A 72,089-nucleotide genomic window follows, 5' to 3' on the forward strand; every position below is an offset into this window, starting at 1 on the left:
ATTGATTTTCTGCATCTCTTTTATTTATTAGAAGTAGAGCTGACCTGCTGTCGGAAAAAATAACAAAACGTCTGATATCATCGGAAATAGCAACCATGATAGCATGTCGAATGGCGAGCAACTCAATAAAAGTAGAGGAAAGTTCCTCTTCCACTTTGACTCGAAGTATTGTTTCAGATAGATGTTTCACGACCGCGAAGCCAGATACATTATGTCCGACGGAACCGTCAGTGGCATATATACCATATCCGTTGTTGTAATAAAAAAGGAGCTTTTCTTAGCATAACAACCTTATACAAGAGAAGTTGACATTTTGTTTTGAGGTAGAGATCGGTTCGAGAATGTTCATGAAGACTTTGCATTTGCTGGTAATGAAATTCAAGGGCCTAATTGAATCTAACTTATCAAAAATATGACGAAGTTTTTGATAGCAAAAAGTATAGCTGCAAGTGACAGTGTCACTGAGAGATATAATTTCCTGAAAAAAGGAAGGATTTATCATCTTGACTTTAATTAACTCCTTGGCAGTGCAAAAAAGGCCTCTTTCGGAAACTGGCCATTCACCAGATATAACATTGAGAATATGTTGAGGAGTTGTGGGGATCAGTCCAGTACAACGCTTTAACATTCGGTTTTCAAATCCTTGTATACGTTTTTCAATATATTTTGGGAAATTGCAACATATGGAATGTCCAAATTCAATTTTGGATCGGACTAGAGATTTGTAAACGGTCAAAGCATTTTTGGGAGGCAAGCCTGCCTGATTGTTTGTCATGAGTTTGATGATGTTGCATCCAGACTGACAATCTTTGAACGCCTTTTCATAATGCCCACGAAGGGTTAAGGTCATTTAAAATTTTCCCAAGAAATCGAAGAGATTTTACCTGATTAACTTGGGTACCTTTGATAAGAAGTCTGATTTCACGTATAGAGCCTTTGGCAAAATAAATAGTGTTTGTCTTGCTGGGGTTAAAATATAAATTAAGATCAGCGCATGCATCGAAAAACAAGTTCGCTTTCATCGAGAGGTTATTGACAGCTGCTGGAAAAGATGAGTCCGCAGATACGATTAGAAAATCGTCTGCATATTGAAAAATGTGAGTTTTGTCATCTTGAAGATCATGCAAAGAAGCTGCGTATAAATTGAAGAGTATGGGGCTTAAACAACTGCCTTGTGGGATACCGCCGCATATTTCAACTTTTTCAGTACCCATCCCCAACACACGTTTGGATAAAAAATTAAGTATCCACAGCCGCATTTGAAGAGTAATCGAAAAGTTTAGGAGAATTCTACTGAGCTTAATCAAGTTGACACTGTCATAGGCTTTGCTGATGTCCAGGGAGAGCATGACAACCCTTTTCCCTGCTTTTGTTAAGCTGGTTATGAGAAAACATAGTTCATTAACGCACATATTCGTAGATTTGCGTTTTTGATAGGCGTAAGACCGAGCTGGAATAATGTTCTTAGTTTTCAGGAAAGCAGTTAGTCTCTCCTTAACCATGAGGTTGATGGCCTTTATGAATACAGATATTAGTGAAATTGGTCTGAAGCTACTTAAATCATTTAAGTCTTTACCTGGCTTGGGAATGGGAACTATTTTGATGCAACGCAAATCAGAGAGTATAAAGTTGGTGGACCAACAGTTGTTAATTGCATGCAAAAGCATGCTAAAGCTTCCTCCAGACAGTGCTGTGAGCATGTCATACTTGACTCCATCACAACCTGCAGCAGTAGCTCTCTTTCTGGAATGTAAAACATACATTACCTCATGCAATGAAAAGGGTGTGTTACTGATACTACTAAAAGGAATTGAAGGCATTGTAACAGGATTAACAATTGGAATGTAGCTCTTGAGCATATCTAAGTATTTTTTATTATCACGGTCATTCCATACAGCACAACCGCTTAATTTTCGACTAGAATGCCGATGACCATTGATGTAATTACAGAAGGAACGTGGGTTGCCGTTACCACATAACTCTTTAATGGAGGCTCTATGTGCCCTTTTCGCCTTTCTAACTGCAGACCTCCATTCTTTCAGTATTTTCATATATTCAATGTAGTTGGCTGGATTGGCAATATTTACTCATTTTTTTTTCTTGCAGCTTGGTATTTGCGGAAAAGTGTTGACAGGGAAGGATTCCACCAAGGTTTAGGTGAGAAGGACTCAATGTCAGGGACGTTGGTTCTAGCAGACATGATCACAGACTGAAAGGCACTTTGAATTGATGATAAATCAGAAGGAAGCTCAACTTTAGACAGACGGTCCATAAGGAAGTTGCGTGAAATGAAATTTTCTATTTTCTTGACGGAATTGTTACAACTATGGAATATAATGGGGGAGTGCTGACTTTTGCCAATGGAAACATTGGACGTGTTCCAGTTGAAAGATAAAATAGTTGAGTTCGAGAAAGTTAGATCCAAGACACTGCTCACCGTGCGACCGCTCCGGTTACAGTGAAAGGTAGTATTGCCGTTATTTAAGACCCTGAAACTGCTGCAGTAAAAAGTAGCATTAGGCTATGAAAAGATTCGGTTTCAGGTTGATGGTTTTGATGATGACAATGTCAACGGCAGAGTTATAGGGAATACGTCTGAAATCGATACCTTTCTTAACTAATACACCACCATAGCCATCATTTCGGCATTTGGTGGCTGAGGCATAACTCGAAACTTTAACTTCGAAACAATTTTCATCTTTCAGAAAAACTTCACTTAAGATACAAAAATGAATCTTGTTTGAGTTTAAGTAAAAATCTAGAAAAGATAGGTTACGTTGGATACTTTGAATATTATATTGTAAAAAGGATATCATGTTGAAACTTGAGAAAGAAGCGGATTTTCTCGCAGTACTGGATGCTCGAACGGGGCAAGAAATAGCACAGACAGACATTTTTTCTTCAAATTCTTTAATAAGATTGTGAGGGATCATCGGACGGATACTTTCTTGAATCGCGAGAATCAATCAATCTTTCAAGTTCTGAAAACCGCAAATAGTTGTTTGAAATTTTCGGTCCAAGAAGACTTGTTCCAGACGACTTGGGGGGTGTATTGGGAGAAAGCTTGGTGGGTGAATTGATAAGAGATTTGGAGGGAACCAATTTCCTTTTGACGACAGCATTGTATTTATTTTTGGTTAAGATTTTGTTGGCATTTTGATTATCATCCTTGGTCGAAATTGCAGACGTGTTCCCCAGTGGAGGGAAATTGCCGTCATCAGTGTTGTCATCGAGACATTCGAAATAATTTTCGGGAAAATTCTTTTTGACCTCTTTATACGAAAGATTTTTAATCGCCATTATCCTGTTGATGTTTAATTCAACTTCCCTATTAGGGCAACACTTATTGAGAGCGTTGTGCTCACCTAAGCCACAGGACAAGCACTTCATCGCCTCACAATTTACACACTTCAGAGACTTTCCACAGTTAAGGCACCTGCTCTCTTTGGCTTTGCAGAATTTAGATACGTGACCGTATCTGCCAGACTTAAAGCACTTCTTTAAAGTAGGTAGGTAAAGTACTCAACCGGCAGATTACAATAGTTAAATTTTATTGTCTTAGGGAAGGCGCTCCCTTTGAAGCCAACTTTGATGCTGGTTGTGGGAATCCACTCGTCTTTGTTGTTGGGATTTCTTCTTTGGAAACGGACAGCGGACTTAATCGGAATATCGGATACGGCGTTTTTACTTATATCATCGACACTATATGTGCATGGGACGTTTCGAACAACCACAAATCTCTCAGTGAACGACCTCGGTATGTACGCTTTTAAATTCTTTTTATTAAATTCATTATTCATAACAAAATTGTTGGCATTGGCAGCGGAGCTGAAAAGCAGTTTGGCTCTACCCATGCTGACAACTTTTAATTCTTTTAAGCCGTACGTACCGAAATCCTTCAAGTAATCATAGAAATAGAGATTGGAGTTAATATTGATGCGATTTCCTTCTGCGTCCGCGCACGTTTCAACAAAAACGACAAAATTGCAGTTGGAAAGGCAATCGTACAAATTAATCTCGAGATTTGGGGTGGCTGTGGCAGAGGGCTTGTCGGTAGCCTGTTCACTAGGCGGAATTAAAACGTTTGCGTTAGCCTCTCCGTTATCAGATAAAAGAATATTATTCTCACCCATTTTCGATCTCTTGGTGTGCCCAGTGGCGTTCATGTAAAAATTTTCAAAACAGTCTCTATTTGTAGTTATAAGATCAGACCCAGTCTCAATAGGGAGACGGGCTGATGTTGTTTTGGTTGTTATCACAGGGAACACAAAACGAAAAAATCACAAAGAAAAAAAAATAGAATAATAATTGAATATATGTATTGCTTCTTAATTTTTTTGTCACGAGAGATTCCTCCTCCTTCCCTCCTTTTCCTTCTTTAAAATTGTTTTCTTTGGTTATTTTATTACTTTATTAAACCTCTTTTCCTTTTTTCAAATATTTAAAATCTCTTTCTTTTTTTTTTTTTTTTTTTCACTAACACCGGTAAACACAAAAATTATCCAGCTGCCGTTTGCGGAGATGACGTGTTGTGTCAAGTGTGAATGAAATGCGAATGTTTCTAAAATTTTAAATCTTGATCAGGAGAAAGCGTCTGAGATTTTCGGACTGGATTCTGTTCTCATTCATCTATTTTTATAGTTTTAACGACTTTAGACGCAAATGGTGTGAAAGGGTTTTTGACGGAATTTCGCTTTAAAAAGTTATAAATACCTCCATATACATATAGAACATTATCATCAGGACGCTTACTTGTTTTTCATTTTCATTATTTCATATCTTATTATAAAAGAGAGAATGTGAAACGTCTACAAATTAATTGGAGCCTTTGATCAAGTACTTCGTACTTCCGCATAGAATCGGAAACGTCTTTGGCTAAAGGGCAGACGGGAGAGAGTTTTTGTAAAGATTTAAATTAACGGAAGCTGTTTTCTGATATTAGGAAAACCTCTGCGTTGTTCTTCGAGCATCTTTGGAATAATTGAAAATTGAAAGCGATTGCTAATTATTTAAACATATTAAGCAAATATCTCATACCGTCAAAGAAGAATTATTGTCGATCTTATATGCCAAAGTAGTTTCTTTTTTTCTTACGCCTTCTGAAATATGTCTGAAATTCTCTTTCTTGCTTCTCATGTCGATCGATGATAATCAAATTTTTAACTTAAAAGAAACCTTTTTAAATAAAAGTTTACTTCCAACACTTACTTGCTTATGAAAAACGAAGTTAGGGGGAGAAACTGTTTTAAGAAAAAGGGGACTCCACGTACTTTCCTATCCGGAGAGCATTACTGTTCAACAACTGAGTCGTGATTACAAAGAAACAGAAGGAGAAAACATACCATTTCATCGTGTGGGCTTTGACACGTTTGAAGATTTTTCCCATTCTTTACCGGATACTATAAAGGTAGAAAGGCTTGGTTTATGGACGCTATTGGGTGAAAACTTATTGAACTTAAACATGCATTTCAAAGTTTCATATCCTTTTCAGATCACTGGTAAAGGTTCTCAAGCGGTGGTTAATGCTGTTAGGAGTGAGAATACAAAACACCTAGAGAAGATGATTCGGGAACAAAAGAGACCACGGAAACGTGGTAGAAGGTCGGGTCGTGTGCCAGTGCGTTCTCACTCAAGGTCAATCAATTGGCGTAATGAGCGATCATTTCGCATACCCACTGACAGAAGGAATCAAAGTTCCTACTTTAGTAATAAAAATAGATTGAATGAACCAGAACTGGCGCCGCTTCAAATACTTTCTAGAAATTTTCAAATGAATCGTCAAAGCCGCATTGTCTTTTTGCAACGCCCACCCAAGTTAGGAAGCAAGAAAATAAAGATTCTAGCGTAAATTACGCAAGTACTAACGGGAAAAATAAATTCCCAAGACCAGCTTTTGTTTTGCCAACGCCTACGTCAAAGTGAAGAAATTCAAGTAAGCGCGTGTGAACGGCGGGAGTAACTATGACTAGAACGCGAGAAGACGGCGAAAGAATGGTTGAAGCAGTGCGACAATTTCTATGCAGCCGCGGAATGAAACTAAATGCTGCAAAAAGTGCAATGCTATGCTTCCGCACGTTGCCCAGCAAAAAAATGTTGCTGTAGACGAAACACCCCTCAAGTGCGGCGCAGACTACATTCGGGCAGCGAGTGTTTGGAGCCACATTAAATACCTGGGATGCGATTTCTCACTCCTTGGAGAAGTTCCGTCCACCTGTGAAGCTCTATTCATCCAGCTAAAACGGTTGAAGCGCGCCCCACTGAAACCGCATCAAAAAATGCGTATTTTGAAGGACTTTTTAATACCGCGCCTCATCGCATGCATGCAGCAGCCAAGTATTACGAGGAAGATGCTGAAAGAAGCTGACTGTAAAATACGGGTGTTCATCAGGAATACTCTCCACTTGAATGTTCACTGCCATAACTCAGTGGTCTACGCCGCTGTCAGAGATGGGGGATTGGGTATCTTCTGCTTACACGAACGAATTCCTGGCATAATATTTCAACGCATAAACAAACTGCGAGAGCGCGACGAGTTATTCGCTGCAATATTGCAAGCCGATAACAAATTGTTGATGCGTATCGAAAATTTAACGTCACCAATAAGTGGTAATGCCGCAAACCGAGAACACCATGCGGCTGCACTGAATGCATCTTTCTCCGGATGCAACGGCTTGAGACAAATGGCGAATAATAAATGCAGCAGCCAATGGCTCTACGATCCGCCACAATTCTGGTCCGGTGAGGATTATATTAAAGCAGTTCAACTCCGCTTCAACCTTCTCCCATGCAAGGGAATCCCATCAAATCCGGCTACAGAACGCCGCTGCCGAGGTGAACACTGCAGGCGTCAAGAAACAGCGTGCCATATATTGCAGGCATGCAGCACAACACATATTGATAGAATTAAACGCCACAACACTGTTCAAGACATCGTAGCTGCACGCAGCAGAAAGCAAGGCTGGGCAGTTGACGTAGAAAAACATGTCTACGGTCGGGACGGCATTATGAGAAAGCCTGATCTCATACTTCGCAAAAACGAACAAATAATAATATGCGACATAGGTGTCCACTGGGAAGGCGAAGAAACTCTGCAACATTTCTATAACGCGAAAATCAACCACTACAGCTCTGAAGCGTTTATAGGAAAGTTGAGAGACCTTTACCCAGGAAAAGCGATAAATGTACTGCCATTCATAATGGGAGCAAGAGGAGCATGGTGCCGAAACAACAGCAAACTGGCCAGCCTCCTTAACTTCACACAGACGGAGATCAGAACAATTGTTGCTTGTGTACTAAAAGGTGGAATAATCGCGCACTCACGCTTCATGAAGCACGTGTGGGAGCGACAGAATTATTACGATTGTTAATAATTCCAAAGGCAACGGCGGCCAAACATTTCGCCGAAATTGGGTCAGCAACACCCCGTTTTATTGTTTAACTATTTAGCTAAACACTCATTGTATTATATTATCTTACTACTTTATGTGTTGTTAAATAGAATAGAGTGGTAAATGCATTATGCTATAATTTTTGTAAACTTAAATAATTGAACAATAAAAATGATTTTAATAGCCAAATGCCTCGTCATCTAATTAGTGACGCGCATGAATGGATTAACGAGATTCTTTCTGTCCCTATCTACTCAGTTGTGTTTTGATGTTTACGTTGAATACATGTGCGCAAATAAGTGTGTAATAAAAAGTATAAAAAAATCGTTAAAAACAAACAGAAAAATTGTCAAAAAATAGTGTTTGTGAAATAAACATTTTGTGTGTAAGGGGCATATATTCATATTGCCAAAAACTGAAATAAATCTCTATAAAACTGAAAAAAGGTAAAATTTTTTTTTTCCTTTATAAAAATAATTTGCAAAAATTGCTACATATGTTTTTGGATGCGCATGCGCACTAAAAGTAAACAACACATTATAAGACAAGACAGATTGTTTCAATTCCAATCTGTTTCTTCTAAAGTAAACTACACAAGACAAGACAGTGTTTCATTTCCATTGTGTTCTTGCCATATACATTATAAGTCGGGACGAATAGTTTCGTTTCCGCATCGTTCCTTTCATAAAAATAAAAATAAACAAAAATCAGAGTGTTTTACTGCCATTGATGATTTTGCCTCTACAAGTCGAATCAGATTGCATCGATTTCGCATTGTTCCAGCTGTAATTTTGAACTTTCACTATTTGCGGTTTTACTGGGCCGATTTTTGGCCCAGTGCTGTTTTGGTGCTGTTGTAATTGCTGAACTGATATTGGTGCTGTTTTTGCTGCATATCCTCATTGGAGTGCTGCTCTTCTACATCTGTGCTGCCAAATTACGTTTACTGTTTTTGCTGAGGTGCAGTTAAACTTATTGAGGACTGCTGCTGGGCGTTTGCTGCAACTATGGGCAGGGGCCTTAAGAGGGAGAAAGGGGGGTCTCTTGCAGGAGTGTCTGCGGGGTCCGGCCGAGGTCAGGATACTTCTTCTGACGCGGACATGTCGTCCGACTCCGAGGTGGTTGTGTTGGGAGAGTTGGCGCAGAACTCCAAAAAGCGCGGGGCAAGTCGTGTCTCCGAGTCCGGTGATGAGGCTAAGAAGGCCAGGGGTGAAGGAAATAAAAAAAAAAGAGAGAGAAAAAAAAGAAAAACAATGAAAGCAAGATGTCCGTCGATGCCTACAAATGCTAGAAAACAAGAACGAGTGAATATTCCCGTAACTTTTGGAGGGATTAACTGATCAAATCAAATCTCCTATTATTCGTGGCAGGTCAGAATGGCTAAGGGCACATATGCCCACAAGCATTCCAATAAATGGCATACAAGTATTACATTTGTATCTGGATAACTCAAAGGGATCAATTTTTTGCGCCTTATCCCAGGGATTGATATAGCATAACATAAAAGTAATAGATGAAAATGAAAAAGATCTTTTTTAAAATAAAAAGAAGTGTTTCAGCACGTGCCAAACTTCAAATCATCCAGGAAATTTTCGTTTTGCAGTTGAAGAGGTTTAGAATCGTAAAACAACTGCTGCTGCTAGTACAACATGGTTCAATGGAAACCGAGTATACGCCTCCGTACGTCCAATACTCCGCGCCTCCTCACAATGAATGAATATTCGCTATACTCCAAAGGTAAGTTTGCATTTATCTTTACTCATTGTTATTTATAACTTATTTACTAATTTCTATTTAATTTTAGATTGACAAACATGATATGCCGCCGCTCACTGCCAGCCCATAAAAACGAATATGCGCCTCCGCGTGTTCACTTCTGCGCGCCTCCTCACAATGAATGAATATTCTCCTATATGCTGTACCATTTTATATCTGGTTCTGATGATGGTCTGGCTATATTTTGAGATATTAAGTTGTTAACCGAGCCTCTGGCATTTGAACTTGAAGGTCATGAAAGCGGCGTTAATGCTGTAACTGGTCTACAATACTACAAGTGGTGAATGGCTTTTGACTACTGCAGCGGCGGATTCAACCATCAAATTATGGTCTTGTAGACATAAGGAAAATGTTTTGCAGTGTATTCAAACTATTCCGTGCACTTTAATATATGCTACAAATTACATTACAACCTATACTAAGGTATAAGCTATGAGTTGATTAATTCGTGTCTTTTCGCCATATATCTTTATTTTTGAAACGGAGTCTATTAAGTCAAAAAGCTAAAAATATTAAATTACTACACATCACTTTTGACTTTTATAACTTTCGGACATTTTTCTGATTTGGAGGTTTAAGTGGACGTTACTCGGATAGGGTACGATCGAGGGTGTAGGATGGTTGCCACATAGGGTAGTTTGTTCGCTTCCAGCATGCGCTTATGCTAGAAGACTTAAAAATCAGTTCCAATATGGTGGATGTGGAAGGCGTATGGAGTAACATCATAAGTCCATTGTAAGGACATACGGTGGATCGTTTTTACAGATGTCAAATGGAAATGATGAAATAATCAGCGGTGACATTCTTCTTCCTGTTATAGATGTCGTTTATGCCGTTGTTGAAGCTAAACTGCAACCGCAAAAAGCAAAAAAAAAAAAAAATTGAAAATAAATAGTAAGCCTTAACTTGTTATCATAATATATTTGGATTTTTGGAGTTGAAATTAAGATGTATTATTAAATTAAATTTATTTAGGTATGATTCCTATTACCATAATCCAAATAATCAAATATTTTTTACAAATTTTTTCATATAAAGCCAGAAGTGAACTGGTATTAAAGATGGCAAATCAATTGCATATGTTATGTGAACTTACTAACAGTAACTAAAATTGGCTTGTGCATCCCAAAAATTCCTTTTTTGCTTTAAAAAACACTTTTCAAAGAAATTTTTCACCAATCACTTCTTCTAATTGCACCCTATTGGACGCCTCATCGCGTAGAAAATGCCAATTATTTCATATTGGAATCCGCGGATAGTGTAAGTCAATTCACGGATCGTATTCATTTGAAAGGTTCTCAGATACAGGAGAAATTTTTCGATTTGTTGGAATATATTGGTTTCCAGCTGAATTTTGTACATTACAAAAAATTGGTATCGTTATCACTTCTGCTTATAAATAATCACTCTCCGTCTGGGACACCAAAGTATGCTTTTAATATCTGCGAAAAGACATTGACAGAAACCAAGCAACCGAGGTATTGTAATGATAAGAAAAATATGTTTTTAATCCTTTACTTCATTAACCCAAACTCCGTGGAGTGAAATACGGCGCTGGGAGATTTTAAGTTATCGCACGTCACTTGGCGTATCAGTGGTAGCTCCGAATATGTAGTATTATCGCGACATCTGGTGGAGCTAACGTTGTCATGAAAATACTTTCAACGTCATATCTGTAATGCTTGAACGTCTTTTGGAATGGTATTAAAATGGTATTCTTAAATGTTCTCAATATTCTCTTTATTTATTAAATTGAACCCAATTTAGTAACAATATGACATTTTTCAGAGCGCATCTGTATTTACAACAACGATAATTAGTTGGATTTTGCGTGTTTTTGATAGACATCTTTAGATATTCTTCAACATCTGTTAACGTTGAACTGCCATCATTCCATCGTAACCCATGAAAATGATTATACAACCAGTTGTTTGTAGTTCTATCCTTCCCCCCTAAAACTTTGAATATTTGAATGGAGGTCTCATTAAACAGTCTTAAACAGTCTTAAACAGTTGTTAACAGTTCAAAACACTTTGTTAAAACAGCGAAATTCCGGATCGAAACTATATAAAAAGTCATTAAACAGTTTTAAACAGTTGTTAACACTTGTAAACACTTTGTTAAAATAGCGAAATTCCGGTTCGAAACTATATAAAATGTCATTAAACAGTCTTAAACAGTCTTTTTATCTTTCTCCGCCAGCGGATCTTTGGCGGTTTGGCGGTTTTGTTTGTTATCTTCCATCTCTTTGAATTTTCCACGCATTGGACTTAGTTTATTTTGTAAACCCGGAGTACATAACTCAAATGCATCGAAATCGATTAGAAATTTAATATCCTTCAAAACTTTCGCATTAATGCCTTCCTTTCCTTTGTATTGGAAACGAACGAATTGAACAGTCAAATAAGCTAGTAGGCGACTTATCAAATACTACAGGAAATATATTTAAAATGAGAATATTTCCACAGATTTCATATAACGGAACTTACTGATCTGCTGTAATTGGCATCACGACCTAAGGATTCTGAAAATTTCACTGAAGTCTCGTTCATCTTGGATTTTAAGCCGCTAAGCATATACTTAACTTCGGGGGAAATGAAACAGCTTAATTGTAAAAAGTTCTCTTTGCCGACTGTGGGTTCCTCTTCCGGACTCTCGCTACAACTCATTTTTACTTCAAAAGCGCCCCTGAAATATTGTTCAATAAAAGAACTAAAGGCGATTTAATTAAAGTATTAAGAATTTTGTTATTTAGGTAGCAAACATACCTGTATTTCTTAATTTGTTCCTTCGCGTCAGCAGACTCAGTATTGTCTATAGCTGGCAGTTTTCGTTGTAACATTTTCAACAGTTCCGACCAACACTCATTGGCATCCTGTTGCCGGTATGTGCCGTTTTCACCTGTTTGCGAGAACTGTAGAAAGGCACTGTAAAATGTTTGAAATAAAATTATAGGAGTAATAGTGCTCCCCCGTTCCATTTGTGTAAATAAAAATTTTAAACCCCATGTAATAGCCAGCGAATTATCATCAGCATTGTCTACACGGAAACTGTCCAATGCGCTGCGCAATTCGGGCACAGCATGTAGGCATTGTAAAGTAGCACTAAGATAAGAAGTATTTCCCAAATTGGTGAGACCTGCTGGTAACTCCAACTATGACGACGAAATAAATAAATTTTTGCAATCTTTACACAATGATTTAATTTTTTTTAATTTTAATTTACACACCGCTGTAGCCATTTCTATTTCGTTCATGTCTTCAATAAACTTGACCGGCTCTGATGGTTGTTGTGGTACTTCTTTCTTAGTGCCCAAAAGAAGAATAGTCGCCCTCTTAAAAAGAGATGCTTGCATTGCCAATGTATTTAAAAATTTCGCACATAAACTTACCTCGTTTGTTTGCAAATTCCACTCCTCATCTTTAAGTATTCCGCCTTTGCACATCATCTTTTAGCGTGCTGCGCAGTATTCCCCTGTTGACATTGCCAAAATTAGAATTAAAGGAAAAAATCTGACAGTTGCGAAACAAATAAAACCAAATCAATAATATAAACAAACGATGTTAATAATTTATTAATTTTTATTATTTGAAATTTCTTTTACAGCATTGTTACAAAACACATTCTATTCACTTTAATAAATAAAATTTAATCAATTTATATTGATTTGCACAAAAATCTTTTGTATATGTAAATGACATCTTTCACTATATAATGACCAGTTGTAAATAGGAAAACACGGTATGTGCAAAAAAAAAACTTTTCTAGAAACACTGTAATAGGCTTGGCCTCGTTTCATTGTAGTAATAGTAGGTAAAATTTTTGCAAATCCATGCAACAGCCAAAAGGTCTTAAAACGTGTTAAGCTAGTCGATGCAGAATTCCCCTCCTAACCGACTTCATCATGTCTGTCCGTATATTTTTACGTGCACTCTATATATTGTAATTTTCAATATATTCTAGAATTTGATTAGATCAGATCACTTTGGAGACCAGTTTTGAAAACATCGGCGTAAAGTAAACAGGCGTAGAATATTTATTTGATGTTTTTATCTGTTTTCACAGAAACTTCTTATTTAATACAGCAATTGTATGTCTAATGAAAGAACGAATGAAAAAAAGTTAACTTATTTAATCTGTTTTGAGTGATACTAGAACCAACTTGTCTACCATGTGAATTCAAAAATAAATACTATTTTTATTTTGAAAGAGAAGTTTGTTTTCGGATTTCGAGACAACTATAAATAACGAAAATTGTGTGTCCTGTAGAAAAATATTAAATTTAAAAGTATACGAAGAAACAATAAGAAAAACTATGTATTAAAAACGAACATTAATATTTGTGATTTATTTACGTCGTTAAAGATATTTTATGCGGATGCGTGCAGTCTAACTTTCGTTATTCATACGTTGTTTAGGAGAAGACATAACTTCCACGAAAACAAAAAGTAAGGTATGTTTTATATTCTCTTTCCGAAAATTGCATCTGTCAAGAAAAAAAGAAAAAACCTCTAAGTTTGACGAGAACGAGAAAAGGAAGAAAAATAATTCGTGAACTTCAATATGTTTGTACCATCAAACAAAAATCAAACAAAAAACTAATATGAAAAAAAATAAAATAGTCTACTCAATTGTATTATATTATTTTCATTTCATTTTCATATTTACAATGTCGCTAAGACGTCTGTTTTACACATGAATAAAATGTACTTGCTGTTACACAGGTTCTTACACTGCTTAAAAAGTACAATTTTCTTTTAATTTATATTATTTTACTTTTTTTTATAACTATTTGAATAAAAAATACAATTTTCTTTCAATTTATGGTAATTTACTTTTTTTTATAACTATTTCTTTTTTTGGGAAATTTTTAAATTTGCACACAAAAAACACTTGTAAGAAGCTTTATGCTTTGCTTTCTGCTAACTTTTGACTTGTCAAAACACTTCCTTTGATTTCTCTCTGAAATCCGTTAACGGTTTTTTTCTTTTACATTGTTTACAATAATACTCAATAAAATGCCATCCACAATACTTGTTATATCCACAAATGCCATCCACAGTACTTGTTATATCCACGAATGTCACAATAGCTACGGAATTTGCGATACTTTTTAGATTTTGCAAATCGCTCAGTCCTAAGCTTTTTTTCTGCTCAATCGACGCTTTATCTTGCAAAATGCTGGTGGAACATTTGAATTTTTTTTTTCTGATCTTTTCTTACATATAGAACAGAGGCAAAACTTTCATACAAAACTTTTGAGAACAAACACCAACACAATCAGAATCAGAAAGTTTCTGGTGTTCTTCCTTCTTGATTTTTTCTTTACATATTTACGAAATGTATGAAATAGTTTGCCCTTCGGGGATATTTATGGTCTGCGATATTTACGAAGTATGAAATAGCCTACATGTTGGGGATATTTTTCATGGTAGAGGTTATTTATGAATTTAGTTATAAATATAAACATGTATGAAATAGTTCACATATCGGGATTTTCTTTGGATCCTCAATTAGATAAAATGTTAATAGTTAGTTGCCAGCATAATTGTTCAAACGAAATTTTATCTATCACCGTAAGCTGTCGGTGAGAGCGTCTTTTTAAATTATTATTATTATTATTACGTTTTCAATGAAATATTTTAAGAACTTTAGTCAAATTAGTCAACTGCAACTACATGTCATTTAACTGTTTATTTTTTGTTAAAGAATTTAGGGAATTATATATTCGCACGACATGAAACGATTTTTAAAATCTACTTTTATCAAATATATTTATGCAAAGGAACTATTTATCAAAGTTCGGTGAACATGCAGGGGACAAAAGGTTATGTTCTAACGACTACAACCTCCTTAACAAAGGAATGTAATAATTGTAAGAACTTATTAGACAAGTTAAAAGAATTTATAATTTGTGGGGACAATAATCATATGCAAGGTGTTAACCAAACCATTCAATATTTTAATTTAATGGAGATCCCATAAGAATTCTTAGTGGACGCCCAGTTTTTAAACAAACGCTTTCGCCAAATACCATCATTAGTACATCCGGATAAGTTCGGTACTAAATTTTTACGTGAACAAAATAGTTCTGCAGGTTGAAGATCTTTAATCAATAAGACTTATACAACCCTTTCAAACGCATATATGTTAAAACCAATAGGTTTTCAGTTACCGGGACATAATGACGCATTGAATAAGGAATCCCATATGGAAATAGTGGAATGTACTAAACAAATTGAAGAAGCCACTAATATCAAAGTACTTGCAAAGTTACTTTTAAAGCACAACTTGCAAAAGAGACTGTAGAGATTCGAGGGCAACGATTTTGAGACTGCGCAATTGCTGTTCATAGAAATGAAGTACTTAAGTAATATATAAAATAGTGTCAAAAATAAATCAGAAGCCACAGCTTAAACATAACCGTGGAAAAAGTAGAGGAAGCGCATGTTGTTTATAACTAATGGCTATAAGCTATAGAGGTTTATTTTATTTCCATAAATTAAATACTAACGTGTGGAAAATCCAAGAGTATACAAACGAAATAAAAGATGAATGGAGTTCATATAAAAGAAGAGATAAAGTGAAATTAGGCCTTTTACAGTCATTTTCGAAAATAGGAGCCATTTTTATTGTAGATATTTTTCATTAAACAGATTATATATAATTTGCTTTAGTCGGGAGTATCTTCCTAATAATTAGCGCAATTTTGCACATTTTCTGTGATTTTGCCCTTACTATTTAGTAAGTTTTAGGCCAAGAATGAATGCTACGCTGTGTTTGATTGAACCGTAGCATTTTTAAGATCAATCTCTATGCAAACAACTATTTTAAAGATGCCGAAGTTTATAAATTTGACTAAGAATCGGCAAAAAATTATGCATTATGAAAGGGAAGGGTCACATATGTTCTTACAAATTATAGGCCTTCTGACGGCGACAAAGCCTCATTTTTGGTATTTTATAATAAAATTTGTCTCAAAATAGCAGCATGACTTGCAAATTTATTGTACAAAGTTTGAAACGTATAAATCTATTTTTCGTATCCTTTGCTCTCTAAGGAATTGTGCGGAAACAAAAGTTTTGTATGGCAATAGTGTGTAATTAAGAGAATAAGAATAAAGAATAATATGTTCTTCGGCAAAAACAAATTAATTTCACTTGATTTTGATCATGTCGCATCACGTTTTTGATTATAAGAGTTCTTCGAAAAAAAACAATTTTGATTTTTTATGTGCATATTCGTAGTTAATTCGAATTAATCAGTTGACTATGTGTGACGAATGTATCAAAACGTTAATACACAAAATTTTGTGTTGCGACGAATGCGTACGTCGCGATCCTTGTCGGATTTTCTCATAAAATTTCGTGTGTATGTTATTTTCTCAAGTTATTTCGTTATAGCCCAATTTATTATTATGTAGGACGAGTATACTCGTTATTGCTAAGTTCTTGTGAAGCAGTTTAAATGCACATTTCCGAAAGAGGTCAACATAAGTAACTGATTAATTCGTTATTTTCGTAGCATTAATTTCCAAAAAAAAAGGTTCATTTTTTCACGTTTTTTTTTATCGTCTTATAACTTTTAAAATTGAATTATATCTTTGGTAAGAAACAGAGAGAGCAGAGGTGCAAAGGGAAAAGTTTAAATAGTTAAATATAAAAACATCGATCGAATTTCTATAAATTCGTTACATATAGAGCAGTGGCCGTTACCAAGGCGCCAGATAAGATTGTGTAGAATATGTTGCGTAAAATCTAAAAGAAAATCATTGTAAAATTATATGTTATATGTGAAAGGTCAATCGAACCTTATCTTGCCATTTACGATTAGCAATACATTTGTTGTAAGGCATACTAGTAAACGATACACTATTGTAAAGCGGGACCCAAATCGTGGGAAAGAATCGGAAAAGTGTGGTATCCAAAAATTTCCGACATTTAAAAGTGACACGTTTAGTTAAATCGCGCATCTGGTAATAAAAGATTACAACACGTCTCATTAAATGTTTTCAGTACTAAGCTATATTTAACTTACTTCGACGTAATTGTACATGGCCAAATCACAAATCGCATGAGCATCTCGCCAACGGGATTCAGTGAATTGCAATAAAGCTTTATCCAGAGTGATTTCCGTTTGACTGATTATTGAGAATAATAAACTGCAATCTTCCATGCCGGCATTCATACCTTGACCATAATACGGTACCATAGCGTGAGCTGCGTCACCCAGTAATACAGCTTTCGATTCAAAATGATAAGGATTGCACTGAAATAAGCCCATTACCAACTCATCTATTAAATTTCTTTTAAGAAAATCTCTCTCACCTTTATCGATAGTAAATACTGCGGTTTAGATTTGAAAAAGTCTTTTATTAATTTTTCCTCGCCTAAAAGCGGTAAGGCGTCTATGTAATACTTGATGAAGAATTCTAAAAGATCTTTGGGTGTTTTAATGTCAGCGAATACTTTGAATGGCATCGATAAAGTTACGGTGAAAGATTTATCCTGATTGGGTAAAGCGATCATCATGAAAGTGTCACGCGGCCATATATGTAAATAATTGGCAGGCATTTGAAATTCATTGTTCTTAGCAGGTATACATAGCTCCAAGTAGCCGTGCTCGATGTATTCTTGGGAGAAATTGAAACCGTATTTTTTAATCATTTGTTGACGCACTGCACTAAAGGCACCATCGCAACCAACTATCAAATCAGCTTTGGCTTCCGCGTCCTCTTGGAAGGGTCTGCATAAGATATGAAAAGTATATAAAAGAATAATTTCTATCTAAAATGGTTGCTCCAACGTAATACTTATTTTACCGTTAACCAGTTAACTCTATATGATGGATATATACGCCATTATTTATCCACCCGACCTTGTCGGATTTCCTCATAAAATCTTATCATTATGAACATGCATTTGCCAAAATAATTTATTTTAAAAAATATTTTTATTATTCTGTCAAATTGTTTCATTATAACGTGATTTCATGTTACACAGGCTCTGGTTTGACCACTATACGCATATATCTCGAGTCGAGATAAAAAAGTTGACACAAAGAGGTTGAGTCAACTGGTTAAAGACATCATAACGTATGTGTACTTTTGGAAGAAAGAGCATTGATCAGCCCGAAAAAAACAGCGGAAAAAACAGAAAACTAACTTTAAAGATTTTGATCTATAGTCTGCTTAAATAAATCTCGTTAACTTTAAAAGTTTAATATAATACAGGATGGCCTTGATTGGCTAACAATAATTTTTGAACTGCAATATGGAGAATCTATTACGTATCGAGTCAACTAAAAAAAGGTTGCGGCGTTTCCCTAGTAGATGGTTTAAAATTCGTATAGCTGTGGTAACATTAGCCCTGTCAAGCCTGTTTTTGATACATTTGATATTGCGACATTTGTGAATTCAGTCAAAGGTGCCTACGTTTTGAAAATGAGCCTAAATTGTGAAAAATACGGTAAATATTCACTTCGCAGGCTGATAAAAAGAAGCTTTTGGGAAAGATGTTTTATTAAAATTACCAGCACGCAAATGGTTTGATCATAACTGTGGGAATTTTAATAAACATTTTTGTATTCCTATCTATTGATTCAATGAAATCGTTTATTTCCTTTTCCTTTCAATGTGCTCTTGTTCACCTGAACTGATGATGATGACGTCAGGTTCAAAAAATTATTATTCTATGTCTTATATGAACATTCGTTTTTAGTGGAATCTTTTGTAAGAATGTGGCTGAGTTTACTTAAAAAAATTGTAGAATTAAAACCCACCACATGTTTCTGATATCTGTTAAAGCAAAGAAACTTTGAGAAGCAGCTTAGCAAGATCGCTTCTGTCAAATTACTGTTACATACATACATATGAAAAGATAGCGTTTTTCACTATCTAAAGGCCTACTTTTTGTAGGAACTCTCACATGGGAAATCCAATGCAAATTTTTTATCTCAATCTAGCGACGTCGAATAACTACTTAACAGAGAGTTTTCTTAACAAATTTGTTAAAGATAAGGCGCTATATGAAGGACCAAAACATCCAATTGTATCAAAAACCACACGAATATAACGGTGAACACAAAAATAAAAGGTCATTATTAATTAAATTTGGGAATCAGTAGAAAACCGTAACGATATTCACAACGTTTGTGCTTCATTGAGAAGAAGCGTATAAAAATATGGCCACATACGAGAATAAGCGAAAAATGTGAGAATAAACGTATAAAAATTTGGCCACATAGAAACCAATACCACTGAGCAGAAATTACGTTATGAAAATGATCTGAGATTTCCATTTAATATACGAAAATCGTCATTAGATAAAAACATATTAGACTTATTAAGCACAGTGCAGTACTCCATTCGACTAATTGTTGACAAAGTCCTTGACATTCTCCAAAAATTTTAAGAAAATCGGCCTATTCATCTTATCTTATGACATTTCTCTGCGGAACTAAATATTGGCCATAAAACCATTTGAGTCATTTTCATAAGGCAGTATATAAAAAGAGATTGTCGTTATTTGGAAGCCGTCGAATTTCCAGCTCCAACCATTAGTAATCCCTACTGAAGATGGATGGAATCGAGCCATTTTTGAAATTTTTTATAATGTACAATACATATGGCAATAATGTGCAGAAAAAATTCGTTATCCGAAGTGGACGAAGCTGTGGAAACGCTGAAAAGCTCAGAAGATAATTTTTGATGTTTGATTTGGTGCGATTTAAAGGGAATTGTAGACCATGGGTTATACCAACCTGGCTGTATTATTGATTTCACTGTTCATTCTTAACCACCAGCGCGATTAAAGCGTGTAATTAAGCTAAAGAGTTCAGAATTGATCAATAAAAGAAGCATTTTCTAACATGGCAATGCGGCACACGCTGCAGCACAAGCTTGACCTACCTTGGACTGCTATTCGTTTCGGGCTATGCAGAACTCTCTTAACGGAGTAAAGTTGACATTAAAACAAGTCTGTGAAAATGTGAAATGTGACGATATTAGAGGCAAGGTCACAAAAGGTTAATAAAGCCTATTATCAACATAAAAAAATGGTTTGAATTCTGGTAAGAATTGCCACGATCTTTTTCCATGGATCCTTGATAGCGAAAGATTTTTAGTTATCTTGTGGGCATTTCTAATTTTATAGTCGCCATGCAGAGGAACTTAAAGAAAGATTGGATTCTATTGATAATCACTGTGAATATAACCGCTGCGAAATTAATACAATACCGGAAAATTCGTTTTTGAGATATCGGTCATGAGTGGGCCGGTCGATCAGCTACGAATATGATATGAAAACCACTAAGAATTCAAGCAAAAGTTATTACAGTAGACAGTACGCGCGCACTTAGTTCGGTTAACAAAATTTCTTTACGACTTTCATATCTATAAATATTTAAAGTTTGATGATGTCAAAGTCCAACTATTCGTGGTCCTGATATTGACGTTTGAATTATATCGACGTTGATTGATGTTAATTAACCCTGCCTCAAGTATTAGGGTGGATTCTGTCTAGATCACCCCAAATTTCCTTGAGACTACAAGGCCGGCTTGTAGCTGTCGATACCGAGCAAAGTCGCTTGAGTAAACTTCGAAGCTCTCGAAAACTGACTCGCTGTAATGGGTAATGAGTTTACAACTGTCAAAAAGTATGCATTTTTGTAATTATCGAATGAAAAATCATTCGAGCGTAAAAGTGCTATTGGGTAAAGTGATGGAGTAATGTATTCAAATTATGACCCAGTTTACTCTCTATCAACAACTATAAGCTGGGCTTAAATTTCTTTGCTATTTGCATGCGTTACCTTTTAAAACGCATGCTTCCTTCATTGAAATTTACGGACGATAGCTTGTGTTCAAAATGGTGATGAATGTTAGGAAATTTTTCTCCAGCTATAATTAATTAAAGAAATTAAAAATCTTAATTTTTATATGCATTATTTTATATAATTTATTTACCATTTAGAAGAACTTCATTTAAATGTTTTCGTCCCACTGAATATAAGCACTGTTTAGTGCATGGATCATATAACACAATCGAGGTATTGCCTTTAACATCATGCAACATCCGTCCCCTCATTGGTATGGCTGTTGAAAGTACCTCGTCTTCGAGACCAACTTCAGCTAAAGCTTTGCGTCCACGTTGCGATAACGCTAAATTAATACTACGTCCCTGCACAAGTTCTGCTGTACGTATATCTTGACGATATTCGTAAAGATCAACTTCGTAACCTTTGCGAGCGAAATTTAGGGCAGCCAGTGAACCCACCTTGTTGTTTAAAAAAGGAGTACATAAAAAAATAATATACCATAAATAAATTGTTTGTATATTTATATAAAATATATCTATAAATAGAATGCTTATTAGATCTCCTTACAGATAAGAATGTATGCGAATTTTGCCTCTTCTTTATATGAGATATTTGCCTAATTTCATGTTAAAAAATTGGGAGCGGTTTGTCGATATTGAGTAAATTCGGTAGCTATCGCTTATGGACTCGCTGTAGCAGGTCGAGTGTTTGCGGACGTCAATAAAGTATGCGTTATGCTTATTATACTAACCTATTCTTGTGGAATTTTCCTTCTGTCCGTAGTACAAAATCCAAATTATATTTAAATATTCTCATCAGCATAAGTTCACAAGGGACATTATTTAGATTATAACAAAAAAAATCAAATTTTGCAATTGGAATATGTATGTCGCTAATTTTGCTGATTAACTCTTTTCTTTCCGCGTTTTAATATCCTGATACGGGATACGTTAAGTTTGTGCGCACATATCTGCTATAATGAGTGACCAGTCAGTAAATGCATAACACTGTAGTCTTGTCTATAGTCACTTCGCAATTCTTTTGCAAGTTTGTAGGTCTTCACTTTCGCCAGCGGGCTAATGTTTACCACAGATAGTACAAACTTCGGCAGACGGATAGGTGGTTAAACGGGCATGTTTATATTTATTCAAAATTTGAATCTGGCCAAGAATTTATATAATTTTTGTGGTCTTTGAATCTTCCTTCTGGTCTTTGCTAAATTGCGGTGCTCTATTGCTAACAGCAGCATAATAGCTTTAATATTTAATAATTTATAATTTAAGCCAATAATTTAGTATATAAGTTGCAGAAAAATCATAAATTATTATTCAAAGACACAAATAGTCTTGGCGAGAACAGCGGAGCAGTTTATGAATACATTAAGAATACACGTTCAATCACTCAACAACAGTGGATTTTTAGCGAATGCTTTTGTCTTGAATTATTAAATCAAATACTGTTATATAGGAACCTCATACGATCACGTATATGTCTCTTCGCATCCACATAATATCATTACATAGCAATCTTAAAAAATATTGTAAGTAGCGTCCTTGCCACTTCAAACATAATAGCAGTACGTAGCAATCCCGCATAATATTATTACAGTATTGTTACGAAAATTCCAAATCCAGTTAATGTCAGCTAAGTAATTTTCGTAATAATAAATTTCCTAAAAAAGGAAAAACCAAATGAGCATTCGCAGGCGCCTCATACAGCTGCAGGCCGATGAAAACGATTAGCGGAAAAACAGACAGGTAAAAGCTAAGTTGGTATTCGCAAAGGCTTAACCCCACGGTTGCCCAAGCCACTTTTAAGCGTACTACGCCCCCTGGCGAGTTAGACAATCCCCACAGAGTAGGGGCCTAAACAGCACCAGAGTCCAGAACAGTTTATTGTGTATGGAACAATAAACTCCACTCTGGTGAATGGCGAGGCCTAGCTGCACTCAATTGTTCCATTTTAGCTAGGAACTCGCCAACTACAACCACCACGAGTACTCCCCGAAGGGCCGCACCCAAGCAGTCAGGACACACAAATTAATCAACTGACTGCTTCCGCCATAAGGCTTCCACTGTGCTGTTGATCAATTACCACCATTACCCGCAGGCATCCGTGACATGTGTTCAAAAGTAAAAATAGGTAAAAGGGGAAAACTTATTCGTCATATCCCTTTTCCATTTTTGCATGTATCAATTAATTTACCAGACATTTTCTATCAATCGGCCAAAGGGAAGCCCGTCCGTCAATTCCTTTTTGCATTAATAGTATAATTAATTTATTTATTACGACTTAAGGACAAAGTCCATCATATACCCGCAGGCATACGTGGCTTTGTGAGGCGAGCTTCCTGACCCCCGTGGCTCCCAGTTTGTTTTGCAAAGCCTTATGGCATACTTTGGGCGGTTGTTAAAAACAACCGTACTTGCTTCGGATTCTCCATACTTTCCTGGTTGCCAGCACCAGTGAACTACTTTTCTTCAAGATATATAGGTCTCGGGTATTGCACTGAACATGGTAGACTAATCTAACGCACTCTACCATGCACTCGCTAGATTACTACCTTCATTGTACTTAAATACCATTCAATATATTTCCTCGGTAGTAACTAGCTATTGAGTAAGAGCTCTTCTTCCAGCCAACCCCTCCACCATCTCTCAGAAACTCGTCGCCGAGTTAGCAGCCCAAAACCTTAAACTCTTCTTAGCCGGCCGAAGCCGTTGTCCGGGGATCACCGCTGGGAGGTGAGAGTTTCGGCACATCTATGCTTCCCATCAAAGCATAGTTCATCTCCCCAAATAGGTATAGTAACGTGCTTGTAAAAATGTACATAAATAGAATATTTGTGGAAGGGAGAGTTTGTCGGGCAAGAACATTTGAGCTGAGAGTACGGCCAAAATTAATTGTGAATAATCCTACATGTAAGAAATATAATTGTAAATAAATACTCCTACTGTTGTGAAAGACAAAGTAGTAAAATAAAACAACTTTGAAGTGTATTTCTCTTGATCAAAACATCCACGATTCAGTGATACGGACTGTATCCTAGTAAAAAGCGAATTTCATAACAGTATATTATGTCCGAAGTATAATTTATACTATCTTGTCCGATGTAGTTTTTCTAAGTTGGTTTAAGTAGTTGGTTAAGAGAGCCTTTCAAAAAGGATCTTCTTCTATCTTGCTATTATCGTTCTCTGCTAATATTTCGAATTATTGTCATGATAATCCATCAAATAAATCCTTATCCTTACTAGAATCACAAGAAAATCTACGCAAATCGCTTCCTTATTCAAATCACTTTAATCGACAAAAGTTAGTAAAATGCTGAGAATTAGGGAAAACATTGAATTGAGTTAAGTTTTTATTTATGTATCTTTTGTGAGGAGAAAAATCTAGATTAAGTCTCGTCTAGAGTGAGAGACAATTGTTGTCATGTATACGTAAATATATCTTAGTGTTATTGTCTATTTTTTTTTTTTTTTAGCTTTATTGCATATAGTTTTGCAATCAAAACCTTAAACTTGTAAACAGAGAGATTACTCTTTTTGTGATTGTAAGTAAAATATATTCATAAAGACGCCGTAATAAAGTACGCAGTTGAAAAGATAAGCACGTTTTACTAGGTATTATAATAAAATATTTCAATGCTTTAGCTGGTGAACTTAAACAGGTTAAGCCCTATAAGTTATTTCTTTGCGTAATCGGGACAAGACGTTAAGGAAAGAGTTCTTTGAAAGGAAATAAAGGGGTTGACCGTTTTATTCTGCTTTTTCTTTTTTGTGAAATGACATTACAAGTGGATTCATTATGTACGGATTTGACTTTAATGATTGTATTAAATGTATATTTAAACGAAAACAAATTGTTTGGGTAACTTGAAGTTATTGCAGTTGTTTTTACCTTCACGCCATCATAATTCTGCAGTACCTATTTAAGGTGGACTGTTATTGTTAATTTTATTGTTGTTATATATTTTTATATTTATCGTTATCATAGTTCTTAGTATCAGTCTATCATTATCTTTTATTACGGTCGTATCGTAATCTTTTAAGATTTAGGAATTCAATGCATTGCATTGATTTCGGAGTACAATGACGTAAATATGATTAGGAACGTCTTATCGGCATATCACCAGCGTACCCACATGACGGTATCGCTTTTGAACTATTTTGAATGTATTGATTAGCTGAAAGTCAGCATTTTCATCTTAATTTATTTGGCTCTGATGAGCATAGGTCAAGCAAAAACTTCATAGCGGTTTTGTCTTAAATTCAAACAATTAAATAAACTTTATTAAGTCACTTTATTTTGTCATCATTGTGAGACTTCCTGGATTTTCAGGCGAAAACCGAGCTAAGTGATTTTCACAGCCTTTTTTCCAAACCAATTTTAAACCGTTAAGAGTGTTCTATAAAAAGTGAAACGTGGGAAAATCGACACACTCGCTTAGACTTCTTGCTGAGCCATTAAAAATGTGCGTGATCTCGCATTATCACGATGGAAGATATTAGTTCTTGACGCAAGAGTGTGCAATTTTTTTTGCACACTCTGTTTTAGTAATTTTCTTATACTTTTAAGGAAACATTACACAACAACTAATGATTGGAACTAGAAAGTACATTCATATACACTGTTTAATTTTGTATAGCATTTCGGTAGGCATGGACGAAATTTTTCTCCGATTAAATTACTATTTGAACTTAATATTTGTTTATTGAGGAACAAGTTACATGGATTTACGTAGATGTACATGTTGACGTGGATCGACATGTTGATCAGGACGTGGTCTCTAATTATTTTTCTAAAAGCAAAAAGCAAGGCTTACTGTGCTTGTTCAATTATCTTAAAGACTCCGTCATGCCGGAACGTAGCAAAAAATCATTTTAAACTTTTAAGTGTTAACTGGTAAATTGACGAATTGAGACTTCAATGATTTAATTTTTGTATTCGTAAAACAGCAACGAAAGATGTAATTAAAGGAAAATTTTACAAAAAACCTTTATTACTTTTATAAAACTTAGTTCTTTTTAGCAGTTTAGTAGTTAAATTAACGGTATATGTTGAAACTGCAAAAACATTTCCCGATGGGGTTGTTTGCTTTGTATTTGGAGTCGGTGGTGGCTTCTTGGTATGATCAGGCGATTGTGGATACATTGCTGCGTTATAATGCATAATAATGCATAATGTTTTAAACGATCGACGGATGGTTAAGAAGTACCTTAAAACTAAAGTTAAACCTTTAAATTCAGATTGTTTTAAAGTTGAGGTCACTTATTGGGTAAAAGCGCAAACCCACCAGTTTCTTCTAAAACGGGAACGATTTTTTTTAACTAACTGAGATTATCGAGCAAATGAAGAAAAATATGAAATAAACTTTGATATTCTACACAAAGTTTGTAACCGTGACTTCAGCAGGTGTAGAAACGAACGAATATAAGTTAATCGACTTCTCTTTTTTTAAGCAGCTCCAGCAATTTCATATAGCTATGCCTTATTCAAAACTTGACAAATTTAACATACCCACTCTGATTACAGATGGCATGGTCTTTCTAAGCAATAAGAAATTCTATGCTCTTATAAGCATGGCTTAAGCTGTGCTTATTAACAGTATTCACCACATATCGTAAAATTTAAAAATTATATCAAATATCAGATTATTGATTAAATTATATAAAACATCGGATTAATTTTTTTAACACATGGCTTTGGTCGCTCTAACCCTATCAAGCCATACACCAACATCAGTGAAAGGTGATATTTAATTAATAATTTAAAAAAAAAATGAGAAAAACATGACGTTTATTAATGCAATCAAAAGCAATCGTATTTCGTAAATGAGTCATAATAGTAGAAACAATCGCTAAATGTGGCAAGTGTTTGAAGATATTCATAAGCAGCGTAGGACTAAATTGCTCATTTCCGATCTGTAATGCCAATATTATTAGATACGCTCCCTTCTGGTCGACACATCATTGCTTAAGTCGATCAAATTGTTCAAAATCTTCAGAAAATTCGGCGCATTTGATCTCATGATATCCATGAGAAACTAATTGTTCACCAAAAAACACTGCTTTTAGTGTATAATAACATACGAGAGTGTAATAACTCATGAAAAATTTAGCTCAACAATGCGGCAGAGGCAATTTTGTTCTTTCGTATTTAGGTACTATCCGAAATTTCATAAGTTACATTTGTCACGTTTCTCTCACCGTGGTTGTGGTATAAGCGACTTAGCTTGTCGCTGTAAAACCTTATGGGTCTCGAGTCGATAATATTAACAATGTACGTTTCACCGAATTATTAAGTCAATAAAAATGATAGACTTGCTTGGTCTACTGAAAACAAAGCGCTTTAACAGCACACAGAAAATAGATTTTCGTCAAAAGAAAACCTTTTAAGCTAATCGTTTCTTAACGCCATCTTTCCAATAAGAAATTTTAAAAGCACCTTTCTACCACGGTTTTAATTATTACACTTTTTCTCTTCACAACTACAGGCAAAGTAAATGAACTCATTATAAAATTTGATATGACTTACCAGTCCTGCACCGATAACAGCAACATTTAATTTCGGTATTGAGCTCTGTAAACCATTCCCAGTGGATTGTACAAGTTTTTCATTCATTTCTAAAGTCGAGTGACTAAAATGAAAAATTTATATAATATTAAATTTAACGACTAATGATCGCTTAAACACCGTTTTGTCAAAAATGTTTGCCTAATAAGCCCCACAAAAATCGATCTTTATTCTACTAACGATTCTGTAAGAATAACTTGTTTCGCATCATAGACTAACAAATATTTGCGGTTTTTTATTTTCGTTATATGTTTTTTTTCTTTTTATTGTCTTTAAGACGCTCTATTAACACAGACAGATGTATAACAATGCCTATCTTAAGAGTGTCTGATGCACTCGTACGTGCGATTGTTTGTTTCATAATGAAAGATTATCATTCACAGTTGTTAGCTGTGTGCATATATGTGGTGAACCGTTTAAAAAAAGCGAAAAAGGCAGATAAACTGAACGCTGAAAAAATGTGAAAATGTAAGTAATCTAGAGGTGGGAATAACTGTAAAACCAAGCCCAACAAGATGTTGGCAATTAACTAAGAATTAAAAATATATAAACATACCCGTATGTATATAAGGCATAAAGTGTTAGTAATGCGTGTAATAAGTACAAAATCCATACGCTTGTCACAAAGGAGAACAGTAGCAAGTGTTTATTTTTATGTATGTGTTCAATTTTTCTCATATCTGGCTTAAAATGAATCCCTACAAGTGTCTGTCTAGTCAGTTTTTTTAATTAATTATATGCCTGTACGTTACTCTCTTTCAGATCTACAAACCCACACACACACACACACACACGAAGCCAAACAGACACATGTATATCCAGCTATAGGCACATTGAGAAACACATATTCTACTTAACTCTTAATAAGTTGTCTTGATAAGGCATGCTAAGTTTTCTTACTGCCTTGTTTGTTATTCATTCTTTTAGAATTTGGTAATCTTAGGTGTGCGTTCTTTGAGGAAGAGACAATATATAATGTAGTGGCGGCGGCCGATTATCATTTTTTTAGAAGAATCGATTTGAATTTCTACAAACTGTGTGGCAACAGGTTTTTAACACCCAATATAACGGGTTTATTCTCGAACTATACGTTTCGCAATCCGTTCGAATATCCGAATAGGTAAGAATCGCGATTGCCAAATCTGGGCCCGTGGGTTCACATCTCAAGTGTGGCAGTGTTCAGTTTAGACGTAGCCATAGTCAGTGCTCAATCGATAAAGGGATAACACGTAAAGGTTGGGCACCTCCACCTTATCCCTTTCCTCCCTTTTTTCTGACCGTCACTGTAGATTGGCAAAAGCCAAATTGGTCGAAAACACTTTCCGTTATCGAACTTGTCCGTACTTTTCTTCACTTTAAAAATGCACTGGGAATAGAACGTATGTCAAGATTGGTTGAAGTTCACCATAACTTTTTCAAATAATGTTAGGTCCACACCTTTGTTGGGTGTGTGTTAAACTAGCTTCTTTATTGCTTCTGTTACATTCAATAACAATTCTCGTAGGATCTATTAAGTACACGAATTTCTTATTTGCGTGCAGTTTCGAGTTGGTGCACATGGGTCCGCCCTCCTGTCTGTTTGTTGTTTAGAGGTGGATTGGACCAGTTAAGTTAATGTTAGATCCATAATCCAGAAACGAAGTTGAGAGCGATTGATGAAAAAATCCAAGCATAGGTAGACTGATGTGACAGAGTGTTCGCAATGAGAGGCTCTGTTCCGCTGTCAATCCATAAATCACCGTACTTGGTACTGTACTGTCAAGATCCGGCTAATAATGCCGATAAAAGAGAAAGTGTAGGCGATTCGTGATTGTAATAGGAATACTAAATGTAAAATTAGAATGAAAACTCAGCTGATTTGATAAAGGCAGTCAGTTGCTTCAAATGCCATTCATTTATTCTATATTATAGCGTTTACACGTGTTCCCTGTTAAGACAGAATTATCCGTGCATATCCATCTGTTAGATAACTTAAAGTTCGAAACAATTTCTATAAATTATTGGCATTAGTTGCGTATATTTTCAGCTTAAATTAATTTATATGTGGGCTTTCTTTGTTCGAAAGACTATCCAGCACATTTGCCTGCGAAGCCAATGACGAGATCTGTAAGGCTGCAAGTTTTATAATTTATAAAAATTGCCGTAAGATTGTTATAAAGCGCCTTAATGTGGCGACGTAAAGATAATTCACGGTCAGATCGAAAGAAATTTTTCGGCGTATATTGGTATATCAAAAATAAAGTTGAAATTTTTTTTTAAGATATAACTCTGTTTTAGAATTACTACTCATTTACAATTCAACACATTTTAGCATACCGACCGTGATATATTTATTGCTTCAACGGTATTGACACTGATTAAAGTCTCGTCTTTACGATCAGAGAAGAGAACGTGTTCTCATTATAAATATTAAATTAGTGAGCAGTAAACAAAAACATTTTTACAAAATTTGTATTTAACAAAAAAATAAATGTTCTGATAAGGCTAAGTATTTTTTTTAACACTTTTCTTTGATCCGTCTCTTACTACCCCTTCATTTCCCTTTTTGAGGCATTTCACATATATCACAATTTAAAATAGAATAATGAATATAAAACTATTTAATAAGAACCACTGACAAAGTTGACGAGGGTCGTTTAATAAATCTTTTAAATGGTTGAATTCTCCTTTTCCTTAACGGGCAGAAATTATTTCAGTTTGTTCAAAAAACAGCCGACTGACATTCTGTATTTGTTTTGACCTTTAAATTCACATTCCGTGTTATCGTAATGTTATGAGCGTTAATAGAGGATTCAGTTTGGGCATAAAAATAGCTTGATTGGCATAAACTTCCTTTTTTGTCCTATTACTACTATTACTACTAAGCTTATATATTTTTGAAATACATCATCTAAGAGTGAAGGATTTTGTTAACACGTTTGCAGCAGCCAGAAGGAAGCTTCAGAGACGCCATATATATATTCTTGGTCAACATCAAACTCTGAATTGATTTAAGAATATCCTTCTGTGCATTTGTCCGTCACTGTAATGTCTGTTGTACATTTTTCAACTGAGAACACTTCTCTTTTGCGAAATAAAAAAAAATTGCTTTTTCCCCCATTACTCATAAACTACGCATATTCTATAGGCACTCGTACAAAAACGAAAAAAATTGACCACGTCTACCCAATATTACCGTGTACCAAAATTTAATTTTTTTCCATACCTTTATAACGCGCAGAAACTAGCTTCATAAGCTTCATAAAGTATATAAATTTTTTACCAGTTTCAAATTTGGATTGTACCTAAACATGGCCGTCTGTTTGTCAGTCCATCTGTCTATCTGCGCAGCTGTGTCGTTAGCTAAAATAAAGACATCGCTCACAAATTGATAAAAGAATTTGGAACTGACACGTACTTTTGAAAGAACACGCCTACAATGCCCACGCACTGAGAAGAAGTTTTATTTTGAAAATAGAAAAATCAGCCACCGCTACTGCATATGATAGTGCATGAAAATGTAATTCTTTTACATTTTTCGTCTGGTTTTTGGATAACGGTGATGAACACAAAAGATTAGGTCACGATGGAATATAATTTTCTTACTTGTTTTATAATAAGCTTATACTTAATAATAGTTAAGAGTGTAAAGGTAAATAACGCATCACTTTATAACTCCTCTGTCCGATACACCGCACATTTGGTTTCTGGGATAGTATTAACCTTTAAACGAAATGTGTCTAAATTTCATGACATTCTGACAATTAATTTCTAGTTTACGATAGTTTTAGTGATGCCATCTTTTGTTACCTCCGAAACACTGTCATACTCAGAATTTCGTTTGTTAATTAAATCCCGCTTTTTGATGAAATAGAATATCCTCAACAATCAATATTGACTTGAAAAATGTTATGGCCATCCACTTTTAACACTTCGAAATCTTTATTTTCTTATAAAATAATTTATTACTCACTGTTTTTTATTTTAAGGCAATTTTTGTAAGTAGGCGGATGGTCTGTTACGAAAGCAAGTTATTTCCGATAGATCACGTCCAAATAAATTAGACCCCGAGGTAATAATATAAATGAATTAATTGTATATATCAAACAAGAGAGATCCAGACCTGGATTTCATTAATCGCTGTGATATTTGTTACCAAGCTGATCCTATATTTGGTCAGTTGTTCAGCACCTACTTTACGTATAAAAGCGCAAGGACTTCGTACACTGAAAAGATGCTTCTGGTATATGTATGCCGATCTGTTGCAGCAAGGTTCATATTACTTGAAAATCTTATCTTCAGATCAGCTTATTATCAGATTTTCGAATTTCCAGGAGGCATGTATTTACCGAAAGCCGACTCAAGCCGTTTGATAATTGGCGTTTGTTGGATTTTTGCAATAGTTTTAGTGACGACACATTGAGGTAACTTGGTGGCATTTCTAACGTTTCCACGTTTACAACCAGGTTTCAATTATCCATTCTATCTTCTTATCTAACTTTTCATGCAGCGAGAATTCAAAGAAGAACTGGTTTTAAGAAACAATCCATTTTTTGAGAATTATGCTGCTGTAAGTTCTTAGCATAGTTGTCAATTCAACGCGTAACAAACCCTATCGAATATTTTATAACATGTGTACTTTCTGAGTCATCGTAAGCAGCAGATAATTAAACAGAGAAATACAGGGTTAATAAGAACATTATGGCCATGCTCGACAGCGTCGTACATGTCGGTTTGCAGCATCTAGCTTCTCTTAGTTTATAACCTATTTATTTGTGTCTGCTTACTTATAAGACATAAAGACCCTGAGAGAATGGAAGAATACCTAAAATAGCAATTGATAATGCTAAGCCAATTGCTTGTCCTAATTTATTAGGAATAGACAGTAAAATTGCGTAGGCGAATAAAAAATACCATTCTGGTTGAATATGAGATGTTACTAAAAGGTTTGAGTGGATAAAATTATCAGAATTTACTAATAAATTGGATATAGATGAAGGATTTCATTAACTGGTTTAGTTAAACCGATGGCTTACATGAAATTAATTATAGCTACAAATAATTATCACTATCCATTAGGACAGCAGAACCTAATGTGAGGTATCATCAATTCGGAAAGGAATTGTACTCTTTAAGAAATTCTTCTTAATTCAAATTTTTGCTTTATATAATAATGGAAACTTAATAATTTCTTTAAATGACTAAATTAGGAATTCTTTAAACTAAATTGATATTGATTCAAGTTTTTGCACTTAATATTGAATCTGTAATAAACATAGTTAATGGAAGTTTATCTATTATGTATAAGTTGTACTAAAGCATTGAATCAGTGAATGACATTAAGGTGGCAACTAAACGTTAAAGCAAAACAGCATAAAATATCATTTTATGGCAATTCATCATTTGTGGCAACAATATAATTATCAGCTGTGTGAAAACTTAAACCGCTACGGATTTATGCTAAGTTGGTAACAGAACTGAAGGAATTGCTAAACATTTATTAAAAACCGCAATAAACTTACCGGCCTCTAATTACACCTAAAGACAAACTCCAATTCATTTTTAGTCCAAAATTATATGAATTGATATAAATCTTATTTTGTATAAGCATAACTTTCCGTTGTGCTTGATTTATATGAGCCTCAATACTGGTCTTGCCACGAGAGATCAATGTGGCGTGTCAGCAACAAAGTGTACCTAACGCCATAATCACGCCTAAATTTATAAAAGCCATAAACCATAAAGCACATTGTCATGCCAAAATGGACTGTTGGCGTCTGCTTTTCACTTTTTACGTTCACTTTTCACAAAAACATTTCGTTGTTGCTAAGAATTCCATTGTCGTTATCTATGGATTTCACTTCTGAATTCCATTAAAGTAGCTATAAAATTTTTAAAATTGCTCAAGTGCGAATACTTAACAGTTTATTGCATCATAATAAGAACTTAAATATGAATATAATTTTTAAATGCAACCAAAGGTAAACTGATTTAAGGAAATATCTTGTGTGGAACCCTGTTTTTTTTTGAGAGTTCAATTTTTATGCTATGTAAGAGTTTTTCGAAACAAATGCTTCGAAATTCTTGATTTCGTACTTTTTCTCTAAAACGGCTCGAGTGAATAAAACATGACTTTCTTTCGGGTTTTTGGAGAAATGTATGAAATCTCGCTTTCTGAATTACGGTATAATAAAACATTACAAAGTGAAACAATTTATTGGATATTTTAATCCATTTATATATCTGAAAGGAATATTTCTAATAGTTGTAATTTGCTTTTAGTAAATAGTAAAAACTTTAGTAAAATGCCTTTATAATTACGTTTAATGTCTGCTCTCTCTCTCTCTCTCTTTATGTCTATTGGCGTGCACAAATGTGCAGAGATTTCAGCTGGCATATTATTCCTAAAGAGATTTACAGATTGTCAAGTCCAATTATTGATATGGCTAAGCGAAATTGTAAGCTGCACATATGGTTTGAAGCAAATTGATGGTACCGATTTGTCTATGTCAGCGTGTCGCGAGATTGCTTTGCTTCGAGAACTAAAGCATCAAAATCTCATCACACTGATAAAAGTTTTTCTCTCACATACCGACCGCAAAGTAGTCTTGTTAATTGATTACGCAGAAATTCGAATTCTGGCAAATTAAAGGAGAAGTAACCAAGCGAACTTCGAATTCTGGCAAATTAAAGGAGAAGTGAATGAGCGACCACTTGTTAGAACGTAAATATTGAAAATATTTATTCTCCTCCAATAGGATGGCTTGTACATCCACTCAAAACTTTCTTGGAAATTGGTGAATAAAAAAATTTTTTGTTTTGCAATTTAAAAAAGAACTTTTGTGACACTCTCTGTATTTAACATTAATAAAATATCAAAAGCAAAACTCTTAGAACATTCTTCTTTTAAAAAGTATACTATACTTGGAAAAGGTGACGAGGGTGGATTTGAACTAGATTTCAGCGAAATTGCGACTTCTTAATAAACTTAAATCCTCTTGGCATATCGAATATTGAAAAAAACATTTCACTACCACTGTTAGACATGTTTAAGCACTTCTTTCCTAACAGTCTATTAGGAAAATGGGGAAGAGGATATCCATTAATAATACGTCTATATGCATAAAAGTAGATAACAGAAAAATTCAAATAACTGGCTCTATTTATAAATATTGATTTACGTTCAATATCTTGACAGAATCTTCAAAAATTATTGGAATTTCACTTTGTTTACTTTTTTATTTACTTAAAATACAAAACAAATATTTTAATTTAAAAACTCCTTAATTCCATGTCCACAGCAAAAGGAAAAGCTATCGGAATAATATGCTGTTTCTATTTATTTCTTCGCTTTAACGGTACCACGCACTTTCTTCGTTCTGTTTTTACGTTCTTTGCGCTGTTTACGAGTCTGTTTTTTAATTTCTAATAACCCATGCCAAACGATATTTAGGTTCATATTTCTTAGCGAAATCCAAAGTAACATAGATTAAAGCAAATTCAGTTGAGCGTCCGCCAACAAAATTGGTACGAAATCCGAAAACGAAGCAAACGTCCGGCGTTACCTTATACATGGCTGCTAACTTTTCACGAATTTCAGTTTTGCTCACAGATGAAAGGCCCGGATGAATGACATCGCAGACCATTTGTTTGTAGCATAGCAGACGATTTGTCATAAACTTTCTTGTACGTATAGTGGCCGTAGTACCAGGCATGATTATGTTCTGTAAAGAATAAAACGAAACAATTAAAATTGTTTATGCATCTTTCCTTCCCTCATATTAAGCACACATTGCCCACATGACCTGGCTTCTTACTGTACAGGTTTCAACAAGAGAATTTGACAATTGCTACAGAGCTACTAAACCTCAAGCGCCATGTGTTTTATCCACAATTATAACAATTCATTTCCTTTTTCTTGCTTCTAAATATTTTATATCATATTTGCCAGTATTGGAAAAGTGGGTAAATTATAAATTTTTTAACTTGAAACATCTTGTATTGAAATTTTCTATTTCAGAAACAATATACGAATAATCCTAAACCGCTGTAGCCCTGGTGTAGAAACTACAACAACAACAAGTGCAAACAACAGCAAAAAGAAACAGATACATATAACCATCCAAGGAAAAGCCATTTGGAAATAGTCTACTTTCGCATATAAAAGGTATTCAGTATTAGTTAAGCGATTTTTATCCTCTATACTGCTTTTCGTAAAAGGGTGTGTTGGGATGCATCTAACATATAGATTTAAAATGAACTCAATTCAAAATAAATTTCTAAATCGAAGAAAGTATGTCTGCCCGTATTGAGTATTTGTTCGCGTATTGTTATGTTCAACCCGCAGAATCGCATGCATTGACTCGACGATGAACCCTATTGAAAATGGTTTGGATCGGACCACTTCTTCGACCACTCCCCATGCAACGCCTTCTTTTGAGAAATCGTTATACGAAGATAAATTGCAGTTTTTCAGCTTCCGAAGTAATAGCAGTTCGCCATTCTCAGTGGATGTGAAAATTTGGATCAGATGTGACAATTTTTTGAGCTCACTCCCGGTAGCCTTTCCTAAGGATATTTCGACATGCTTTAGCACAAGAAGAAAGTCTACTGAGAATGGATTGAACCGCATCGTTTTTACACCAACCGCCATATAAATATTTCGAAACATTGATATAGCTCTGAAAATTAATATTTGAGTCACCCGTCTTTCCAACGACCATTAATGCAAAAAACATTAAAAATCATAAAAAATATAGCATAACAAGAAAATCTAATTTTTATACCCATCACCGAAAGATGACGATTATATTCATTTTGTCAAAACGTTTGCAATGCCCAGAAGAAAGGACCAGACATCCCACAAAGTCTATGTATTCTTGATCAGCACCAAATTGGAATTCTAGTTAAGCATGTCCTCTGTGCATCTTTCCGTCTGTATAATGTCGGTTGTGAAAATTCTCCTAGCTGTGAATCTTAAGCTATCAAAATGAGCTAAATTGGTCGAAAGACACGTCCACAGCACCACGGAAACTAAGAACACCTCTCTTTTTCAAAAGAAATAAATAATTATTTCTTTGCTCTTTACTCATAAACTATAGCAGATAAATGTTCAACTCTACTTTAACACCTGTACAAAAATCAAAAAAATCAAATAATCTCAATATCTTCATAAGGCGCAAAAATAAGCTTCAAAAACCTTGTAAAATATACAAATTCTTGTCCAGTTTCAAAGCTGGAATGCACCTAAACATGTCTGTCTGTTCATTTGTCGATCTGTCCCTCTGTACAGCTGTGGTAAAAAATTTTCATTTTTTTGTTAAACATTCTCCCTCTAGCGAAAATGAAAATATATCCTACAAATTTTGCAAAAGAATTTGGAATTGATTTAAAGTTTGCCAAAGATAGGCGTAGAATGCCCATACGTCAATGTGACGCGAATTTTTTTTTTTCAAAATAGGAAAAATGAAACGCGCCTAGTGCATACTATAGATCGTGACAATTTAGTTCTTTTCCTTTTTTGTCTGTTTTAGGACCACGGCGGTGGCTTTAAAAGATTCGCTCAAGACCGAACATAATTTTCTAACTTGTTTTCTGTTAAACACAATTTACTTTATTTAAACTTTCTTGCGTTAGAATAATATGGACATGTTATCTATCGCTGATTAATTTCCACCTTTTTCCACCTCTTTGTGTTGTTAGGGAGACTGAAGTGCCATCAAATTGGTTTTCGGTTTTTCTATGCGTAAGTTTTCTTCGTTATTAATATTTTTTAACCTTTCTGTGTATTCAATTACTTATACGATCATATATTTTGTTCATGTATTTAATATATTTATTATCTATTACGACTCACTATTGGACTGATCAGTTCTTACAGAAGGTACTTAAGATAACTTAACCTCCACTTCATCTTCTTTTTTCGTTCTTTTTCTTTTCGACGACGGGTAAACAGTGCAATGGTAAGCTCTGAGGTGTCTTGCTGCATGGATTTCTTTTCATTTGGCCTTATAACGTATGCCGTTTAATTGAATCCTAATTTTTTCCTCTACACATCCTGCTTTCAAACTGGGTGCGATCTGAGTATGCAACTCTTATAGTCTGGTAAGCTTCAGGTTGTCAAGAGGGCCTTTTTCACGCCAACTGTTGGCAGCACATCCTTTCGATAGACATAGCAATAATACCAACATCCGGGGTATATACACTAATGTGTAGAAGGTAACGGCAATATTGGATGGGAAATTTGAGTGGGCGAACAAACGTCTTTTATAATGTCGGTGTATTCTTTACGATCTACATTTGTTGTCTCTTGTAAGGCACTATTGCATCAATCATCCGACCGGGCAGCATTCTCACATCGACCAATTTTGTTGGAACAGATAATGATATATGGAGTTTTATGATAACGACCTTCTACCTTTCGCGCAAATTCCTGTGTGAAAAACTTGTTGAGGCTCCAGTATCGATGGTAGTAGTCACGAGGTTGCCGGCAATTGCTACATCTGCAGCGAGATTGATGTCTTCAGATCGGCTGCCGATAGGACTACGCTCGTTTGATTCGGAAACATTCCTTATGGCAAATCTCATTGGCGAGATCCGTTTTCTATCTCAACTTGAAACTTTTGTTTTTGTTCTATTCACTTTTATTCGCTTCTACTATTTGTTCTATAGCCAGGCTTCGGCATGTTTTTTGCATGTTTGTGTATGGGTACATATGTAACTATTTGTAAGAAAAGGTCGCAAAGGCCAGTGTTAAATAATAACGTTTTCTTAACTTTCACTAACTTATATAGGCGTTAAAATATATATAGCATTCTTGTTGTTTGCCTCTTCTTATTTTTGTACACTCCTTTATTTACGACGTCAAGGAAATTTGTATACAGTCAAACCTGTTTTTGTGCGGTAGATAGAGACCGCAGAAAAAAAGTCTCACTTAGAAAATATGTCAAAGCTTCACGAAATAGCAAGAAAGTGCTTTCCAAACAAAATAAATAATTAAATTACACATTGAAACATTAAAAAAAATTTTAATTTCTAATTTTAAACAAGGCTGAAATTGGCTGATGCAATATACGCATAAGAACATTGAGCATGCCTAATGAAATAGGCTGATGCAATAAGCATGAAAATGGCTGTTGCAATGTGTACATACACACTGATAGCAAAAAAAGTGATGCCAACACAGTTCAGATTGACCTAACATCTCGGTGAAATTCAATGTGTCGATATTCATATACCGCACAAAAAAAGGATCGCACAAAAAGAATCGCACAAAAAAAAGCGTATAAAAAAAGACCGCACAAAAACAGGTTTGAGTGTATGTTTATACGGACGAATATGCGGTATATTGCAGTCTGTTGTGTTTTGCTGTTCTTTTCTCCTTCTCTCTTTTATATATGCTATAGCGTATACATCTTTATGTATATACATTTCTTTTCTTGGAAATTTGGTACACTTACGTCCTTTGACTCAAGGACCAACGCTATTGAAAACAATTCGGAAGTAGCTTCAACTGTAATTTTTAAAATGTCTTCACAAAAGTCGCTAAGTAATAGTATTTCGACATTCTAAATTGCTAGGAAAAATTTGGACTTTTTGCCCTTCGTATAATCGTTCTCACGAGAACTGAATCTGTATATAGTAACAAAAATCTGGTCTTTAATATTTCATAGCGAAAATTAGTTATTAGTAGTAAATTGGTGTAGAAATTAACCTTACCGAATTTAAACCACGTCGATCTATATTTTGGGCACTACCGTATATAAGAACTCTCAGGAAATGCAAATCTTCATATGTCAAAACTGCGTATGATGAAGATTTATTCATGGCAGTAATTTGACATAAAATTTAAGTGAATAGATTTGAAACACATGGGTCTATTGCTTGGAGCTCACTTCACGTAAGATTTCTCATGAGTAGTAAACCATTCAGAAAAAGATTTAATTTTTAACACTTTATGGTGAAAATTGATCCATATTAGCAAGTTAGCAAAAATATTAACAGTAGGAAATTTGAATTACATAGGTCCATTTTTAAGACTCTAATATATTAGTTTGGGGAAAAAGAAATCCATTACTTTTATATGAATTTCAGGACTTTATTTAACATGCTTCGGATTGTCCGATTTGGGTCAAATATGCACCGTTTTGTTGTATGATTTGTTGCCATTTTAAAGGTAACTTCAAAATGCCTCTCTCATAGAAGTCCTGGTCTCTATTTGCAAAAAACTCTAGTAGTCGATTTTCACAATCCTCCCTAGATTCCAATTTTTTATCATTAAAGAAATTTTGCAATGCAAGAAAAAGATGATAATCGCTTGGTGCCAAGTCCGGACTGTATGGCGGATGCATTAAAACTTCCCAACCAATTTCCCGAAGTTTCTGGCGAGTCACTGTAGATGTGTGTGGCCTAGCGTTGTCCTGGTGGACCACGACACCTCTCCTGTTGGCCAATTCTGGCCGTTTCTGGTCAATCGCTATCTTCAAACGGTCCAGTTGTTGACAGTAGAGATCAGAATTTAGCGTTTGGCCATATGGAAGCAACTCATAATAAATAATCCCCTTCCAGTCCCACCAAATGCATAGCAAAACCTTCCTGGCCGTTTGAGGTGCTTCACCGCTCTTTGACCGCGATCGTTTTCGCGCAGGGTTATCGTATGTGATCCATTTCTCATCTCCAGTCACCATCCGTTTAAGAAATGAGTTTATCTCATTCCGTTTGGCCAAGGCTTCGCAGATGGAAATTCGATCAATCATGTTTTTATCTGTTAATTGGTGTGGCATCCAAACGTCGAGCTTCTTTTTGAATCCAGCTTTGTGTAAATGGTTTAAAACTGTTTTATGGTCGATTTTTAGCTCCTGGGCGATGTTACGACTGCTAACATGCCGGTCAACTTCGATCATTTCTCCGATTTTATCGACATTTTCGACGACCGGCCTACCTGTGCGAGGTGCATCTTTAACATAAAAAATTCCTGAACGGAATCTACGAAACCAAAATTGCACATAATTAGCTGTTACAGTATCGGAACCATAAACACCATTCACAATTTTAGCCGCCTGGCTTGCATTTTCGCCTTTGTCAAAGAAAAACTGTAAAATGTACCGAATTTTCTCTTTGTTCATTTCCATTTTTAACACGCTGTAACTCACAACTGAATGCACCAAACAAAAAACAGCAAAAGAATTTTTTTTACTGCGAAATGTACAATATGTAAATGTACAGTATCGGAAATTGTTTGATCGATACTTTACGAGAAATCTATCAATGCAGCCATCTACCGAAAAAATAATGGATTGCTTTTACCCCAAACTAATATATGGAGGCTATCGGTTTGGCAAGTCTCCGTGCGCGATGGGTACCTTGTGTGAAGAAATGGATCAGTTTGTGTGAAGAAATTTTGCAGTTTCTTTTTTTTATCTCATTGCTTTATTGCCTTATATGCTTTCAAAGCCCAATTAATTATAAAAGTGTAAAATTGCTTAAATTAATTGAATTATATTGATCTTTTTGTCCTGATATTCATTTTGGTTTTGGCGATCAGCACTTGGTGCTCTCGGCAATAAGTCTCCTTCGTGTTTTTTGCGTGTTTACAGTTTTTATCTCGGCTTGCTCTTTATTCACTGTCTCTTTAACAGTGCAAAGTTTGCGTTTAAATTTAACAAACCAGGGATGAAGTCTCCTTGACGGCAGTAAGGCAACATTCGCATCAGGACTGGCGATTGACATGTCTGACGATAACATAAAAAGTTACCTTCTTGCTAAAATCCAATTCGTCAATTTGAAGCATGTAAACATCTTCCGATTGGGTCCATCTCAACTTAGAGCTACCCCGTCTTTCAAAGCGTTAGTTTCGACTAAAACCATGAAAATTTTGTCAAACAACATTGTGCTTACTTGAATTCTTAATTAAGGAATCTATTCCTCGGGATCGATCCCGTAATATTAATTCGGTAGCTTTCCCACCCTCAAAAAACTACATATTTCTTCAGGTCCAGTAACTTTCATTTATCGAAATATTAGGGGCCTTAACTCAAAAATACGCTCTACTTTCCCAAATTCAGTGAGCTTTCTTTTTACTCTCCGCTAAAACTTGGTTAAAGACTGATTTATATTTGTCCGAAATTTTTCATATTTCTTTCCAGGTTTTCATAAAAACTCGATTGGATAGCATTGGTGGTGGTGTTTTAATTGCCATATCGGCTACAGTCCAGTCCTATTCAATTGAATTTCCAACTCCTCCACACTTTGAATTTATTGCCAGTCGGGAAAAATTGTCAATAAACGGTTATTCAGTTTAACAGTTATCCACTCCCTAATCTGGATATCTCCATTTATCAGAAACTTACTGTGCTCGTTGTGACGAAAAGTCTAAACCTACTGACATAGTCATAGCGTTGGGGGTCTGCAATTTGCCAGAAGTCACTTAGCGTTATAGTGATAATTGTCGCTACATGGTTCCCACTTCAACATCTGATAGAGCTATTTGATGGTAATTTACTTCAATATAACCGTTCTCCCCTTTATAATAGCAGGCTCTTAGATCTTTGCTTTGCCAACTTTTCGGAGATAGTTGTCAATCACTGTCCACCAATTTGTATTTCCTTTTATTATAAACAAGGTTAACCCTTGAACTACTCTAACGTGCAAATCCAACTTCCTGCAAAAAACATTATGGTTTTAACAAAACCAGTATCGTGCTCCTTAAATCTCATCTCTCACACATTGTGTTCGATATCCCTGCTGGGAATATTGAAACCTTACTGTCATCGTTCTATAATGTATTAAACCTAGCTATTTCCACATCCGTCCTGATCAAGCAACCTCTCCCTCGAAGCATGTGCCCACCATGGTTTAACAGAAGAATTAAATATTACAAAAATGGGAAAAACAATCTTTTCAAAAAATTTATGGAAAGTGGTTTCACTTGTGACCATTTCGGCTGTACTACTGCATGGCATAGATTTAATTACCTCAGCCATTAATGTTTTTGCAGATACCTTTACTTGATAAAATCCTCCCTGCTTGTGAATATTAAACATTTTTTTAAGTTTGTCAATTCCAAGAGAAAAATCTCCATATACCCCTCGAATATTTCTCTCAACGGCTCTGAGTCTTCTGATGATATTAAAAACTTATATCTTATATTTTTCAACTGCCAATTCCGATTAACTGTTAAGCATCCACGTCCGACAACTAACTCGGTTTTCATTCCTGACTTGGTCACTTCAGAAATTGACGTGTTAGATGGTTTAAGGTCTCTAAGATATAATTGTACGTCTGAATCTGATGGCTTTCCATCTTATATTTAAATCATGCTCTGTCAAGCTATTTGGTGTAATTTCAACGCATTCTAATTAGTCCTTGTGAGTTGTTAGCAGAAACCTAAGTGATGTCCGGTGTAACCGGTATTACTTATTGTTATCGGTTGCCAAGGTTTTGCATGTTTAGAATGGTTTAGGGATTCACTTACAACTTGGATTTGTATCGGTTGTCGATGAGCCTCTGTGCTATTTGTGTGTATTACTTAATTGTTTGCGTGTTATTTTTTTTCTTTTCCTTATATCTCCTTATATACTCTGTCCTAGTTTTTAATAATAATAGTTATAAGATTTACTTCGAAGAGTCAACTAAATTCGACTGTTAATTTATTTTAGCTGAGTTTCATGTGTAAGTAACTAATTAAATAAATAATTAAAAGCAAAATAAATAAATAAATATCATGAAAGGCAGACCTTATATGGAAAGAATGTCTATTTTCTAGTTTTTTATGGCGGAAACTAAGAAACAATAAAATTTTTAGGAAGTAAATTAAGTTCGCCAATTTGGGAGGACGCCCTGTGATGTTTTAGCCATCCTCCAGTATGCGGCCATGGAAAGTATGTCTCTGTATAAAAACAGTGTGCAATTTTTTGTGTATTAATGCAAAAACGGTTGAATAACGGTATTAAAAGAATTGGTGTATCGTATGATTGTTCTTGATCAACTATTCTTACTTATTACTTTTGTAAAAACTTTAAGTTAACTTATATCTTTATTTATTTGTGTTTTTGAAATGAAATTTAAAAAAATATAAAAATTTTAGGATTTTTGATACAACGCGATACACTTTCCATTGTTTTACATTATTTCAAGGTATCTAATAACACAGTTTCCGTATAGCACGAATAAAGTTTCGATTCAACCCGTTACACACATATAATACGCACGTTTAGTTAATGTTATTCTATTTGATTTTTTATTTTAACGAAAAAAAATAGAAGTTCCGCAAAACGTGGTTTCCATATAGTACTGTACGCGTGTTAATCGAGGTACATCTGTACACCGCTTTCGTTCTTTTCGTCCTATATTTATTTTTTGTACTTTATTAAAATGAAGTTAAAATGTTCAGCATAAGTTTCATTTTTAAGAGTCTAATAAATTCGACCGTCTATTATTATAGTTGTATGTCGTGTGTAAACATGTAAGCAAATGAAATTATAGAAATAAATACTGAAAAAGACTACTTACTTCGAACTATTATTATAAATTATATAGAGAATCTTTTCGAGAGTAAACTTTACAGTTATTCATTCTCATTACATATTTCAATATGTATTTCCATCTAATTGAAGTATATGTTTAGGCGAGTTTTAATGGTTGATAGGAATCAAAATGATTTTATACATAACTAGAACGTATTGCAAGTGTGTGTTCATATTATACGATATCAATTCTTCCTTGAGATCAAATGCTGATCGTTTTTGTTATTTGCATAAATTTAAGTTTTCTTTAATTTACTTGAACATTATTGTATATGGTGTAGACTAGACTATCCTGTTGGAATTTGTATGAAAACCACAAGTAAAATAAATAAATAATTTGATAGCATACTTTTAAAAATTATTTAACTGGCGGTACTGGAAGTATTCTTAAAATTCACAATCCAGCGATTCCCAAATTAAAAGACTTTAAAGTAACTTTTTTTTTATAATTTACCTCCTATATGACCACATATGTTTTTCTTCGCTCTATATGGGGTTTCACTTTTTTTCCAACAAACATTCGTGAAAGACGGACGAGTTGATGTTATGGGGTAGGTATTCTACATACTATCCTATTTACGGTGTCCTTCAGCCTATAATTTCGTCTGCAAAGTTCTGGTGGCGGGTTGGCCACAACGTTCCTATTTAAATATTGGCACTTTACTTTCAAAATTCCGAATATATAATGTGATATGCAAATTCAGTAAATTTTGTATAACATGGCAATTTTCCAAACTTATCTCCCTTGAACCCGAAACATTTATTTTATTTTGTTACTTTATTTTTGCACTTCAAAATTCTTCTATTTACAATTTCATTCGTTAACAATAGATTTATTTGTTTACAATTATATTCTTTAAATGTAGGATTATTCACAATTTAATTGTTTTGGCAATACTTTCAACTGCTCGACTTAAGTATTCTTTTCCTACTAACTCTTCCTCCCACAAATATTCTATTTATATACATTTTTACCATCACGTTATTAGTACCTAATTTTATAGTATTATTTTTAATTCATTAACATGCTTTTCTGGTACTAGTTTTCCTCGGCCGGTCGCTGCATGCCGCGAATGTACATTTAGTTTTTCCCTCTTTAGGGATTTTATTACTTAGCTGGAATGAACAGGATTTCGGATTTCCGCAACAATACGTTTGTAATGCAAAGAAATTAGAGAAAAATAAGAAAAAGCTTAGGACCATGTTCGTTACTAACAACTGACATCCATAATTTGCGCGGAATCACTGTTTCTCCAAACAGCTGTTCTTGTTTTTTTTTAACGCTTGTTTGATATTCTGACGTTGAAACATTAATGTGTGGGGACTATAAAAACGTGACATAGTTTATGGTCTACATTTCGCTATTATTATAATAACAGAGTGTAATGTATAGACAAAATTTTAAAAAATTTAAAGAAGTAAAAGAAAAGAAATCAAAGAAAAAATTATTACATTGTTTTTCTGCGGTTTTGAGTACAATAAACAAATGTAGGACTATAAAAAAGCGTCATATCACGCAGTCCCCTTGCCTGTGTTGTTTTATGGTACTTTGTTCTTGCGACCTGTAATTTAACGACTGAAAATAAAACGAATAATATTTTTGACGCATACTTTACATATACACCAGTTCTTTTTTTTGCACGAAATTTAATTTAATACGAGTTAAGAAGAAAAAAATTATGTTTTTACATGAGTTGGTTTGTTTTAACAAGATTTTCAATATTCTACAAATTTTTTTTTAAAGTTCTTTTAATAAATTTTTCTGATGAATTTATTTTTTTTATGTTTCTATGAATTTTCTCATTCACTCTATTCACAAATACGCATTGTAAACTCGCGTTTTGTAAGGGTAAAGACGTAATGTATTTATTACGCAATTTAGCTTGTCTTTTCAAAGCATAATTTATTTTTTATAATATATTTAAGGAATTGAAATGAGTAAGCACGAAGTAAATATTTAAGTGAGATCTAATAAGAATTTTTTACTAACGTTTATCGTTGAGTTGATTTTTTAGGTCTGGAACCAACCTACCATTTTTCCACGATTTTTTTGAGAACGCATCTATCGTGCAAAAAGGCACTTAGATGCATTCACTTAAATTGACTAATATATATTCGAGCACCCTTCTAATAGATTCCGTCATACCGTTTAAATTTGCAGCGAATTCCTGCCATAAGTTTTTCGTTTGCTGTGTATTTGTCGGACTTGTTTTATTTTTCTTAGTATCTAGGTGTCTTTCTACAAATGATAAATCATAATTTAATAGCTCCTAAGTGCATCTCTTTTATGATATATGTTCACACAACATTTTTTTATTTATTTATTAATTGTTATATTAAATTAAATTTGCAATGTGTTTCACATTGTCAATATTTGTTTTTCTTTGCACGGCCATTCATTTACTTATTTACCAAAATTTTTTTTTTTTGTCATCACCATTTTAGGCCACTTAAGCATCTTTGGATGTTTAATTCATCCATTCATAACGCACGTTTTTTTCTGTACATAATACGTAGAACGCGTATAATGACATAATAAACTCGGCCACAGTTGATTTTCGCCTTTTGTACTTAAATAAAGTAAATACGTATCCGTTACAACCATGCAATTTGGAAAAATACGCAATTGAAGAATTGCATATAGTTTTGATCTGAGCGAATAGTACAATTGATTTATCGTTTCTCAATTTGTTGAAATCACGGTTACGAGCTCTAAATTTTGTACAGACGAGCAAACTTGTTTTGGGAAAAAAGAAATCTCCGCTCCCTCCTTCATAAATGTATTGATATGTGTAAACAGTACAGGGTGAGTTTCAGAAAAGCAAAACAAAATTTGCCGAAATTAGTGTCTAGAACTAAACTTTTTTCGTTGACACTTAGCTTGTTGGCTGAAATGAGTTTCCATATTTTCCCCTTACCTTGCACTTTTTCCGTATAAAAAACTACGGCTAAGTGTGGTGTCTTACTATCGCCCCCACAACCGATATGTGTAGGAAACAAAAAATTAAGGTCATCTTAGCTATGCTAGCCGAAAAAAAAATTTCTTTGAACAAGCTTTTGAGATCTATCATAGCAACTTAATTATCCACATAAGCGAACTGACACTACTTCCACCAAACTAAAAATTTGATAACAAAATTAATATACATTCATCTGTAGGGGGATAAAGAACGCACTTTTCATTACACGTAAAATAAAAGCTATTTAAAATACATACCATGAACACACAAATGCGTTCGCGTTAAGAAATTTGCCAGAAAATTCTATTCTCGTTAATAAGTTTATGTTGATTTTGCTCTAATTTCGCTCATTTATCACGTTTGTTTTATTTTTCTTTGTGTGCTCACACATTATGTTTTGTGCTCTCAAAAATACACTATTCGTTTTTTTTCTTCTCCCTCTTTGGTTTTCCTCTCTATCGTCTCACTCAATCCCAATAGTATTCTCCGTACTATTAAAATTCATACCGGCAAAAATTTACTAATCCAATAAAATCAGCTGTGCACTATCCTTCAATAATAAACGTATGTATGCATGCATGCATGTGTACGCTTGAACAGATAACTGTTAATGAACATTGAACTTGTTTTCTTTCTTTTTTTTTATTCATGCATATCACATGACGTCACAATGCTCTCTAAAGTCACACTTTTTCTTATGTATGTAAGTAATAAATAGTTGAAAACAAAATTAAGAGAATTGCGAACTTTAAGGTCGAACTACGACACTTATCATTGATAGAACAAGAATATAATAGTTTCATCTTTCCGCTTGTAACAGACGAAGATAGCCGAGACCAAATTCAGCCCTGCTCTTTCTTTTTACTTCTCTCAGATGTTTCCAAATTCAGAGTCAGAATTGTAATCAAACAACTTCTGGACCGGGCACTAAGTTAATTTAAAATTTCTCTTATTTTATTTAAAGGTTTTATATTCCACCCCTCGTATAATAAGTTTTCTTCTTCTTGCTGTATATATTAGACTCTTTTTTATTCCTTTCTTGTATATATCACACGGGTAAAAAAATCCCCCCGCTTTTTATTTTCTTGTTGTATGTATCGTCATATTTTCAGTTGATTCAGCTAGTTACGCTCATGTATATAAAAATATAATTATTTATAACACCTTGAATTGATGAAATGTCTATCCGCCTAAGGTTCGGAGATGAATTTTGAAAATTGGTGTGATTTGCTTGCGGCTATATTAGGAATCGCTGAAAACAGAAACTTAGCAAAATTTAAAGAAAAATGATATTTCATCAATACTATTCATAAGTCACAAGTTACAAGCCTGATATTGTTCGAAAATGTGTTGCGAATATTCATCAAAACCAGTTTCAGATTCTATAGAAGTAATCTAAAATGAAAGAACTGATACTTGCACAGGCACACAAAAGAAACAAGTTTATACTATAATATCTATAACTTTTTTGTCAATTTTTACATTCGTGATAAGTTTAAAGAAAGAAGAAGTAGTTTACACTAACACTGTAGGGGCCACGGCCTTATATGATATTCTCACGTTCACTTTCGGTTCATAGAAGAACTAATTGGTTTCTTCATATTTATTAGGCATTTAAGGTAAGCAAGATCCTACTTACGTGGAATGGAAGCACAATTCGTCAATTAATTTATAAATGCTTGTTAAATAAACAAACATCTAGAGCTATTCTGTCATGTGATGACAGTTGTTCGTTGAACAGTTAGTCGTCTTTCTTGAAATTGGTTCTATATGAGTTTAAAAACTATTCATTAATTGAATTTTCACTTTAACTTATTGTTCGTATGACAGGTAATAGAACTTATTATTCTTACAAAATGTCATGACTTTTACAAAAGTAAAAATCGAAGAATTTACGTTTTAAAGAGCATTTTATTTTGTTAACTCGAACTGGCTCTTAATAATTTTTTTAATTATATATGTATATATATGTATATATTTATGTGTATGTATATACATGGACGGGTATACGTACACATACATATATAGGGAGACAGACATGATAAACAACATTCTTTCAATTTCTTCTTATGCGTTCTACTTTATTAAAAGAAAAAAAATGAAAGCAATTACGTCGCAAAAAAGTGTTCTTAAATAACAGAGAATGGCATACATGAAACGTTTTGTACCTTTAACAAGAAAATGAGTAAATATACTAATGCTCTCATTTCATTTGTAATGCCTTATATGACTTTTCTAAAAGATATGCATGTACCGGGGAGATAGTTGAACTTTTTAAGTGCTGGCATGTATGTTGATCATTTTTTCACTTGAAAAATGAATTTGTTGAGAATTGTTGAAATTGGCATAATTCATTTTAATTAAAATATCATGGTTCATTTTCTACAACTTTTTTCTATTTTTCTAGCAGCATGGCGATACCGTGTTGAAGAAACGATGTTGTTTGGGCAGCGAACGACCCATTTTCGCACTTTTCCAGCATTTCGAAGCCACGCACCATCCAAGCCATGCTGCATCGATCTGAAGAAGTTGCTATGTCTGTCGAATACGCTGGTTGCGCCAGAACTGACCGTTCGAGGTAAAAGAGTGCACTTTCGACAACTCTTGCAGTATGTACCCGAGCGTTGTCACGTAAGAGGGGGATGACTTTGCTATTGCTATTGCTGGTCTTTTTTGCAACAACACTTCGTTCAATTTGCTCGGCAGACATCTGCAGTAACAGGTTTTTCTGCCTACACCGAATGAAACTATACCAGCTATACTACACCTTACCAGATATACTACACTTTGCCGACCTCGCCAAATGTACAAAAAAACTTTATGACCATGAATATTCGTCGTAGTAGGCTCACTTTTCATTGCAAATCACAATACAACACAGAGGACTCTTCTTTTTTGGTCGGGAATCAATCAAACCGGTATGTTGAGACGGTGAAAAATGGCATTTTTCATCCTTTTGAGGAGGATTCTGGTTCAATAAGTCTGGCAACTCATTGTCTCTGAGTTTTTTGGTTCTTGAGGGCATCTTTGTTATGGACGTTAAAATCATCACTTTTAAACCGTTGAAACTAGCACCGATAATTAGCATGTGAGGGAGCACCTATTCTCCCTTCGCTGTTAAAATTCTGTAGACATAAATTCGTTACTTTACTGAAGCCATTAATTCTGTAACCTTCAAAGTTAACAACTAATTTTTAAGACATACTCTTACATAACTGTAATGTGTACACTAATAGCCCTTATACGGCAGCATAAGAGAGAAATCCTTAGTGATGAAATGCATAGATGTTAAGTAAGATTTTTGCAATGGGACTACCAAGGTATTCAAAAAGAACTCTTGTGTTCATCATTAAAGGCTCCATTTTATTATATTATTTGCAACATCCAAGACTATCCGTTAGGAATTTTATGAAGAATTTATTTTATCGATGAATGTTACATTGTGGTTTGCATAAGTTTATCAGTTTGTCCATCATTGGTCGCAATTGGGAGAATGAGCTGAAACTTAGTATGTGTACACGTTGAGGGAATAATACGCCAAGTCGATTTGGCCACAATAGGTAAACAGTCCGGCCATACATTGGTGCATGGTCATTGGAGGTGTGCACTGTATTTATTTAAAACAATGGTAAAACAATTGAAGTGTGCCACCGCTTACCATTAAGTACCCTACCCTGCAGTTAATAATATAACGACATTTCAATAAAGTGAACGAAAAATTGGATTTGAAACATTTTCATTAACGTTCGTCAGTCAGCCACAGCGCATCGGCGTCAAACACAAGATGACAAGAACATTAGGTCGACAGGCAAAGAAGCTTAGATCGACTCAGAAGTTGAATCTGAATCGATCGGTCGATGGGTCTATTTCAAGTGTTACACCTTTGCATTAAAGCTGGTGTAGGGTGTAAATACGACACCATAGGTGACCAGAAAAAACACTCAAAAATGGGGAAATTTCAAAGTAGGGAAAATTCAAAATAGGGAAATGTACAGGTAACAAGAGATTGCAATTCAAAATGAGTGCTTAACAAAATCATTTAAAAGGTTGGTGCAAAAATGGTTTCCCTTAATTAAATTATGGCAAAGGTAACAGGAGATTTTATGATTCGTTACGGCTCATCTGAAAGCGAGTATAACCATTATACTTGTGAACCAAATGCATAAAACCAGTTAAGGACATAGAAATACCAGCATTTAGACGGTTCTGTTTTCCGAATTAAGAAGGTGCACGCTTCACATATATAAATCGGAAGCAGCATATTTATTTTTATATTTACTTTAGAAGATACTTGCACTAAATTTGTCAAATGTCTGGAACGCTGGGCGTATAAATCAATTTTTTGGCTGAAATCTCGATTATGTTCGCCAGAGTTTGTTCATGCAAAAATCAAGAAATTTCTGTATTCCATAAAAATTCTATTATTAGCAAATAAGATATTGATCATACCTTGAAAAAAACCCTTTAGCTTTCCCGATTTTCGGGGCTTGTACTCGTTTTCTGTACTTTTGATTTTTACTTGTAACAGAAGAAAGTGAAGGATGTAAAAATGAAATATAGTTTTAATCAGAATTTAGACAGATTATAACTTGGATCATCGGGGTATCCTTACTTCTTTTTTACCCAAAAAAAAACCCGTTTCTACAAGGAAATTCACATCCACGTTTGTCCTAATGTAAATTGCTTTTAAGCAAAAAGATCTTTAATAATCTTTGGAAAATGGACTGCAATCCCTGAATGAAGTCGTTTCGATTTTGTATAGTCAAGTATCACGCGCAGCGCTTAATACTGTTACGAAATTCTCTTCTGAATACGGTTCGTATCGTTAGATCGTGGTTTTTTTTTTTGCTAAGGCAAATACATTTGCACGTTTTCACTTTAACATTCTTTTATTTACAATCAAGTTTTTTTTTTTTTGCAACTGGCAAGCTTTGTTTCTATACATTCTACAAGTGTTATTCTTTCTAATTCAACTGGCATATTCGCCCTGAAGAAAGCAAGAAGATTGCCTATCTCGTTCTGCTGTTGCCGCATAGCGGCGTAGAAAACATTGTAGGGTTCGTTAAATGCTCGGACACTCTTTTTCCAGGCGCTTTAAATTGCGTCTGGCCCTCTCGAATTCCCACCACACCATCTCGACACACATAGTGTACTATGCCTCACTGGTTTTATATAACGAGGCGCGCTACACTTTTTCTGGAGTAGCGGAACGGGCGTACCTATTTTCAATGCACTAATAAACACTTGGTCGGTGGTGTGCTGCTTGATAGTGTGTTGTAATTTAGAATCATGTAATATTTTTGTCGAAGTTCTCTTTGAAGGTTTTGCTGCATATTTGTATAGAAAATTATGTACGCTGACTTGAATACGCTGAGCATCTCTTTTGTTGAAAAGGCCGATTTCAAGCTGGTGAGGGTCAAGTTGTCTTTTTTCCTTTTCCTTGGCAGCTTTTCGACCGCTCACCGCTCCGAAAATGTCTTCTTCCTCTTGGGTGAACTCCCTTAGACACGCTTGGCAGGCTAGCTGCTCATGGATGTAGCGCGCGATTCCTTACCTGTGAGCAGTAGCCTTCTTCTGCATTGTTTAGGTACCGTATGTTAATGTCCTTGAACGCTACCCCAACAAATGATGCAAACTCTTCTTCGACCTTGACTACAATTTCGTAGTTCATTGTGTTGATGAGGAAGTAGTCGTCGTCGGTTCGGCAGCCGCTTGTCCATTTAGAGGCCTGGAAGTTCTGTTATTGCAGCAATGACCGATGGCTTCAGAACTCTTAAGAGCGTACTCTCAGCTAACAAAAACAGAATCTGTTGTTGGTAAAAAACCTATTGTGTTTATAAACCTTAGTAACGAACTAGTTTGAAACAAATCTTTCCGTGGCATAGCTACATATCTTTCTATGAATCTAAACAAAATACACAAGTTTTTCGATGAAAATGAACAAAATACACAAACTAAAAGAAAGAAGGTGTTGAAGACAAAACTACTGGTTTTAGACGAATGTTTGATAGCGCCGCAAGAAGTTCATTGGGAGGACAGAGCAGAAAACAAAAATGTTATTATCCTCGGAAATTTTCATAGTCATATTTGTACATGTGCTTATAGCCATTAAGAGGGGTGGAATGACTTCAATTATTCTTTTTGTTTGTGAAAGAAAGCGAAAAATGAATAAAATACGTTATCGATGCTACTATCATTTTATCGCAAACAACGAAAAGTAATCAAGATTTAATGAAAAACTTGTTTATTGGTTCAGAAGCCGGTGGAATTAGCAAAGAAAAAAAATGTGAATTCAAATCAATTATATAAGTACTTTTCTATAACTTGCTACTTTATCAACATTAAATATTCAACTGCATAGAGATCATTTAAGGGATGATTGCTCTTTACTCCTTTTCCAACCCTCGCTTAAAAGTTTCAGAATTATCGGCAAAGACGTTAAATTTCTCTTAGGATAGAGTATAAAATAAAACGACTTGATTCTTAAATTTATCTCTTATTCAGATTTTCGTAAATAAGATCAATTTGTTTTTTTTTATGCACTATCGGATATATTCTCAGGCCGAAATATTATGTGATTCTTTTATTAAGATTCTTGCGCTTCGTTGTTTGCTTTCTTTTTTCACATTTCATGGAGAAAGAGAGTGGGAAAGAGAGAGAGAGAGAGAAATGTAGTAATACTCGTTCTATAATGTAGCTTGTAAACTAAAGATTCGTTTCCTAGTCGCATTTGTGTATATACAAGTTTGTGTTGTTTTTCATTCTTTTTTTCTCATGTTACCCACACCAAATTCACATATACATATATAAACATATGCTTGCAATTGTGTGTAACACATTAGTTTATTTGTGGTATTTGTCATTGTGTAAATTAATTTTGTGCCATTTCTAGTATATGTAGATGGTTTTCTTTCTTTTTTTTGGCATTCGTCTCCTCAAACGCAAAAAAAAAAAACGCAAAAATTAAGAAGGAAAATAACAAACGCCAACAACAATTTTTAATGCGATTGGATTTCTTGGCGCTTGCGGTGGTTGTCTGTCATTTAGTTGTTCGCCACATGTTCGACTCGTAAGACTCTCTAAAACCGTAGAACGTCGCTGTTATCAAATACCGGGTGTTTGTATTTGTTTTTCACTTTTTACGGCTTATTTATTAAATTTACTTTAATAGTTAAATGAAAAGAAGAATAGCAACAGCAAAGTATTCGTTTTCTGCTCCACCGTTTGATTCATTTAATCAATTCTGTGCAAAGATTTGAAAAATCAGAGCAAATCAAATCGAATAATAAACCTTTTTTTTAAATTTTTTAAAGGAGTTTATAACCAAAAAGAGTTATATATCTCATTAAGAGTGAAGAGTGAAAGGAAGAAGAAGAACAAAATAAGCACGAGATATTTGAAAAAAAAATTTGCAAATATTTTTTTCTTTTTGTTATCAACGCTACGGGGAAAAAGTATGAATTTTTCGCTAGTAAAGAAAATCTCTTAATACAATATTAAAGAATTAAGTTAAAGAAAATCTATTTTATAAATATTTGGAAAAAAAGCTATACCTATCCATATACCTATCTACGTAGGTAAATTTGTGCACACATGAGTACTATGCATGTATTGCACGTAAGTACGTGTTTGTGTGTGTGTTGTGTCTGCGACTGCATAATTAATGGCGAAAAATATAAGGAATCATTATTGCACCTTCCAGTATTAATTCGCAGAACATTTTTTGCAAGTTTTATAATGTTGATGCTAATGAAAATTTATAAACTTATAATGTTTCATTTATCATTTACTTGACTTTGTCATAACTTGCATTCTTTTTTTTTTATTAAACTACGAAAATCAATTATCAATTATGTATGAATATCAATATGTATGCATATATATATTCACTGCAATAAAAAGCTTCTTTTCATATTTAATAATAATAAGAAGAAAGGATTCTTTCTCTCTCTCTATACTTATAATTGAATTGGCAACAATTTACTATTGACTATTGTATGGTTTGTGTGACGTCGCCGAACGTATTTGGAAAAAAATACCGCAGTATATGCATACAATTAATAGAAAGCAAGCTATTTGCCACATGTGCACACATTCACGCACACACACACAGAGGTTAAAAACAGAGGCAGCTGCTATTTCTCTTTCGTCGCTCTCTTTTATTTAAGTTAAGATTCCTTTAGCGTATTTTGTTTATGCATGAGAATCAAATTTTAGTCTGTTTTGAAAAAAGATTATATTATTTCTTACATGTTAAAGAAAATAGTCCGCGTCTGTTGTAATTTAAATTGTTTTAAACAATATATATGTATATGTATATAAATATATATGGATATAGTTTATGAATATTATATGTACATTATATGAACGTATCTATAACCGGGTTTAAAACGTAATAGGAAAACACTTTATTATCTAATATAACAATATTAGATTGTCACGGTTACGGAGAGGGATAAGGGGATCACTTATTTGCATAAGATATTTGGTTGTACGACCGCAAATAGCGTTACATACGCTTAGAAATTAGTTTTTGCAAATCATTATATGTGAAATTTTTTAAAACTTTTCTGACGATTAATTTTCAAGGGGAGGCAACTTCACAATAAGTTAAAATGAGTAACGATTTGAATTTAGAAATTAATAAAGAATTTTCTACACTCAGGAAAGTAACAAAGCTAGGACGAAGCTATTTTTAAAAATTTTCTCTTAATTCTTACCATATATTCGTACAAGTGCTTGAAATATAATATATAATCTTGTATATATAAGTGTATAAAAAATAAACGAATACAACAAAGAGATAGCGACAATAATTCCTTGCTAGGAGGCACTTCAGGTAGTTGTTTATTATTTTCCACAGATTTTGATGTTGAAATTATTTTGCAGATGTGAATATTTGTTAGAATAAAGTCAGAGGAATACAGCAGATATCGTGATAAAGTTTCTTTCAATGTGAGCCAGTGTTGTTATGCTGAAAGAAGGTTGGGCTGGTTAGAGTAATTGTTTCGCACTAATTTTTTCCCGTGAGCGAAATCTTTATATATAGGATTTCTCTTATACATTCATGGTTTTAACTATTTATAATATGAGATTCGAATTGGAAATGATTGAATTTATATGCAATGAAACGAAAAGTAAAACAGTTAAGTTTCATTTCGTAAGAAGAGATCTTCTTAAAAAAGAGCGCACTTAAATTTACTCGAAACTATAGGTTTGTTTCCGAGAAAAAAAATTCATATTCAAGCAAAAGTTTTCTTGTCTTAATAATATTATATTTATTAAATACATGTTTTAGTAAATCGGTTTCGTGATTTGGAAAAACTTTTTTATGATTCGGCGAGACTTATTCGTCTTCGTGAAGATAAAGACGCTTTGGTATAGGTTAAGATGAGCATTTAGAAGTCGAAAACACAGCCGCATATTGGGCAGCATCATAAAGAGGTTATACGTCACAAAGCAGCCATATGGTGGCTTTCGTAACTTAACATATTTATATAATAAAAAGCTGCTGTTCGGAAGTTCCATTGTGACTATTGCTCCGGAATACCAAATGTGATGCAAAATCAAAAAGAGTAGAACTAAAAAAGATATTGTTTCCTTTTATGACTAATGAGCGGTTACAGCAGCCGCATATGCTGGTAAGGTGTTTTTATTGCAAGCACTTTTATCGCTGCTTTTCTAAAATGTAATTAGTCAACCCCGATGAAAATTAGTTCTAGGTTATCTTGATAGGAGTGTAAAAGAAGAAGAAGAAGAGAAAAGACGAACGCAAGAAGAAGAAGACGAGCACGTTGCTTTCGTCTTCTACGAAAGTGGAGTATGAACTTTAGTGATCATTCATCTCTGCCGCTTTTGTTGAATTTTTACTCTCAGAAAATATAATAAGTGTCATAGGGTAAAACGGTTCTTATTATTAAGGTCAATGCTTTTTACACCACTTAGTATTTCACAAATGTTTTATTATACACATTTGATCCGTTTGCTTGTTCGTATGTGCGTAGTACGTATGCAGTTTTGGCAAAGAGTTTAGGAACGAAAAGCTTTTATTTTTTTAAAAAGCACAGAAATGTTAAAAAATCTATTCCGACGAAAAATAGGTAAGTATTACAAAACTGTGGCGACGATAAATCCAAGAACAGATGCATAATATACTCAATGCTTTTTCATGAACATTTTCCTCTATTGAGTCTTATTTGCGAGATGAACAAAAATGTTACTCTAAGGACTGTACACGCTTTTAAAAGTTATTCTTTCCTTCTGCTTTCTTACGGTTTAAAGGAGTTTGAGAGGGCAGCAGAGCTTGTGATTAAGTGCGGAGACACTAATTTGATTGTGTATTCTTTTGATATCCAAATAATTTATTTTAAAGCTATTCGTTTCTAAAAAAAGGAGGAAAATTAAAGTTCAACACATATGTCCTAAGTTCGCTGGCTTTTAAAAATCTTATATTATCAAGAAATAAAATCAAAGGCTCCGTGTAAATGTTTAAGTAGAGCTTCTGAGTTTGCTGAAACTATGCGTATATAGTTGTAAATTCGTTTGAAGCAGTCCTCTCATATATTCTTTGTGCCTTTTTCGAACACACACAAACCGTCATCATTGTCTTAGGTTTGTCATGTTTTTTTGAAAGTCGAAGGTTATCATAAATGAAGATAGAATATAGAAATTTTGACGAATATATTACGTGTTCTTAGTTTCAATTAGCCCCTGGAACTCTTCATAGAAATTCAGCTTGGAAGCTGCATTTGGCTTTGTATTTGTGTTCATATTAGGTAACGATGCAAAGAGTGCAGTCTTCGATTAATGTCATCTCTCGGCGGAATCATTTTTTTCTTCTCAACTGCAGGTCATTGATTTAGCTTTTTAGCTGCTTTTGGACTAGACAAGTCAAGATCAATTATCGGACAGAATTACAAATAGGAACGTAAACTTACTGAAATATTAACGCATTTAGAATATCTAGACGATCAAAGGTAAATGTACGTAAGGAGAACTTGCCGGGCAGACACGGCACGAAATCATCGTACCAATGTTATAAAAGTCACTTTTTGCATAACTATTAACAAAAATTATTTTTTATTTATACAAAACAATATTAGACACGCACACATAGTAGAAACGAACGACGCAGAAAAACCACTCTTTAATATCAAGAATTGCGCTTCATTAAGAATGATTCTTGTTTTTATTTTACGACACAATCTATGATAAGAAAGTTGAGATAAATAAAACTATACATTATATATATTTATTTTATATGTATGCATATGTACATATGTGCTTATAAAAAGAAATCACCCCAAACAATACTGATACGAGTCTTATCATTTCAACTAAAATTGTTCCATTCCTGGTAATGATGATTAGAGATTGTTTATGCAGAGCGCATTCGACTGTGAAATTGCCGATAACACCCAATTTGGGGAAATTTTCCTTAGTATAGTTCGAGATTGATTCTCTGTCTACTAAACAGTTTGCAATTATTAGGAGACACTTCAATAGTATTGGAACTAATGAGAGATATTCGATTAACGGTTTTCATATACGCTCAACTCTTTCGTTACACGGTAGATGTATACATTGGTGACCCCGTTAATTCAAAATTATGTAAAAAGAGAGTTTGGTGTATTTCTGAATTATTGTTTCTTAAGGCTAACAGTGTTTAGAGCTATTAATCTTATAAATTATTTTGCTCTTGATATCTAGCTGATTGAGTTATCTATGAGTAATTATTTTTATCTATTACCTTTGATTGGAAGGAAATGATTCTTCCGAATCACTTCTCTTCACCAAGAATTTTGTTTGCATGTTGCGTCTTGTGAACAATTGTTTTTTAGGCAATTGGGGTTAGTTCAATTTGGGATGATTCTCCAACTTAATGCTTCGGAACTTAAGAAAATATTTAGGATCAAAGGGATTTATTCCTATTTAAGACCTTCACAATTTTCATCTTATAATTAAAAAACAAGTAAAAACATTATAGTGGTCACTGCCTACATTAAAATACTTTACGCCAACATAAATGGGACGTGCTCTAAGAAATGGTCCGAGCCGGACCATTTTCAATGGCGTTCGTATGTGGGCGAATTATAGATATTTGTTGAACACAAGATTGAAGACGGACACACAAGCTTTGGTTTTTCATGGGCAATTAATTTAACAAGAATTTTCTTAGATCAAGCGAGCTTAATATTTATTTCAAAAGAAAAATGGGTGGGGGATATTTAGAGATATATTCAAAACTGATGAGCAATGTATGCACGATATGAAGCTTGCGATGGTCCTCGTGATGAGTACACAAAATTTTTAAAATATAATCGTCTTAAATTGCCATTTGTTTTCACCCTTAATTAGCTTGTGGCAATACGTGTCAAATCTTCACTTACTTATAACGTGGAACAATGAATGTAATCTAGAATGTTTCATTTCCATTTTCAAATAAGTTCAAAATTCAATTAATTTTGTTAAAAGGTTCGCACTTAATTAACACAAAATATTGATATTTTGCCATGATAACGTCTCCAGAGTAGATACGTATGTGCATTTATAAGTAGGCAAGCAAAGGGAATGAAAAGCAATTAAAAGAAAGATGATATGATGTACTTTTTATACGATGCACTGGTTGTAGTACAATGCTACATTAAGTTCGCATGGGTGCAATAATCAGAAGGAATTGGCATAGATCCACCGTTTAATATGCCAATCGATCAAGAATCACTTTCTGAGTCTATCTAAGTTTGCCTATCCATTTTCACTATATTTTGATGATATTTAATGCACTGGCGAAGATGAACTCTACTGGAAAACTTTTTCGAACACTTCCGATATATTCGCCCTGGTTTAAGAAGCCTTTGCATGAACAAATAAATTAAGCGAAATGCTGTAGAGTATTTTATGGTGCCATTGGATGTTTAATTACTTGTTTTCTAATTGAAATGTGTTTCATCGTAATACATTGAGAGTGTATATATGAAACGATATAAATTGTTGTGTAAAAGAAACAAAATATAAATTGTTTTACTTTCTTTTTGCAGTTACTATCGAAACTTTTTTTTTACTATCGAATTTTGATTTGTTTGAATTTGTAATTATTGTATTTGTGAAATCCGGATATGCAATTCAAACAATGTAGAAACTGCGACGATTACGGTAACTTCTCGCGAAGAGGAACGCATGGAAAAGAAAGCATTTCTTTTAAATTCATAAACCCTGGCATATAGGACAACGTCAAAAACGACACTAGACATTTCAAGGAAGCGTTTTTGGTTAACCTTTTAAGCATTCCAGTTAGTAATGGATAGAAGCATGTGTGTCGATTTAACGCAAGAAACATTTTACAATTATTTTAAAATATGATGAGTTGGTGTTTGCTTTGTAATCATGTAAACATGTTGTAGCAACACTTCACGCGTACTGTACATATCTGAACATGTTTTAAAATTATTCTCTTTCATGGAGAGAGACTCAGTCAATTTTCCCTCTCATTATGTTATTCTCCTTCAATAGGTTTTGTTTATACAGTTTTATAGGCATTGTTGAAAAACGTACCCTTAAGTAATTGAACATTTTATTATGCGATCTTTTAATTAAAAGAGTAATCAGCTAAGTAAAGCAAAGCAGAGAAAAAATAATAAAAGAAAGCAGGAGAGAAAAACCTTTATATCAATTAATTTTCAGCCATCTTAGTATGATTTGGAAATTTAATGTAAGGAAGAAATATTTCCGAAGAGAAAATATTTTGAGAAGAATATTTTTTTAGTGCTCTTTTCAAAAACAGCGACTTACACCCATGCATGCATGCGTGTTCATAATAATAAAATGCAGAAATTGTATAAATTTCCTTAAAAACTGACACGTGTGTGTGCATCATCATTACTTGAACGAAATAATTTGTTTTTTATTGTGTATTTCAGGTGCAATTAATGTAAGAAGTAGACATTAAAAAAGAAAAAAAATTCATATAAACAGAGAAAGACTTTTTTAATTAAATTAAATTAAAGTTGCTATAAGGCAAAAGACAAAATTTCGAAAAACAGTTAGCAAATAATAATAATAATCATAACAGTAAGCTTTATAAATTCAACATCAATTTTTGAATATTAAAATATTGCAGATATGGCAACAACAAACTCGATATATAAAGAAAAGCAAAAACAATTAACCGTAGAACAAGAAAAAGATAAAAACGTTTCGAAGAAAGGCCTAAAAATGACTGACGACCATGCAAAAGTTAATAATAAACGTAAACATAAGCAACAAAAACTTCAGCGTCAAATTGAAACGAAAAATAACAACAACAACAATAGCAGAAATTATCAAACTAATAAAGAAAAGAAAAACCATAGGAATAATGAAAATACAAAAATTAAAAAGAATTTAAAAAATTCGAACAATAACCCTACCACCCTAAAGAAAGACATTAACAATCCCCCGGTCTCAGTTTCATCTGGTGCTTCCCGGTCATTATCACCGACATCGACATCACCGGTATCGACATCGTCTGACAGCAAAAAGATACTTCAAAAATCGATTATTTATCATAATTCAAATTACAGCTATGCTCAAACCGTAGGCACTAAGAACATATATACGAAAACGACATATGTTTATAGCAGTAACAGTAATAATAATAGTAATGGTCAATATAATCATTTGTCACGCGAGAAGAACAAAAATAGTAACAAAAAATTAGAGAAAAAATCAAATTCGACGGCATCGTCTGATAGCAATGAGAAAGTTATTGTTGGCGTTCAAAAACAACAACTAACAGACAGCGATTTATTAACATCTGCTTTAACGAAACAATGTGTGAAACCATTAAAATCCTCAAATGGAAACGTAATAGTAAGTGGAGGACAAGAAGATATCTTCAATGATGGTAAGAACTTTAAAGTTTTATCAAATGATTGTCTAAGATCAACAAAGCAATATCGTAAAACTAAATCTTATGTATTTACAACATCGTCGTCACGTCGTTCTTCCATTTCTTCGATAAGTGACTACGGTTCGTCGATTGGTTGGGGGGCTAAAGCTTATAAGGCCGAAGGTGGTGGTGGCGGATATTATTCGCAAAAGCATCAACAACAAGTGAGCGGGTTTAACAATCGTCGTTACTGGCTCGATCGCGATTTTGCCGAACGTAATAAAGGCTTTGTACCAATTTTACCGCTAGCACGTCCCATATTGACATCATCCAATATTGCTGCCGTTATAGCGGACACTGATAAGTTGACTATCATACATCGTTTAGGGAAAAGCAAAGCCACGTATCCCATTATGCAGGTGAGTTCGATCGTTTTTTTCTACTCTTTTATGTTGAGAATTTTCTCAATTTTCTTGCAAATGAAATGAAATTACATCGTAAACGAAAATTTGAAAAAAATGGAAAAAACCTGAAAATTAGAAATTTTTGTTATAATATTTTCAATTTGTAATGCCAAAAGAATGAGATTCTTGGTCATCTTATTGGCTAGTTCAAATGTAGATGTAAAATGAAAAAACGTCTCGTATATTCACTATGCTGAAAAAAAAAACAAATAAGAAAATTAAATTCGGTCAGGACTGAATGTTTGTACCGACAAGAAAAGACAAAAAAAGTGAAAGATCAAAATTCTCATGCTCGGTAATATGGATTGGACGCAGTTGATTTCTTTTATTTTTAAAAGTTTTTGCCGTAGAGGCATGCTGGCGGTGTAGTCGTATCCTTTGGAAAGTTTATGTCAGTTAAAAATTCTTTTGCAAATTTGTAGGCGATATCTTCATTTTCGTGTTTACCACAAATGCTACAAAGTTGCGCACACAGACATATGGATAGGCTAACAGGAGGACATGTGTAGGTGCATTGAAGTTCCGAAACTGGCGAAGAAATTGTTTACTTTATATGGGTTTTGAAGCCTGTTTCTGCATGTTATAAGGGCATTGAAAAAATAATTAAATTTTGACATACTATAGTATAGGGTAGGCGTGGTAATTTTTTTTCATTTTTGTTCATATATGCTGCAGTATCGCCCGCAGAATATGCATTCAAGTTTTTGTACATTTATTTGCTATAGTTTATAAGCAATGAGAAAAACGGAGGTCTTCTCAGTTTATGGACTGCTGTCGGTGTACCCTTTAACCGATTCGGCTGATGTTTAATGCCAACCTTGCGTGCAAGAACCTTCAATGTTTCTGTCAAATTTGAAGTCGTTAGCTTAATTTTTGCGACCAGGAGAATGTTTACAACAGACATTACACAGACGGGCATGCTTAAATCGATTTAGAATTTGATGCTGATCAAGAACATTTACACTTTGTTGGATACAGACATGATATAGAAATGAAAGAGTATAGTCGATGACATCTTAAATTAACTATTAAATACTCTAGACTACATCAGAAATAGTATATTACTTTTATGCAAAGACATACTTTTCATAAAAGACCCCATATTCGGGGACGCCCAAAACATCACATGACAGGATCCAAACTTAGCACCCTTCATAGACTCCATATTAATTTTATTATCTTTCAGTTCACGTCAGAGAGCATTAGAAATTAGACTTTCTTTCCATATAAAGTCTTGCTTTTCGTAATAACATTCGTTCCTTTTTTTTGCTAAGTTGGTAATAGTGAATAATTTTCGTCATAAAATAAATCGTTTCTGATTTTCATTACTAATTATGAGAAATCTTACATGAGGCCGGCTCTAAGAAGGAGAACTAAGTCGTCCAAATTCGGTAAGGTCAATTTACTATTGTGAACCAATTTTCATCACAAAATATTGAATATTACATTGTTACCATATGGAGATTCAATTTTCGTAGGAACAGTTATATGGGAGGTAATTCAAAAATTGGCCCTGTCTAATCAAATTTTTCATACCAATTTAGAAATACTATTAATCAGCGACTTTTGCTGAGAAATTTTAAAAGTTGTCATTTTTTCTCGTATAACGATTTTTTAAAATTTGGCGTTATTTGGTAAGTGGTCGAAAAAGTTGTTCACTTCAAACCACTTTCAATCGCCTCCAGAACTATTTTGAATGCGGGCCAGAACAGGTCGTTGTACCAAATTTGATCAAAATGTGTCCAGACTTGCGACCTGGAAGTTGTAAAGAAGAAAGCAACATGGATCGACGGACAAACAAGCTTAAATCGTTTCAGAAAGTGATTCTGAATCTATATATAATAAAACATGGGTCCATCTGAAGTTCTTCTGGGTGTTGTGTGTGTGCATGCTCTTGTACTATAAGGTAATGTATAAAGAATTAAATGTTTACAATATAACACACTTAGAGTATTTGCAAAAAAAAACAAAACATTTATTATACCCATCACCGAATGGTGAAGGATATATTCATTTGTCAAAACGTTTACAACGCGCATAAGGAAGCATCAGAGACACCACAAAGAATACACATTCCTGCTTAGCATCAAATTCTAAATCGATTTGAGCATTTCTGTCTGTACGTCTTGCAAACAACTTTCTAAATATAAATATTAACAAATTAAAGGTTTTAACTAAAATTTTTAAAATCATATTCATTTCCTTCCTGTTTATTTATTTTTTTTTCTTATTAATTTCAACTGAAAACGCAATTAAAAAGGAACATTTTACATGACACAACAATTCATTGGCACACTGGGGCGTATTAGACACATAAAAATTGTTTAAGTATGAAAAATGAATCTGGATACACAACGCCACAGTTATTTCATTGAAACGAAGCTTTATTTTAAAGGTGAAATAGATATAGTAATTTCTTGTAAACATCAGCAGCCTAAAAGTATCTTAAGAAAAAGTGTAACTTAATGCGTGAATTTTGTCAACATTATTATATACTCGCAAAAGAATTTGAACATGACGCAAACTTTTCAAAGAATACACCTGAAACGCCAATTGTAACAGAAACTGTGAAACTTTCCATGATTTTTGCTTGTTATTTATAAAGTGCGGCACATACACGAAATAAACTTACATTTTTATTCTGAAAATAGCAAAAATCAGCCACACTCACTCAATATTATGAAGTATGAAAATTTAGTTATTTCCTTCTTTTTAGAACGACGGTGGTGGGTATTCGGTCGCGATCGAATATAGTTTTCTGACTTGTTCTCAGTTTAAAATGCTATGCTACAAGAATGTCTTTTTACGCCCTATACCACCTACACCTATGGATGTATGTAACACATGAAATGGCTTTAGATAGGTTTAGATTATTATACCCACCGATTCAGAATCACTTTCTAACCTTACCGGTCCGTCTATCTGCCTCGCTTTCTTGTTCTTCCTACAGGTCGCCATTTTTTTTTTTTTACAATTTCGTACACCGACGTTTTTCGCCACAAGGATGAAAGCTATTAAAAATGGTTCGAATCGGGCTACTTCCCATATAACGCCCTATTTTGAAAAGTCCTTACATGAATAATTGTAAGTTGGGTTAGCTGCCGTTACTGTTGCAAAGGTAAGCGTAACTTTGGCTGCGTGCAGTTAAATAATACTGAAATCTATGTAGCATGGCGTAAAACCAAAGGATGCGAGTCATGAAGTTGTGGGTGCGCACGAATGTTATTGCGAAGTTTATTGTTCCTTTGTTATGACAATGCGTATCCCATTTAATTACCAGGATAGATGCCGTCTTGCTTGAGTGCTGAGTAGGGTATTTTGAGCGATATCATGGTGGCAGTGCTGCGAAGCTTCGTGGGCCGTTGAATAATGAGGTGACAGATAAGGTTGGACGCTGACCAAGCCGAAGAAAATTGATTCACCCCCTTTTTCTCATCTGGGAACTTAGGAGTAATAGGGCCCCCTTCAATGGGTATTATACTACCTTTTGGGGGAGTTATTTATCAGTTATCAAATTAATTCGTCTGCATTCGGCTGCCGGGAAGTTAGGCTTACAAACCGGGTATTCAGGCAAAACACTTAAAGGCATCTGTACGTTGGGGTAGAGTATTTAAAGGTCGGTCGTAGTCCATTGTAGGGTTTTTAAAATTGATATTCGTCCAAGTTTATTGTTTAAATAATAAGTAAAAGTTTTGGAATCTTTTGTTGTAACTCTTATACAAGCTAATTCTTCAAAAAAAATTTTTTTTTTGTTTCTTTCAACTTTAGATAAATTTGTTTTCTTGCAAATAATATTAAATAGTTTTTATTTATAAATAACGGCCAATTTAAAAATTTATTTTTCAAAAGTCATATTAAGTACAAATTGTTTAAATTATTTGATAGAAAAAATTTTAAAACATAATAGCAATACATTGTAATAACGAAACCGGTAAAAATAGCTAGCAAATTATTGGTAGACAAGTGCTACTAATTCAAATTAATTATTACGTTAGCCACAAGTTAAAGAAAAAAGCAAAAAAAACCAAAAGCAAAGACTAAGTAAAGTCAATTAAACGGACAACCAAACTAACTAACAGACCGTCAAATAAAACCAACTCATAAACGGCCTTGAATACAAAACATCATCCTCTCTCTTTTTCACCCATTCATTCTTTGCTTCATATCGTAGTTTGCATACTTTCATGTAATTAAATTCAAGATTATGATTGTGTGTGTATTTTCGCTTGAAATTTTTATTGAAAAAAAATTTAAAAAAAAAAAATTTGTAATGTAGAAAATGTTTAATTATCAATAAATCATAATTGATTTATTTATCAATTTATTAAGAACGAGGGATTTTAATTAAAATTGATTTTAATAAAATAAATAAACAGAATTAAAAGAAATTAACATTTGTTAGATTTACTAAATAGTATAGATTGGTACTTAGAATGCACGGGAATAGAATGACCTTGAGCGATAAGTTGTGCAATGGGCATGCTTTACAATAATCTGTATAGAAGATGGCGCATTGAAGTGATTTCAAATCATTATCATTTTGAATGTTATGCTAGGACGTTGCATTCATTTCACAAAAGTCGATATCAGATTAAAAAACGTCATTTAGACCAACTCATAGCATCGAGTCCATCAACGGACGGCATAATCGGACTATCCATGCTTAGCTTGGTCTGCCTTATTCTCCTTGTATGACAAACACTCAGGGGATGTCCTTTATTGGTGTGACAGCGGAACAAAGGCGCGACTTGTGGCTGATGCATAGCGCTTGCAAATTTGAATAGAAGATTGATTTTTTTCTTTTTAATTCGGCCAATCACTAAGGTGATGCCCCCTATTCGTGTAACATGATGACTGACAAAAAAAAGAGGGAAAAGAAAAAGAAATAGTGGAGATGTGCGTAATTTATAAATTTTGTGCCCTTACCGACTGAGTGTTAATTGTAGCTATAAACAAATTAAATCCAATATGTACATGTCTAAATGCGTATATATCTACACATACGTGTACATCAAGATAAATGTCTAGATAAATTGCTTAAAAGCCTAGTTGCTCAGAGTAAGTCTCTTATATTAGTGAATATGTAGGAATTAATATATACATTTTCTTTTAATGACCACTTAGTCAGGGCACGTGCCCTTTACCTTTATAAACAGGTCGATTGTGATGAAAAAAGAAATGGAAAAAGAGAGCGCAGTCTAGGAAATGCATGTCAATTTAAATAAATGTCACGTGTTTGCCAATCGAGAACTCCGTATGACTGCGGCCGCATGTGAGTCGCAATGAAAGGATGGTCACATCATTGCAAATTAAACGCGGGAAAATTGGTGTAATACTCGCGTTTCTTATCGCCACGTGTATTGTTGAGATTAAAAGGCGACACTCTTAACAGAACGAGAGATTTTTCGAATTCTGACCCTCCTACGTTATTTTTCTTTCAAAGTGTCGGAGTTTGTTAAGATCTCCGCTTCTCTTTATTTGTGAAGTAAAGAAGAATTATATAAATGCATATCCGAGCAAAAAACATTCTGTTTCTTTTCAAGGTACTTACATTTCTTTTCATTGAATTTTTCCATTGCCTATAATATTATCTTTCGTTTATAATATCGAAAAGACAAGTGGGTGAAATGGAGAACTTTCAGCGTAAAACCTAGTTGATTGAGGACTTCATATGATGGTTAGCCGTTTTTCATGAAAATAAAAACGGGATACCACTTACAGAGATAAAAAGTCATTATTTTGATACCAATAAGGCCTATTGACAATGTGCCACGCATATAATCCAGAGTTCAACAAGCGCTAAAGGCGAATAACACTACTGAAGAACCTACATGCTCTGATGCCCAATAATTCCCTATTTCCAAGCGATACAGAAATTTTTCAAGGAGATTATAAAACAAGGCCTACATTTTGAGATATGTTCACGGCTTTATCCAAAAAAAAACCTTAAGCTAAGTCCAGTCGACATATTATACCAACTGTCTGTGCTTGCGGGGAAGCTAAGGAAATCATAAAAACTAGTGTGTTAACGAATCAAATCGCTTGGATGAATCCAACTGATCTCTACGAAAGCAAATGTATTGTGATACAGTCCCAATTAAAAACTGTATTGAAATTGACGTCTATTGGAAAGGACCTGGCCGATCCATCATAGCTCTACAACGAACCTTTAATGACAATATTACGCAATTAACTATATTGAAAATTGATGCAAAAAGTTGAAATGTTCTACTCGTTTATCTATGCTCCACTTGTTTAGCTGAAATTTCTCTTAATATATGGGGACAAAACCAACGTATAGAATTACGTGAAAAAAAAAATGAACGACTTTCTTACAACCTGGTATCAAACTTTATAATCGGTTGCCGATATACGACTAGTAATCCCACTTCTTTGAATTCGAAATCGCCTCCGTTTGTACAACCCAAAATTTCAAAGGAAAAATTAAATGCCTACTCGATTAAAATGATAGCTTCGTTGGATAATAACTACATTATGCTCATGCTCTAAGATTAAGTATGACTTTTCATATGATAACTGCGGAAGAACTTATTGGTACCGCAAAGCAACGTAGACGTTGCCTAAACTCCTTAGCAAATATTCTTTCTACGTTTGCAAGCGAAAGCGTTATTCTCTGAACGGACTGTAGACAGCAGCTGATAAAAACATCTTGTTCTCCCTAAGGAAGAAATCCAGCAGTGGGAGATGGTTAATAATTATCTAAAGTATAATAATAATGCCCAAACACAATTTCATTCTGCTCTGTCCAGTAATAATAATACGACTTCGCATGAAACGCTCGATAAGCAACCGACAACGACCGCTGCAAACAACTGCAGACGAAACTTCAATATCAAGTTAATATACCCTCCAATAGATGCGTTTCCAAAGAACTATTTTTCGAGACGAATCTGCAATGGATCCGCTTGGTTATAAACTCTTAACTGTTACTTTCGGTATAAATTACGCACCGTATTTACTACAAGCGTCAGCGAAACAATATAAAAGACGATATCCTGATGGTGTGGTATGGTGGTGGTATTCTTGCTGGTCTTGTTGATTACATGTACATCGAAAATATAAGGGTTCCTGGGTATACTGATTATCACCCAAACTTTAAAGTGGAATTACACGGTTTTTGCGACGCCTCGGAAAAGTATTCACAGCTACTCTTTGTGTACGTACCGAAGACCAACTCGGAAACGTATATATCCATTTAGTAATGGGTAAAGCTAAAATAGTCTTCACTAAATTCATATCGTCACCGGGAAAAGTGCGGCGTAAAACTTTTCACGAAATTGATTGATGTCTTGAGATCACAATTAAATCTTTTTTCTCTATCCTCTACGATCGTGGACGAATTTGACAATCGTACTCGTTTCGTGACTTCGATAATTAAAAAGATTGGTAAAACTCACGGCTAAAGAGTTATGCCTTTCAGAAATATGGTGGCATGGACGTGAATGGTTAAAATTACCTTCCTCGGAATGGCTTAAGTGCCCACACATTATTCCAGCTCAAGAAAAGTAGAAACCTGTCCAAACATATTTTACTATTCAACACGAAGATATCTTCGAACATTTCTCAAAATTTTCCGCACGTTAAGAGTGATGCCATATATCTACAGATGTATTAATGCCACATATCCAGAAAGAAGGTCACCTACTCGTCATCCCAAGGCCACTGTAATAACCCAATCTGAGTTGGAATATGTTAAAAGCCATTTGATCATGTTAGGTCAAACGTACTATTTCTCAGAATATGACATTTTGTCTCGCAAATTACAGTTACCGAAAGTCTGCAGACTTCGCGTCTTTAATCCTTTTATCGTATTGTTATGGAAATCCCAAATCCTGTTTTTTCTAGCTAAGTAATAAAATCCCTCAAGAGGAAAAACCAAATATACATTCGCAGCGCATCATGCAGCTGTCGACCGAGGAAAACGAGCATCAGAAAATCAGGTTAAGGAATTAAAAATGAAGCTATAAAATTAGGTACTAGCAATATTATGGTAAAAATGTATATGAATACAATATAATATAATAAGTGAGGGTGAGTAAAAAGAGGAATAATTAAGTTGAGCAACGTTATAGTGGGAGAAATGGTTGTAATTCGCAATGATTATCTACCCACTAATTATTGCCGATTGGGTCGCGTTTTAAGAACGTGTCCAGGTTACGACAATAACATCCGTGTTGAAGACCCACGTGGCTCTGACGGTACTCTTAAACGACCTATGATGAAGTTAGCCCTGCCATCAAATTCCAATGACATTCCGCGTTAATCATCCTTCCTTGCTTTAATAGATCTGTCGAGGAAACGTACGACCCCCATTGACTCTTCTCAATATCTTTAATAATAATTCAACGTTGTGTAAGCTGTGCAGACGTGCCCATCAGTTGCGCTGTTGTCCTAGTTTTAAAGCCATGAACTTTCAAGATAAAGGTTATTGCTCAAATTGTTTATCAATCTTCGATGCATGTGCAGCTTGTTCCAATCCATATTCTTGCGCCATTTATGGTAAAAGTTTAGTTGTGGTGCTTCCTTTCAATCTAAACGCCGTCAATGTCATCGTCATCATGATTAACAAAACCAGCAACCAGTACCATATCAACTATGTCAAGTGCCGGAAATGCCAAAGCATTCGAAAATTCCTGGCTTTAATTCTATCTTAATATATCAGAATTAATTTCAACCTCTTTTTAAATATATTTATCTTGCTTTTGAAAATTTGTTATTCTATAACGCATGTGTTTCTTATCTATATTGTCTATATTGATATTATCTATTAGTTATTTATCCGTCAGCTCCACTTGCATTATATGCTCGCCGCAAGGGGAATGGGAAGTTGAGGTGAAAATGCGAAAACTTTCTTTCTTAGACAGAGCGAGCGAATTTTCCAATTCTAACCCTCGTACGTTATTTTTTCTTTACAATCATTAATTAGAGTTTGTTCAGTTAAGATTCCCGTTTCCCTTTATTGTGAACATATTTGAATACTTATTGATTAGTGTCAGCAAATTAATTGTGCAAGACCAAGGAATGTCGAATAGAATTGTATAAACACGATTTCGAGCATAACATATGGGGAATAAAAAACACAACCAGCCCTCACACAAACATCTGTAAATACATACACATATATATATAAATAAACACGCACAGTTTTTTTAATGAAAACATTGCCCACTGGTGATTCTAGGAATTTAGATAAAACCATTCTAAAACCGCTTTCGCTTTAGCTCGAGATGGGCACTCCTCGTTTATTGGTCCTCGCTGTGTAATCGAACATGCCATGTTCTCAAATGAGAGTAGTGGTTAGAATGTTAATTACGTGCAGCATCGTATAGCGAAAATTATTGTGCAAAAGCTTGCCGCATTTTCTCAACCTTTCGGTATCGCTCTACCTGAGTGCTGGCAGGTTGCATGGGCAGTTTCTATCTCTAGAGATGTAGAAAGAATGTTTCTCAAAAATAACCATGCCGCAAAGGCAAGAAAACATTGCACTCCGCGTCGTTTACCCTTTGGTACGGTTCGCATAACGTATTTGGCTGTAAGTTGGAAAGCAGAAACAACTCGAGAAGTTCCCATCCCCAGTCGAATTTGGGTTAAGAAGAAGTTTACTTCTCCGTATTTTCACCCAATATATCTATATACCCTTGTATTTATGCATCCCTACATTTACATGTATGTGAGTAGTCAATGCAGTCAACGGACATAAACGTAGACAAATGTAGAAA

The 72,089-nt window shown here is 34.3% G+C and overlaps 3 protein-coding genes and 1 pseudogene across 9 annotated transcripts in view; 1 reads left to right on the top strand and 3 right to left on the bottom strand.

The window, feature by feature from the left end:
• Positions 1-11,298: 11,298 nt before the first annotated feature.
• On the bottom strand, positions 11,299-12,612 carry LOC119642277 (ubiquitin carboxyl-terminal hydrolase 14-like). The gene is made up of 4 exons (XM_038041374.1): positions 12,556-12,612; positions 12,394-12,498; positions 11,933-12,318; positions 11,299-11,852 (listed from the first exon to the last, which is right to left on the bottom strand). Exons 1-4 carry the CDS (start codon positions 12,610-12,612, stop codon positions 11,636-11,638), a joined length of 765 nt encoding a protein of 254 aa, XP_037897302.1. The 3' UTR covers positions 11,299-11,635.
• Positions 12,613-15,356: 2,744 nt separating this feature from the next.
• LOC119642174 (kynurenine 3-monooxygenase) lies at positions 15,357-46,384 on the bottom strand. 6 transcript variants are annotated; one of them, XM_038041174.1, is made up of 8 exons: positions 46,206-46,384; positions 27,519-27,621; positions 21,130-21,439; positions 20,976-21,063; positions 17,492-17,909; positions 17,202-17,432; positions 16,975-17,136; positions 15,357-16,921 (listed from the first exon to the last, which is right to left on the bottom strand). In XM_038041174.1, exons 1-8 carry the CDS (start codon positions 46,232-46,234, stop codon positions 16,844-16,846), a joined length of 1,419 nt encoding a protein of 472 aa, XP_037897102.1. In that variant the 5' UTR covers positions 46,235-46,384; the 3' UTR covers positions 15,357-16,843. The 6 variants fall into 6 exon arrangements, with proteins under 6 accessions (XP_037897102.1, XP_037897100.1, XP_037897103.1 ...); XM_038041172.1 differs by lacking the exon at positions 46,206-46,384 and adding an exon at positions 46,092-46,165; XM_038041175.1 differs by lacking the exon at positions 46,206-46,384 and adding an exon at positions 44,514-44,796.
• Positions 34,861-46,148, bottom strand: LOC119642175 (annotated as a pseudogene).
• A 7,810-nt stretch (positions 46,385-54,194) lies between the features above and the next one.
• The window catches only part of LOC119642241 (terminal nucleotidyltransferase 5C-like), a 182,239-nt gene continuing 164,344 nt past the window's right edge, over positions 54,195-72,089 (top strand). The window contains exons 1-2 of one of the 2 annotated variants that reach the window (XM_038041303.1): positions 54,195-54,473; positions 60,936-62,304. In XM_038041303.1, coding sequence (XP_037897231.1) covers positions 61,138-62,304 — 1,167 coding nt within the window. In that variant the 5' untranslated portion in view covers positions 54,195-54,473; positions 60,936-61,137. The remainder of the gene's footprint in view (positions 54,474-60,935; positions 62,305-72,089) is intronic. The other variant, XM_038041304.1, reaches the window with a different exon arrangement.

Source organism: Glossina fuscipes, unplaced genomic scaffold (assembly GCF_014805625.2).
Source record: "Glossina fuscipes isolate IAEA_lab_2018 unplaced genomic scaffold, Yale_Gfus_2 221, whole genome shotgun sequence".
Taxonomy (NCBI): domain Eukaryota; kingdom Metazoa; phylum Arthropoda; class Insecta; order Diptera; family Glossinidae; genus Glossina; species Glossina fuscipes.

Coding starts and splice junctions, on each gene's coding strand:
- LOC119642174 (XM_038041172.1), bottom strand. CDS start 46,150: ATGCATCTAAGTGCCTTTTTGCACGATAGATGCGTTCTCAAAAAAATC. Junction 21,440..27,518: donor CTGTTATCGGTGCAGGACTG/GTAAGTCATATC, acceptor TTAAACAACAAG/GTGGGTTCACTGGCTGCCCT. Junction 17,137..17,201: donor CCATGTACAATTACGTCGAA/GTAAGTTAAATA, acceptor TTTTATTACCAG/ATGCGCGATTTAACTAAACG.
- LOC119642277 (XM_038041374.1), bottom strand. CDS start 12,612: ATGATGTGCAAAGGCGGAATACTTAAAGATGAGGAGTGGAATTTGCAA. Junction 12,499..12,555: donor GGAATTTGCAAACAAACGAG/GTAAGTTTATGT, acceptor TCTCTTTTTAAG/AGGGCGACTATTCTTCTTTT. Junction 11,853..11,932: donor GAACAAATTAAGAAATACAG/GTATGTTTGCTA, acceptor ACAATATTTCAG/GGGCGCTTTTGAAGTAAAAA.